A 72089-nucleotide genomic window follows, 5' to 3' on the forward strand; every position below is an offset into this window, starting at 1 on the left:
GGGTATACCAGAATCGAGAGACACAGGGTAAAAAAAGACAAACAACTATGAAAGCATTATGCAAAGCTGTTTGGTGTAAGTGAACTGGGGGGAAAGGGAAAGGGGGAGGAGGGAGGGGGAATCAGGGACAAGGTAGCAAACAGTACAAGAAATGTATCCAATGTCTAACATACGAAACTGTAACCTCTCTGTACATCAGTTTGATAATAAAAATTTGAAAAAAAAACGAAAACAAAAACAAAAACAACTTATGTTTAGATCAAACTGCTCCTTAAGTTAACTGAAATATCATTATTGGATTAGAATAAGAAATACCTCAGTCACTTATCAGTTATCTCTTACCTTTGTAATCAAAGAGCACAAACAATGAATGGAAAATAATAATAGTAAAGCTTTAAACCATTTTATACATGTGGCTGAAATTGCGATAAGTAGAACTTCCTGTTTTAGAGTGTTTAGTTTATTTAATCTGTGATTTTACTATATTTCTATAATTGTGCTTAATTCACATGTTTTCAGTGCTTACTGAGTGACAAAACTTGGCCGAAATGGAAGAGAAATCTAACGAAAGGTAACAATATTTTTTAAATTTAATTTTATTGTCAAGGTTATGTATAGAGGGGTTACATTTACATACGTAAGGTAGTGAGTACATTTCTTGTCAAACTTGTTACTCAGGATAATCTTTTGTTTGTCAAAGCTTACACTTCCAAATGGAAAGTTATTTCAAGTTACAGAGTTTCATGGGGAAAAAAGTTCCTTGAGCACAACAAAATATAGAAAAATTGAGTTACAGTCAAAGTGTTTTATTCTGTCTATACCAAATGATAATTCACCATCTAACACACACACAAGCAAAAATCTTACATTTAAAACTTGGTTCTAGGCATTTACAACAGAAGATGCTAGAATACGAGTTCTTGTTGTAAACCACAAAATAATAGGTAAAAGGAAATAAATCTTGGAAATTTTGTTGAAGTAGTGTTGACCAAAAATTATGTGGAAAATCTCTTTTCCTACTTATGGAAACACAATCTAAAGTAAGGTCTCGATCATGAAATGATTTAGCAGTTAAATGGCTAAAGCATGAGGAAGAGTCTGCTGAGTACATTACAAAGAATTCATTCTTTCATTCAATAGTAATTACTTTTCAAGCCTCACTGTAAATCCTTATTTTAAATATGTCCACCATCTCAATTCCCACCCATCTACCTACTGACCTAGAACTACAACTCACAAAAATATCTAGACACTTAGAAGAGGAAAATAGTCAGCGGGACCGGCATCCACTTTTTCCTACTTTTCTTTCCATTAGCTAGTTATAATGGTTAAAAACATTAATTGTGGTATCAGACTGTCTAATGTTGGAGTCTATTTCAAATCTTTTTTGTCAGTGTGACTTTATCAAGTGAGTCTATGCCTCTGTGCTTCAGTTTCCTTATCTGCAAAATGAAACAGAACCTATGCTTGGCTAAGGTGGCTCACACCTGTAATCTAGATACTCAGGAGATTGAAATCTAAGGACTGCCATTTAAAGTCATAAAACTCTTATCTCCAAATAACCAGCAAAAAGTCAAAAGTGGATCTGTGGTTCAAGTGGAAAGCACAAGGCCTAGAGTTCAAACCCCAGTATCACCACAAAGCAAACAAAACAGAACATAATAATAGAACCTAGCTCATAAGGTAATTGCAATGATCATGAGTTGAAATAAGTGATCATTATTTTTTAAGACCCAGAATTCCTTACTGTGCATTCTTTGTGACATTTCTAAGCCTAGATTTGTATTGTTGGTGATGTTGGACATCAAATGTTAGTCATTTTTTTAATATTTTCTGTGTTCAATGAGATGTGCACAAATAGGCCTATTTTCTATTCAGGATGTACTGTACTCACAGGGTTCATGTGGAAATGTGTTTACTCGTACGCGTATGATTTCACAAAAGTGAATTTTTAGATAACTGTTACCAGTTTTTATTCTCTATGGAAACATCCTTTGCCTCTATCATTTCATAGGCTTTCAGCAGAAAAATGAGTTTAGATCTAATTTAATTCAATTCTTTTGATTGTTGTTACTTAAGTTCAAAGTTAAAAACAGTCTAGTCTCCGTGAACTTCCTGAAGTTATGTTTTTATGTCTCTTTTAGCGCCTCTACAGACTCCCACACACCACCACCTTTTCCTGCAGGTCCCCCAAGGACCTATAGCTCTTTTTTCATACAGAGAAGAAATCTTGTGATTTCATTTTGTACTTATGAAACAGCTCAGCATCAGCCATTGTTTGCTCTACCTCATCCCCATCCCTGACAGCTGAAGATAGAATCAAGTTGTTTCTTCTTTATTTCTTTTCTACTTTTGCTTTGTTTTATATGGCTCACATTGTGTCGCTTTAGCTTTGAAACTCCAAAGGGTCTTTTAGGTAATGTCCCATGGTGGGCTTTGTTTTACACCTCCCCAACGTGTTGCACACATAGAGGAAAGCAGATAAGCCATGCCTCTTAGACACATGGTAAAACAGTTCATATCTGCTACAAGCAAGACCTGCCTTCTTGTTCAAATGTGGTTAAGCTGGGAAACTGATGTGTGGGTGTCTATGGAAACAGCTGCTCAAGTGATAATGAGATGAGAAATAGAGAAACCAACTTGTAAAGAAGGTGTTCTAACTCCAACCTCCTCTAACAGTGACAAATCTTTGAGTTTCTCAAATTGCAATTTGAACGAAGAAGGTCATCTTCAAATTTTCCTTCAATGAACTCAGCTGCTGAGCCCATACTGCCTTTGCCTTGACTCTTCTCAAGGATACATGCCAATTTCACTGATTCAGAGTCTAGCAATCTACCTCACAAAGACAATCTCTGTGGACTGCAAAAGTCCTTGAAGGTGTAGGAAGACTTCTCTAGTGCTCATGTTCATGAAATAGAGTACAAGTCTTCAGTTAAGTATTTGTTCTCAGGCTGAGAATGTAGCTTAGTGGTATAGTGCTTGCCTAGCATGCGTGAAGCCCAGGGTTTGATTCCTTAGCACACATAAACAGAAAAGGCCAGAAGTGGGGCTGTGGCTCAAGAGGTAGCTTGCTAGCCTTGAGCAGAAAGAAGCCAGGGACAATGCTCTGGCCCTGAGTTCAAGCCCATGGACTGGAAAATAAAAGAATTTGTTCTCAAGTTGTGGTAGAATGCGATCAGCAGTAACTAGTTAGGTACCTGGGACTGAGAGGCAGGCTGTCTGGGACCTTAATCTCAACTTCGAAATCTCGTAGTTCTATAGACAAATATTTTATACAAATTGAGTAACTTTTTATCTCAATATTTTCACCTATAAAATGGTTATAATAAGAGGTCCTCTAATCTTACTTTTTATTTTTATTTTTATTTTTTATTGTCAAACTGATATACAGAGAGGTCACAGTTTCATACTTTAGGCATTGGATACATTTCATGTACTGTTTGTTACCTCCTCCCTCATTCCCTCTTCCCCTTCCCCTTTCCCTTTCCCCCCCCATGAGTTGTTCAGTAGATTTACACTAAACAGTTTTGCAAGTATTGCTTTTGTAATTGTTTGTCTTTTTTACCCTGTGTCTCTCGATTTTGGTATTCACTTACAGTTTCCTAGTTCTTGCTTTTAAAATGGCAAAATCTGCACTCATGTCTAAGAGAATGAACTCACTATTAATGTCATGTCTTTTGCTATGAATTGATGTGTTTTTTCAAAATTTTTAAATTCAAACTATAGTCTCCAATGTTATGGGATTTGGTGGTGGAATGTTTGAGAAGTAATTCAGTTAAAATGAAATAAAAGAAGTTAGTGTCCCAGTGATGGTATTACTGTCCTTATAAGAACAGAAAGAGATCAAGACTTTCTCTCTGCTGTGTTAATTTAGGCTAAAAGACAAGAAGGGCCTTTTCTTCCTATACTCTGTGAGAATACTACAAAAAGACAATTATTTGAAAACCAAGAAGATTCTCACTAGACATTAAATCTTCCACATTTATCTATAGCCTCTAGAATGGTTGGAAATTAATGATAGCTATTTAGGCTACCTTGCCAAATGGGCTGATACATCTTTGGATGCTGATTTTGATGCCTTTCACACACCTATGCACATATGAACTCGTAAACACACACACACACACACACACACCTCAACACAAAGAAAAGTTTTCAATAGGTGATTTTATATATGCAGAAGGAACTATAATTCAGAATAGTCTGGATATTATTTAAGTCCATAGACTCAACAGCTAATGAAATAGAACTAAGTTAGGATAGGAATAATCTCTATTTCAAATTACAGAGCTTTCTTTAGCTGTGAAAGTTATATATGGAAATGGAAATCCTTAATAACTTAAGACATAGAGTGAATAAAGACAGCACCATATGAAGAGCGAGGTAAATGCAGAAAAGTTCTCTATCCAGAAAAGAGTTAGAAAGTTAGTGTTTAAGGCTTCAGAGATGTCTATCTGGCATTTAATTATGTATATCTTCTTGGTCATGAGATACCTTACTGAAGATGAGTCCTCACAACTTTAATAGCCCTTATACATAGAGTTGTTCTGAAAAAATATTTAAATAATTCTTTAAATTTAGTTAAGTAAATATTTTTCACAGTACTTGTAAACTGATTTGCTACTATTTGAAAAATACTGCTAAACAAGCATTAGAATAATTAACAATAATAATTAGCAATAATTACAAGCATTCAATAAAATAGGGAAAGTACTGAGAAATTACATTTGCCCCTCCCCTCAGAAATAGTTAGGAATATTCTAAAGAAACAAACATAAAAAGTAAATAAGCTATGTTGATACAGAAGCACTCAACGTAGGATGAATAAGTGTACATGACTTCTGGAGTTTGAATATACAATAATGGACAAGAACAATTATGATGAAATTCTCTTATGTCAACTATCTTGTACTTAATTAGACAGGAATGTAAAAAATGTCAATAGAAAAAATCCAGTATGTGTCTTTGGTATTTATAGAAGCTTGAATTGTTTTTCTCCAAAAGTTATGTCTGTATATTAATTTACAGAACCTGTAACTGAAACCTTATTTAGTAAAAGGATCAATACACATGGTAGAAAATCATCCTAGATTATCTGAGTATACTTCAAACCTAATGGTAAGTATATTTCTGAGATGGAAAAGAAAATGGTGTACACACAGAGAGGACAATGAGAAGATTGAGGCAGAAACTGTTGTAGTAAGGCAATAAACCAAAGAATGTCAAGGATTGATGACAGCCACTGGAAAATAGGAATTAGCATAAGGTGGACATTCCCCTCATCTTCAGAACACCCCTTCTTAAAATGATTTTGGGGTTGCAGCTTCCAGAAGTGAAGTGTGAGAATAAATTTGTGTTATTTCAGCCCATCCAGTTTGTGGTAATTTGTAACTCATGGCCTAGAAAACGAATGTAGCAATTAAAGTGCCATGTATCATTACTACAAATTTTTAATTACATGGAAATTCTTTCAAAAAGTAGACAGAGTGGCTATTTGTTGGTAAAACGTGCCAATATAGAAATAAGACAAACTAACAACTTGAATGACATGGAATCCATTTAATAAACATATACAAAGAAATATTCATCCACCCTTTCATCCATGCATTTAAATCTATCACACCAGCTAGCCAATGTCTAACAAATATGGAACTTAATTTAAAATTAAGATAATATATATGCATTCAAACACATTGCTTACTACAGTAACATTTTAATATTTAGCATATATTAATTTTGTGAAGAGGTTGCATTGTGATAATTACATATGTGTATATAAAGTACTTTAAATTATTCTGACTAAATTACTCTTTTTTAACCCCCACCATCCTTTCTATTTATTATTTTTTTATGCCTGTCCTGGGGCTTAAACTCAAGGTCTAAGTCCTGATTCTGAGCTTTTTGCTCAAGGCCATTGCTCTACACTTGGCCAACCACTCTACTTTGGCTTTTTGTGTGGTTAGTTAGAGATGAGTCTTATGGACTTCCCTGACCAGTCTCTCTTTTAAAAAATAATTTTATTGTCAATTTTATTGTACGAAGAGGTCATAGTGACAGACATAAGGTAGTGAGTACATTTCTTGTCAAATTTGTTACCCCCTCCCTCATTTTTCTCCCACTTTTATTCCTCCAATCACCTCCGAAGTTGTACAGTTAATTTCTGACATATTGTCTTGTGAGTATCACTGTTGCAAAGGACAAAGGGCAAACCAATGCAAATGCCCAGTCTCTCTTTCATCAGCAATCCTCATATCTCAGCCTCCTGAGTAGCCACCAGTGTCTAGCTCCTTCTACCTTTTCATGATTGTTATTTTAATTGGTTTTGTTATTCTATTTTCAAATATGCATATAAAGTACTTCAATCATCATCATATCCCAAAATTCCTTTTTCTTTTTACCTCCTTTTCCCTCTTTTCATTTCTCTTTCCTATCCTCCTATTTGCCTACTTGTTTAACAGCTTTCAGTGTGGTTCTTTATGCTATCTTCATATACTGACAGCATGTATTTTTATATCACTTGTCTTCCATCATTCTCTGCTTTCCAGAATACTTCCAGGCATATCAAATAATGACAGTCTCTGTGAATAGAATGTTGAAAGTTATCCAACTCCATCCTAATCTGTCTGGTGGTGACCAGGCTATCGACTTTCTGTATCATTGTAGGCTGTGGATTTTCATAAGAAACACATGATGAAACAGACAAGCTTGACATAGGACCATAAAGTATATTGCCTTCAATGTGACTGCTTTTCTTTAATAAATGCCAGTGGGATTATTGCACATTTTTATGAATTTTCAGAGACTTGAAATGCTAGTTTAAACAAGTTTTGCCAGGTGCTTTTATGGAGAACAGGATTCTCAGGCATCCTATTCTAATAATCTCCCTGATGGGAAATCATTAGGATAAATTTGGTAAGAATAGAGAGAATAGGGAGGATTAAGATCACAAGTCAAGGTAGAAGAGATGGTAGGAATGAAATAGGGATGGTAATTTAGAGATAATGTAGTGAGAGTATAATAGCTTATTTAAAAGTAAGTAAAAAGTATGATAAAGAATTTTGGTGGGTTCAGTAGTTGAAGTAGGTTGTATGAGATTTCAGGGGAAGACATTAATATTATAAGAGGCCACATAGTTCTTAGATTGAATGTAGCATATGCTGACTCAGATCCTTTGGCTTTGGAATTATATTTTTCAGGCACATTAATGGAAAAGTAGGCCAAATTACTTAATTATATTTCTCGATAAATTAGTAAACACAATTACAAAGTCACAGTTTTGATTGGGTTACCATACATATGCCCAGATTCAGGGACCTAATGATCATTTATTCCTCCTTACTAATTTTTACTGATGGCAAAAGTGAAGACCACAGAGGAGAAAAACTTGCAAGAGATCACATAGTAAGACACTCTCAACAACCTGAGTAGCCTTTGTGCCTGTAAGGCAGAAAAAAAAATACTATGATTCCCAGAATTTCATTTTCAAATTCAAAATACACTTTGTCTTTATTTTTTGCCAAATAGAAAGCTAGCCATCACAGGCGTCTTGTATATGCTGGGTGTAAAATGAGACATTTAATGACCCACATTATCTGGAACTCTACTGGGATTATATCTCTTATGCCTCTTTGCTTGCATTCCCAGATGGCAATGTAACACAGCTCACAGAACATGTCTGTGCCCTGGCGGGTGGCCTCAAGCACCAGGTGGACATACACAGAGCTTACATGCTTCTCCAGCTGTACTTCTTGTGAAGCAATTGATTATGAAAGCATGAAAAACAGAGCTGAATAGCCATATTTAGGATTGCAAAGTTTACTAAACATATGACAGATAAACATATACTGCTGACTTGAAGAGACAGATGGACAATAGGAAAGAATGACTTTAGACCTCTGACTCTCAGGGGTTCCTAGCCCATGGGAAAGTCTGAAAGAAGTTAGACATGAAGTCATATTTCTCTTGTCTACATCCTCTATGCCCACTCTTCTTGTAAGAAAAAATGTCCTGGGGTTGGAATATGGCCTAGTGGCAAGAGTGCTTGACTCGTATACATGAAGCCCTGGGTTCGATTCCCCAGCACCACATATATAGAAAACAGTCAGAAATGGTGCTATGGCTCAAGTGGCAGAGTGCTAGCCTTGAGCAAAAAGAAGCCAGGGACAATGCTCAGGCCCTGAGACCAAGGCTCAGGACTGGCAAAAAAAAAAAAAAAAAAGAAAAGAAAAGAAAAGAAAAAATGTCCCAATAAACTCAATTATTTATTCTGAAGGGCTGGAAAAAATGTTTCTTTTCCAGTTGACAAAAATTGGCAGAAAGACTACTGGACATGAATAAACTGCCACTCAATAAAAAAAATGACCCTTTTGATGGGAACCAGTGACTCATAACTGCAATCCCAGCTATTCAGAAGGCTGAGATGTGGAGGATCCCACTTTGAAGCCAGCCCAGGCAGAAGGGTCCTGGAGACACTATCTCTAGTTCACCAGCAAAAAGCTAGGTTGGAGATGTGTTTCAAGTGATAGTGAGTTAGATATGAGCAAGCAAGTTGAGTAAATGAGGTGAAAAAGCAGAAGAAGATGAGGAGAAAAAAGAAAGGAAGAAAGAGAACAGAAGAAAGAAAGGAAAGAAGGGAGGGAGGGAGGGAGGGAGGGAGGGAGGGAGGGAGGGAGGGAGGGAGGGAGGAAAGAAAAATGGCAAGGAGATTTCATTGGATCTGAACTGATTTTGAAGCGAACCAAAGGCCACCTTTTATGCTACATACAATCTCCTTTGTCAGTATATTCCAAGGAAGAGAGAATCATGTTCCCAATCACACATCCTTCTTTGTTTGCTACTACTAGTATACAGCTGAACTGTCTCTGCCACTTCTGCCCAAGTGCCCAAAAAAGCACAAGATGAAAAAGGCCATGCACTCAGAAATGCATGAAATGAAGTGTTTAGTTACTTCTATTATGAATGATTTAATGGCATACATAGAGAAGCTTTGAGAAATATTATGATGATTTAGAGACTATCAATGTCCTAGACTGACACATGGAAGTAATACATTGTAACGTAATACTTTGTTCACTTTTGCAAATGCCTTTAAGTGTACTGTCCCTTTGTATCCTCAGAGAACTCTCATATATGGAGGTAAGGGTTGTAGTAAAGTGAGAAACATATTTTAGGAAGTCTTCATCTAATTTCAAATCAAATGTTTTTGGTCACATATCCCTACTAGTTAAAATATTTTGAACACTTACTCCACAATGGATTGAAATTATTTTAACATATTTCTGGTTTCTGTGTAAAATACAAGTAAAAGTTATTTTCTTGCTTATTTATAGATAAAAAATAAATACACAGGTAAATTCTAATATTTTATTTCCATGTCAGGAAGAATCATCACATGCATTTCCCAGGGTACACATGTCTAACATTGAAGATTTCTGATTTAAAGAATATGCTCAGTATCCACCTCTCAACATACCTTAAATTTTACCTCTAGATTAAATAAGAATTCTGAAAGCCTCTGGCTATAATTTTGCCATTGCACAACTGCATATTCCCATTGTTGCATCCATAAATTCCATACTCTTATTTGTACTACTGTAAATTCAAGAAGAAGTTTCCATAGCAGTCTCAATATTGAATCTGGTTTGATTTGTTCCTGTGATTATCCTTTAAACGGAGCACTATATATTAAGGTTGGAAAAATGGATTAATCACAAGTGGATTTAGGCCTACTTCTAAAGACAAAGGAAAGGCTGACAGTCTCAGCTTAAAACATAAGAAGTAAGAACGGGAGGAATATGTCCCAAACTACCAAAAAAAAAAAAAAGTAGAATACTCCTACATGAAGAAAGCATGGATGGTGCAGATTTAAGAAATTTTCATGGTAGATAATCTGGTTTGTTTCCTTTTATCAGAATTACAGCATCCACTATGTTTTGCCTTGGCTTTCCGGAAGCTAAGAACCAAGTTTTGTCTTATAAGTCAATCATTAGTCAGAAAGCAAAATGTCCTTTCTCATATCAGAAGCTAGCTTTAAAATTGAAGGACAGCTAAATATAATAGCTCTCTTTTCTTCATAAAATCATTTGTAAAATGTGATATCCAAGGTTGAAGTACTTCTGCTCTTATAATCTACTCTAATTCCCCTGAATTGATTCTGAGGACACAAGAGAAAGTTGAGAAAGAAGTCAGAGAGAACAACTATAACTGTATTTTCTCTCCTAAAACTGTTAAGAATATTACATATTACATAACAAGAAGCCAAATATAACATGATAAACTAATCTCGATTTCTCTATGCTTTTTCGCTATAATGTTCAGGTATTTCCATGTAAAATAATTCTGTGATTTAAGCAACTAGTGAAATCTTAGAGGACAGGAATATCTTACCTTCAAGCTTCTAAATATAGGCATAGTTTTCAGTAACATGCTTTTTATAAAGGCAATACAGATAATTTTATAAAACAGCAAGCTTTAAGACATGAATAGAGATTAGAAATCATAATATTTTAACCTGAACTGAAAGAATCAAAATCAAATATTTGGGTTTTCTAAGGAGAAATGATAAAAATTGTGTTTTTTTATAATAACAATGTAGGATAACTTATTTATTCCAAAACAAAAGGATTATATCAAATATATACAAAGTGTAGATGATAGTTTGAAGGCTTGATTAAAGTTTAGTTTGCTTTCTCAGGAAATGCAACCTAAAAGGGTATTTTTAAAAGAGGTGATTTATAATGCAATGATCCATAAAACTGATGCACATCTCTGCATTAACCTAGAAATTGGCCTAGGAAGCCAAAATGGGGCTTAACTCCTAAGGAAATTTAACCTCTAGAATCATCCACTCATACTTTAGTGATGACATCTAAATGCCATTTTAGCCCATGTCCCCTTTAATAAGCAGAAAATCATCCTTCACATCTTTCATTTTAAAATTGAACTTTAAAAATCAATTAAATATCATGACTAGAAATAAATGAAAGAATAGAAATTTTAGAAAAAATAGCACTTTACTTGAAAACGTGAGTATTTAATACATATATAATTAATTTTAACAGTGTTAAAAGGTGAGCTCCTTGTACCTAACTAGTACCTTGCACTCGTTTGTACTAAAGTATTTTTATTAATGAATGAATAATAAAAGAACTACAACAGGAATACTAGCACTATTACTCTCTGTTGTAATTATTCGAGATATTAACCAACAACATTTTGTATAGTACTTATTCGATGTTGAATTGATTCTTTAATAAAACTATTAAGATTAATCAACCTTCAAAGAGGATGAAATTTATCAGGATGCAGAAATGTCACAATGAAACCTCTTGTACAGGGATGAATGCTAACAAAAAGTAACTATTAAAAAAGGCTAATGCATTTCCACAAATTTTTGTGGCCAAGTAAATATTAAAGAAAGAGCAGAATGTAGATGACTTCAAATATCAAGCTTATTATTCTACTTTCACAACCGGACAGAAAACCAGATTTGAGTAAATATACTACTTTAAGAAATGGTGCTTCTCTAGTCTTTTCTAAATACTTTGCTAATTGGATTTGCTTTAAAAAATTTAAAAATATTTGTTCTTCTCCAGATTTTCTAGTGAGTATCATCTCCCCTCAACCTAGTAAGATACAGCTCTTTCTCTCTCACATCTCTAAGTGACAGCCATTTTTTATTCCTTCAGCTGAAATTTAAGATAGCTGTACAACTTGGGGGGATGGGGAAAAGGAAAGTGGGAGAAAATAAGGGAGGGGTAACAAGTTTGAAAAGAAATGTACTCACTACCTTATGTATGTAACTGTAACACTTCTGTACATCACCTTGACAATAAAATTAAATTTATAAATGAGCAGAAAAAAAAAAGATGGCCAATGATTTGGGTAGTCATGAGGTTAACCAGCATACATGAACATCATAAGGTGCAGAAGCCTCAGGTTCTTCCTACTCATTTTACAATTGTTTTCAAAGTCTCTCTATAGGTATCAACTATTTCTCATACTACTGAATCAAATCCACATTATATTTTCAAAGTTACTACATACATGCTACTGATTTGAGCTAAACACTAATATTAGATTATTTGTCTGTAAATGCCTTATTCAACTAAGAACATGAACAGAGGTAATGATAAGAATTTCCATGCCACCATCATTCCAGAGTCAGTTTCTAAATTCTGAAAGAAACATGTTTGTCACAGTAGAGAGAACATAAAATACTAGAAGTAATTTCTACCTGTTCATAAATGAGGGGATATTATTTACATTTTTTTCTTTATTGTCAAAGTGATGTAGAGTGGTTACAATTTCATATGTAAGGCAGTGAGTACATTTCTTGTTAACTTGTTACCTCCTCCCTCATTTCCCCCCTCCCCCTCCCCCCTTCCCTCTCCCCCCATGGAGTTGTACAGTTGTTTACACCAAATGGTTTTGTAAGTATTGCTTTCGGAATGGTTTGTCTTTTTACCCTTTGTCTCCCGATTTTGGCATTCCCTTTCCCTTCCCTAGTTCTAATACACGAATATACAGTATCCAGGATACTAAGAGCAGATACAGTGATAACAGGGGCAAAACGACAGGAAGGAATTATGAGAGGAAACAAAATACTGTTTCACATGGCATGTTGAAAATAATTACAACAATGATATACCACTTGTTTCCGTAATGTGAAGTTCATTTCACTTAGCATCATCTTATGTGTTCATAAGGGCATAGCTATTGGTCTACTGTGCTCTTGTTTACATTTTAAATAAAGAACTAAAATATTCCCTAATCCCTGAACTAAGTCCAGTATTAGCTGATTTTTAGTGTATTTTAGGGTCCTCTGGTTATATCCCATGAGAACAACCACTAGAATCAAAGAGTTGACATAGAAATGGAGGATTTTACTTCCGGGCAGAATCTTCCAGAAAGCCCACACTTTCTTTCACTTTGGGTTTCTTTTAAACATTGACAGATATAATGTTCTTCCTGGCCTGATTACCCACAGCACATTATGGCTTAAGTATGGGCTTTAATGAAACCATGCTTAGATAGGTTATAAGATAGCTTCAAAATAAGAAAGGTACTCATTTTAACTAAGGGAATATTAAATAGTTAAAGTATACAAAAGTTAAGTGTAACCTTCTTCAGATAGAACTGTGCCTATTGCAAAAACCAGAATTGAATTCTTAGATACCACTGGCTTAACTTGGTTAGTTTCAGTTAAATTATTGGTTACTCATAAACGTTCTGATTTTATATTTCTTTCTTTCGTTCTTTAAATATTTATGTAGTCAGTTATGGGGGCTTGAACACCAAACCTGGGTGCTGTCCCTGAACTCTTTTCTTCAAGGCTAGTGCTCTACCACTTTGAGCCACAGCACCACTTGGAAGTGATGGTTAATGGAGATAAGAGTCTCAGGGATTTTTCTTGTTAGGGATGGGTTTGATCTGCAATTCTCAGATCTCAGTCTCCTGAATAGCTAGAATTGCAGGCATGAGCCACCAATACCTGGCTATTTATTATTTTATACTAAAAAAGATTAAAAATCAATTAACTTAATATTTGCTCCCTGTGTTATACACACACACACACACACACACACACACACACACACAAGATGTATGCAGGACATTTATTTCCTCTTAGATAATGTTTATGGCACCTGATAATCTAATAAATACTGCACAAAATTATGCCATTATTGTTCTGTGTAAGTCATAAGCTGCTAATTGATACAATATTTCAAACAGAAAATTCTGGATAATGTAAGTCAACTTATTTACATCCATTGTCTATTCATCCACTCAACAAACATTGGGTATTTACTGTGCTTTAAATTGTGAATAAGCATCATAAAGCTAAAGTGTAAAAACATTAAATTCCATTGGGAGAAGATATATAATAATCAAATAATAATTACAAATTATAAGGAATCATGAGGGGAAAATTTAAGATGATACATTAGAAATAAGTATGTGTCTGTAGAGTCATGGAGGACTTTACTTAGAATGGTAAACTTTGAGAACTGAAGGGAGAAAGAAGAAAGCTTACTGAAGAATATTCTAGGCAGAAGGAATAGGAACTGCAAAGAATTATGAAATGATTTTAATTGTTTGGACTAACTTATGTCGAAGGTGATGCTATGTTATGTAAATCAACTAAATTATTTATGTAAATTCAGAAAAGAAAATTACTTTTTTTAAAAACTGAGTTGAGAAAGTATATGTGGGACATTGATCAATGCATAACTCAATGCATTGATCAATGCATAGCAATCTTTTAGTGTTCCATCTTGACGATTTAAGTGCTTGTTAATACACTGTCAGGAGATCAGCACCATCACTATTTTTTTCTTGAAGAAGCTGCTCATTTTGCTGTTGCAGATACTGGTACCATTGGATAGTTTGGATAAGGATTTTTTATGTCATTCCTGGGGCTCAGGGGTTGGGTAGATGCTGTCTTTGAGTTGGCGTTTTGTTTTGGTCAGGGATAATGCTCTGCTGCTTGAGACACAGCTCCACATCCTGTCTGGGCTGGTTTTAAACGGTGACCATCAGACCTCAGCCCCCTGAGTAGTTATGATCAAAGGCATGAACCATCAGTGCCCAGCACATATGGTAGTTTTAAAAAAGAATGAGTATGCAAGGGACAGCTGGGATTTGTGCTTTAGATCAGGTATACTCAGAGCAAATAGCATATTTAGTACTTTCTGATATCGTATAATGATAGAAAATACAAACTGTGCCCCCACATGTGTTTCCATTTCTTTCATCACGAAGTAATTTGCAGTTCCATGTGGCCACCAAGAAAAATGAGCATAAGTTATTGCTTCCTTGATGTGTAGCAAGGCCAAGTCACTAGTTTCTAGCCAGTGAGTTTGCAAACAAGACACTCATAATTTCCACTCATCCACTTTGAGGGAAGAGCCATACACCTCCTTCCCCTTTTCCTGATCCATACCATTCAAAGAAAATCTTCAGACAAACTAACTGCAACAGAGTTTATTTCAGTAGAGAATGACTTGTGAAGTGGCAACATTCAGAAGAGGTTCACAGAATGCTGCCAAGCAGTATGAACAGCAGAGTTTTATGGGCTAAATCCTGAAATGAAGCAAAGTAATTACTTGATTGGCTCTGGTTAAGGCATTTCCCAATTTGGGTGGAAAGTTTCTAGTTAGAGGTTAATTGTCACTTTATAATTGGTGAGTTTAAGTTTCAATATTCTATCTACATTGGCCTTCAGCTAGCTTGTATAAGAAGCCAAAGTGCTTAATCTCAGCTTAATTCCCTCCCAACGAAACTTTTTAAAACAATGTCTAACACTATGCAGGTTAGAAATATTGGTGCTCAAACACAAGACTCTGGACCCTCAAACTTCTTGCAAAGAAACACCACTACAATGGCTATAACTTTTACATGAAGGAAAATATGTAAATGAAGCCACGGATCTATCAACAATAGATGAGTCATAGACTAATATATATCATTATCAGAATAGAGACAAAAGAAAAAAATGTGAACATATGAGCAAAACTTCAGTGAAATCTGGTCACCTAACTATGATCGATATTCACATATTTCATGTAACTACAGCATAGGGTTTCAGAAAATGACCTGAAAGTATTGTTTAATAAAAACTGTTGCCCAGACTATAGAAATGAAATCTGTTAGCACTGCTATTCTTACATGCAGTAAAGTTGAAGGTATTGAACTCATTTTTTTTTTTGGGGGGGGGCAAGTCCTGGAGCTCGGACTCAGGGCCTGAGCACTGTCCCTGGCTTCTTTTTGCTCAAGGCTAGCACTCTCCACTTGAGCCACAGCGCCACTTCTGGCCATTTTCTGTATATGTGGTGCTGAGGAATCGAACCCAGGGCTTCATGTATACAAGGCGAGCATTCTTGCCACTAGGCCATATCCCCAGTAAAGTTGAAGGTATTGAACTCATTTGTTTAAATACAATAAATTTAAATCAAGAGATCCTTGAACTGACTAAAATATTAGTATCCATTTCCTCAATAGAAGACTCACTGCAATGAAACAGAATCAGGCTAGTAAATACTTCTGTCCAACTTGGAACTTATTCAGATTGATTCAGATTTATCCACTGGTTGTGATTTAGTATTTGACATCATTGCTGAAAACATCTAAAACTAGACTTTTTCCTCATTACCTCTGACCATACTTTGAACAGTTAACTTAAAAATACTATTATAATTAAGTATAAGTAGATGTAATGTAATAATATATGGAATATATTTTAATAAAATCTGGAGTAAGGGTGTCAACGCAGGCAGGTGTTGATATTGTCTGAAGCTAAATAGTAATGATTCTCTATATGAATTACTTTCTATTGAATATGTTTAAACTTTCTGCACTAGACTGAATTGTATGTGTGTGTGTGTGTGTGTGTGTGTGTGATTTATGCATCTTAGTAAAAGTTACACTTGGTAAAATATACAGGACCATAATATAATTTAAGACCATTTTGAATCCAATAGTGTATGCTTTACTTAATGCAAAGATTGTATAAGAAGTTTACAATAAGACAACTTCCTTTCTGCTTATGATCCCTGAGCCCATAAAACTTAACCATTGATTTCTTCAGTTTTTATTTTTGTCCTCCTATTCGGTTGGCATTTAAAAGGAATAAATGCTCCCTATGTTCTTACAAGTTTTGGATGATCAATATTGCTTAGAAAAGTCTGAAACTCCTCCATAATATTGTAGGTTAGAATTAAATTTGAAGAGCATCAGCAAGAAAAAAGAAGACACTGGGGTGGAGGAGTCAAGACTAATGACAATCTTTCCCATGGAGCAATTGTTCTATTATCCCTTGAAGAAGTACAAGAAAGCAAATAGAAGGACGTAATTAAGAACTATGTCTTCAGATGAATCTGAAGTTGGGCAATAAGGTGTAAGATGAAGAGAATTTAGTCAAATAATAAAAGAAGAAAAGCAGTCTTGACAAAATCATGTAGTGGTTAAGAGTGAAGATGTTGTGCTGAGAAAATGCTCTATAAGTACAAGCAAGTTACAAGTTGTTGTTCTCTCCCTTCCTACCCCCACCACACACAGACCACATCCTTTAAAAACTGAGAAGTAAGTTAAAAGAATTACATTTAGTTGAGAGTTTATCTGCCCCTCCCTCCCCTCCTTCACCACTGCAGCAAAATATAGTAGTGAAGTTAATGAAGTTATTTCTGGATAGATTTTAGGGGTGAACATAGGAGAGGTCTGTATCAACTTGAGGTAATATGAAGCATGGGGCAATTCCTATATTATATTCTCACTCATTTCTCTGGGTCTAATAAATCATCAGAAATTCCTCTTTTGGAAACCTTTTATCACTTCCTAGGAAAGTCTTTCTAGAGCAGACAAAGTATGTAATTCCTAACACCTTGGTTATTGGAAGGTACTGGGCTTCTTGAAAGCACATAGATAAAGAGAGAGGCCATAGAGTACAAAAATGGAAGCTAGGCTAAGAGGAAGATCAAAGAATATTCTCCTGACTTCAGATTCTTTCCTTTCTTCAGCAATTCTGTTTGGAGAAGGGCATAGGAGGAGAGTGGAAGGTGGGTTTACTCCTGTCATTTCACAAGAAAAATCAGTCCTCCATCTCTTAATCTTTAAAACAAGAAAATACTCTTTCTCAGCTGGGTGCTAGTGGCTCACGCCTGTAATACTACCTACTCAGAAGGCTAAGATCTGAGAATCTAAGTTCAAAGCTATCCTTGGCAAGAAAGTCCCTGAGACTCTTACCTCCATTAACCACCAGAAAATTGGAAGTGTTGATGTGTCTCAAAGTGGCACTAGCCTTGAGCAAAAGAGCTCAGGGACAGTACCAAGGACCAGAGTTCAAACCCCATCAGAACACCACTAACCCCCCAAAAGAAAACATTATCTCCACCCCTATATACATGGTTTCAAGAAATTCTAATAAACTGTCTATAGTTGGGGTGAGGAATAATTTTAGTAGAGTGGGATGGAGAGATGGGGAGTTTCCAGACAATCGGCCTTTAAAATAATTTGGTACATAAATGGACAGACAAATGTTCTTCTCTATCCTTTGTCATTAGCTAACCAAGGCAATCAGTATTCATTGATCATTTTATACTGCCCATGAATCATGTTATAAATATCCAAATGACTTTTTGCAGCAAAAGAATATCCTGATGAAAAGAAGGGATCAGGAATAGGTTAGGGTGTAGGGGATGTCTCATCCTTCTCTTGTAAGAGTTGAATTCACCCCTCCATTGTCTAAAAAATTCCTTTAGGAGACTTTTGTGTTTTTTTTAATTTAATTTATTTATTAATTGAACACAAATTTTTTGACAATGTGTTGTGCAAAAAGAGTACAGTTACATAGTAGGGCAGTGTGTACATTTCTTGTGATATCTTACGCCCTGTTTTTCTATCCCTTCTCTAGGTCAGGTAGACATATATACAATATACAATGTATCAAGAACATATACAGTAGCCACGTGGCCATGCACAAGAAAGTTCGCCTAGGGCTTTAAATGTAATGTCTATATTAGACCATATGTCGACAGTACTCTTATATGAACATACATACATAGCTTTTGAGCTATTGTATTCCCCTGAGAGGTCAATTTTTGACCTTTATATGTTGAGTAATTGTTTGGTTTTAGTTACATACTGTTGGGTCGCTGCCCCAATCCTGTGGGGAATACTATTTGACAAGCAGTTTTTGGTTTCACAGACCTGGTCTCTACTGTCTCTCCATCCCCCTTTGTTAACAGTCATATATCAGGGAGATCATGCCCCTTTGTTTTCTGTGTTCTAGGCTTGTCTCGCTCAACATTATTTGTTCAAGTTCTGACCATTTCCCTGTGAATAACAATATTTCACCATTCCTAATCGCTATGTAGTATTCCATTGTGTATAAGTACCATATTTTTGGGTTCCATTGGTCTGTGGAGGGGCATCTGGGTTGTTTCCATATTTTGGCTATTGTGAATTGTGCCGCAATAAACATGGAAGTACAAATGTCTTTTTGATATCTTGGGGTTTGCTGTTTAGGATAGATGCCTAGGAGTGGTATGGCTGGGCCATAGGGTAGGTCTACACTGAGCTTTTTGAGAAACCTCCATACTGTTCTCCAAAGTGGTTGTACTAATTTGCACTCCCACCAACAATGGAGAAGGGTTCCTCTTGCCGAGCACCCCCTCCAGCACTTGTTGTTGCCTGAGTTCAGAGTATAGGCCATTCTAACTGGGGTGAGGTGGTATCTCAGGGTTGTTTTTATTTGCGTTTCCTTTACTACCAGGGAGGTTGAGCATTTCCTCATGTGTTTCTTTGCCATTTTTATATCTTCTCTTGTGAAGTCTCTCTTTAGCTCCTTTGCCCATTTCCTAATAGGTTTATTGGGCTTGGAGGGGCTTAGTTTTTTGAGTTCTGTGTAGATGACAGATAGCAGGCCTTTGTCTGTTGCTGTGCTGGTAAATATCCTTTCCCATATGGTTGGCTGTCTTTCTATTTTGGTGGCTATGTCCTTAGCTGTGCAGAAACTTTTTAATTTGTAGTAGTCCCATTTGTCGAGTCTCTCCACTATTTGTTGTGCCCTTGGGACTCTATTCAGGAAGTTCCTTCCTGTGCCTACAAGTTCTAGTGTCTTTCCTACTCTGTCCTTCAGTAGTTTCAAGGATTCAGGTCTGATATTGAGGTCCTTGATCCATTTTGAGTTGATCTTGGTGCATGGTGATAGGCTTGGGTCTACTTTGAGTTTTCTGCCCAGTTCTCCCAGCACCAGTAGTTGAAGAGGCTATGTTTATTCCATTGTATGACTTTAGCTCCTTTGTCGAAAATTAGCTGGCTGTAAGAGTGTGGTTTTATTTCTGGATCTTCAATTCTAATCCATTGGTCTTCCGATCTGTTTTTATACCAATATCATGTTGTTTTTGTTATGATGGCCTTGTGGTAGAGCTTGAAGTCTAGTATTGTGATACCTCCTGCACTGCTTTTTTTGCCTGGAATTGCTTTGGCTATTCTAGGTTTTTTGCTGTTCCATATGAATTTATGGATTGGTTTCTCTATTTCAGTGAAGATTGTGGCTGGGATTTTGATAGGGATTGCATTGAATTTGTATACCAATTTGGGCAATATGGCCATTTTCACTATATTGATTCTGCCTACCCATGAGCATGGTAGGTCTTTCCATCTCCTTGTGTCTTCTTTGATTTCCCTTATTAGATTTTTATAGTTTTCATTAAATAGGTCCGTCACGTCCTTGGTTAAGTTGATCCCTAGGTACTTTATTCTTTTTGGCTACTGTAAATGGAATTGTTTCCATAATTTCCTTTTCTGTTTGTCTATTGCTGGTGTACAGAAAAGCTGCTGACTTTTGTGGATTGATTTTGTATCCTGCTACTTTGACAAATTGGTTTATTAGGTGAAGGAGTTTGGGTACTGAGTTTTTTGGGTCCTTCAGATATAAGATCATGTCGTCTGCGAATAGGGATAACTTGATTTCTTCCTTGCCGATGTAGATCCCTTTGATGTCCTCCTCTTGCCTTATTGCTATGGCTAGGAATTCCGGCACTATGTTGAAAAGAAGTGGGGAGAGTGGTCATCTTTGTCTTGTTCCTGAGTTTAGGGGGAATGACTTAAGTTTCTCTCCATTTATTATGATATTAGCAATTGGTCTGTTGTATATGGATTTTATTGTTTTGAGGAATGTTCCATCTATTCCTGTTCCCTCCAAAGCTTTTAATAGGTATGGATGTTGTGTTTTGTCAAAGGCTTTTTGGGCATTGACTGATATAACAATGTAATTCTTAATTTTAGATCTGTTTATGTGGTGAATTACATTGATTGATTTACGGATGTTGAACCATCCTTGTGACTGTGGGATGAAACCTACTTGGTCATGATGTACGATTTTCTTGATCAGTTTCTGGATCCTGTTAGCTAATATTTTATTAAGGAGCTTTGCGTCTGTGTTCATTAGTGATATTGGTGTGTAGTTCTCTTTTTTTTGTTGGGTCTTTGCCTGGTTTGGGAATGAGTATGATATTAGTTTCGTAGAATGAGTTTGGGATTTCTCCCTCTGTTTCTATTTCGCGGACGAGTTTGAGGAGTATTGGTATTAGCTCTTCACTAAAGGTTTTGTAGAATTTGTTGGTGAATCCATCTGGGCCTGGGTTTTTCTTTGTTGGGAGGTACTTGATTACCTCCTGTGTCTCACCGTAAGTTATTGGTTTATTTAGTTGATTTATTTCTTCTTGGTTCAGTTTGGGCAGTTTGTACTTCTCTAAGAATTGATCCATTTCTGTAAAATTATTGTTTTTTGCTGAGTAGAGGTTTTGGAAATAGCTCCTTATGATTGTTTGAATATCCTGTGTATTTGTTGTAATTTTTCCAGTGGAGTCCTTGATTTTACGTATATGAGTCTCTTCTCTTCTTTTTTTTGTAAGTCTTGCGAGGGGTCTGTCAATTTTATTTATTTTCTCAAAGAACCAGCTTTTAGTCTTATTTATTTGTTGAGTGGTCTTTCTATTTTCAATCAGATTTATCTCTTCTTTAATCTTTGTGATCTCTCCCCTCCTAGTCGTTTTAGATTCTGTCATTTCTTGTTTCTCCAGTTGTTTTAGTTTCATTGTGAGGTGATTCACCTGCTCTGCTTCCATTCTTTTAATATGAGTGCTGAGGGCAATGATCTTGCCCCTCAGTACTGCCGTAGCTGTGTCCCACAGGTTTCTTTGTGATGTTTTTTATTGTCATTGTGGCTTATTAATTCGTTGATTTCATCTTTAATTTGGTCTGTGGCCCAAGTGTTGGATAGCAGTGTGGGGTTTAGCCTCCAAGAGTGTGTATAGCCTCTGTGGTATCCTTTGTTGTTGAGGGTTACCTTTAATCCACTGTGATCAGATATAATACATGGGATGATGTCAATACTTTTGTATTTGCTGAGGTTCTTTGTGTGGGCTATGACGTGGTCTATTTTGCAATATGATCCATGGGCTGCTGAAAAGAAGGTGTATTGGGTCTCTGTAGGGTGGAAGATTCTGTATAGGTCTGTCAGATCCATTTGGGATATGGTGTTACTTAGGTCCTCAGCTCCCTTGCTAATCCTCTGGGTGTTGGATCTGTGTCTTGGAGAGAGTGGAGTATTAAGGTCACCCACTATGATTGTGTTTGCGTCTATCTTGTTCTGTAATTCTGTGAGAATTTGCTTGACATATGTAGGGCCTCTTTTGTTCAATGAGTATACATTTATCACCGTGATGTCTTGATTCTGGATTTTTCCTTGTATTAATATGTAGTGTCCTTCTTTGTCTTTTTGAGTTGATTTTAATGAGAAGTCCAGCTTGTCTGAGATCAGAATGGCTACACCTGCCGTTTTGGTAGGTGCGTTTGCTTGGTAGATATTGCTCCATCCTTTCATTCGGAGCCTGTTTTTGTTTCTTGCTGTGAGGTGGGTCTCCTGTAGGCAGCAGATGTCAACTTTTAGTTTGCGGATCCATCCTGCCAGTCTGTTCCTCTTTTTCGGAGAGTTTAAACCATTTATATTTAAAGAGATCAAGGATAAGGGAGTTTTTTCTCCTTCCATTTTCTTGTTGGGCTGTTTTTTCCTCTTTTTTTTTCTTGTCTTTAGTGAGCTGTTCTTTCTGTTGGACTTTGGCTATTGTAGTTTCTTTCTGTTTCTGTCTGTGTGTCTTTTACGATCTCTGTTGGGTGGGGCTCCCCTCTTAGAATTCGCTGTAGGGCTGGTTTTTTATTCAAATACTCCTTTAGCTCCTCTTTGGTGTGGAAAGGTCTGGTTTTCCCTTCGAATGTGAACTCCAAGTTCGCTGGATATTTGATCTGAGGTTGCATTTTGTTAGCCTGAAGTACTTGGATGGTGTTCTTCCACTCACTTCGTGCTTGGTAAGTTTGTGTGGATAGGTCAGCTGTTATTCGAATCCTCTTCCCATTGTAGGAAATTTCTTTCTTTGCTTTGGCTGAATTCAGAATTGGCTCTTTAATCTTGAGATCTGAAGTCTTGAATATTATGTGCCTCGGGGTGGCTTTTCTGGGGTCTGGCCTGCCAGGTTTCCTATAGGCTTTGGTTACCTGGATGGGGTCCCTTGTGAGATTGGGGAAGTTTTCTGCAATAACTTTATTGAGAACATGTTTAAGCCCTCTGCTCTGGTATTCGGCTCCTTCTTCTATTCCAATTATGCGCAGATTATATCTCTTGACTTTGTCCATTAGTTCCTGGATTAATCTGCCCTGAAGCTTCACCGTTTCTTAGAGTGTGGTCATTTTCTGGTTGTTGTCGGCTACTTCATCGTCCAGGCAAGAGATTCTGGAAAACATATGGTCAACTCTTTGTAATGTGGATTCAATTGCAGAGTTTATGGATGTTAGAGAGCTATTTATGGTTGTCAGATCAGCTCTGATCGTGGAAATCTCTTCCTTTAAAGAGTTGTATTTTAAATCTATTTTTTCATGCATTTCACTTCTCAGGATGTTAAGGTCTTCTTTAAAGGAGGCTTGCATTGTATCCATTTTTGCTTCCATTTCTTTAAAGGAGGCTTGCATTGTATCCTTTTTTGCTTCCATTTCTTTCTTGGCTTCCTGGGTGTCCTTCAAAATTTCCATTCTAAACTCCTGGAATTGTTTTCTGATTTAATTTCTGACGCTTTCCATCATTTCTGTTAACATGGCCTCATTTGCTTTTTTATTCTCCATCTCCTCTTCAGTCGTGCTGCTTTTTGGAGCTGGTGAGTTGGCTTGCTCTTGATGAACTTTGTTATGTTTCTTTGTGATTTGCGCATCTGGAGATCTGTGGATGGCTTCTCAGGTTTGGTTTATAGCTCTGCCCTCCCTCCTGTGTAGGCGTGTCTACCAGAGCAGGTGCTGCCACTGTGGCCTCACCCACCTGTGCGGGGTACGCTTACCAGAGCGGGCGCTGTTGCCGGGTGCCCCGCCCACCTGTGCGCTGTGTGTCCACTACAACAGGCGCTGGCACTGTGGCCCCGTCCACTTGAGCAGGGTAGGCCTCCCAGAGCAAGCCCGGGTTGTTGGGTTGTGTTTGCGCCCTCCCGTGAGTCCGTTGTGGGGGGCGGTATGTGTGGGGCCCATTGGGATCGACTGTCTAGGCACAGGTTAGCGCCCTCAGACCTTGCCTCTGCTGCAAGGGGGGGCCGTGATCAGGCCCAGGTGTCCCTGCTGTGCTGGTATTGCCCACCAGTGCCTGTGATTTTAGTTGTAAGAATCTGCGATGTCCAGGCGCCTCGGGTGGGGCTTGCACTGCCAGCCATCCTCCGGCCCCTTTTGGGAAGGGGGCAGGGCCGATTCGGCCAGTTCAGGATCCTGTGTGGCCTTGGGGCTGCTCTGCCCTTCCCCTGCTAAACTGACTTCCCAGAGCCTGATGGAGCTTCCCGCCTGATTTGGGGGTTCTTTGTTCCCTCGGGGTGGGGAGGGGGAGGGAGGGAGATCTAGCTTCGTTGTAGGGTTTGGGTCTCTGAAAGCTGGTCTCCCGTTGGGGGAGGGGGTAATGGGGGACTCACTGGTCCTGGATTGTGTGTGTGTCCCGCGCTGCCATTGGTCCTTCAGGGGGTGGCGAAGTGTCGTGGTGGCGTCCCCGGCTCCCCCCTTCTGCCACGCTGGGTTCCCCAGCTGCCGTCCGTCTGAACCCGGTGTGGACCCAAACTTCTGGTCACCGCTGTCGTATGACTTGGTCCTCACCCTCCCTAGTGATCGTGGGGTCCCGCTGTCTTGATTCTGCGCTCCTGGCAGCCTGTTTGCCGATTGCTGCTGTTTTTGCTGGGTTCTCTTTTCTTTGTTCTTGGCCAGTCCTGGGCCTTGGACTCTGGGCCTGAGCACTGTCCCTGGCTTCTTTTTGCTCAAGGCTAGCACTCTGCCACTTGAGCCACAGCACCACTTCTGGCCATTTTCTGTATATGTGGTGCTGGGGAATCGAACCCAGGGCCTCATGTATATGAGGCAGGCACTCTTGCCACTAGGCCATATCCCCAGCCCTTGCTGGGTTCTTGATGGGGTGTTGGGTGTCGGAGTTCCCAGCTCGCTATTCAGTTGGAGCGAGTCGGGGTGCCGCCTTACTGTGTCGGTGCCATCTTTTCCTCTCGACTTTTGTGTTTATGTGTGAGAACATTAAATACAATTCTCAAGTCTATCATTTTGCTAATAAAAATGATTAAATACTCACTGACTTTGGAAAACAGAGTTTCTACATAATTACAGAGACAGTCTTTATTATTAAAATGCATATTATAAAATATAGCTTTAAATAAATTCCAAGTGAAATATTTCATAGTATTTTGGAAGTTACAACAAAAATAATTAAATAGCCTAGGAATTCTCTGATGAATTGTTGTAGACCAAGGTTCTTTGGTTTGTTGTTCCAGGGGCAAATGTTCTTCTTTTTATTTTATTCCCACTTTTTTCATTTTCATTTTATTGTAAAGGTGTTGTACAGAGATGTTACAGTTACATAAGTAAGGCAACAAGTGCATTACTTATTTAATATTGCTATTTCCCTCTCATTTTTCTCCCACTATTCCTCCTCCCCATTCTCCCCCACCAAGTTGTAAAGTTCATTTCCACCATATTGCTATTGCATTGGTTCACCCTCTGTCCTTTGTCTCACCATTTTATTATTCCCCTTCCCTTCCCCAGATCAGATAAATATATATAGATGACACAGGGAACCAAAATGAAAAACACTGACAATCAGGGATAAACCAAAGGGGAAAAAAGAGGATAAAAGAAATAATAACTTTACACAGTACATTAAAAACAACAACAAAGCCTCTTGTTTCCATATCTTGGAGTTCATTTCAATTAGCATAATTTTATATAGTCATATGTACATACCTATTGAGCTATTGTGACCTGTGCTAAGACTATCCAAGATTTATACTAATTATTACCAATGAAGGAAACCATGGAACCTATGTTTCTTTGGGTATGGCTTACTTTACTTATATAATTTTTCCATTTCCTTACGAATGGGACAATGTCATTCTTTTTGATGGAAATATAGAATTCTGTTGTTGTTGTGTGTGTATATATATATCACATTTTCTTGATCCATTCATCTACTTTGGGGCATCTGGGTTGGTTCCATATCTTAGTTATGGTAAATAATGCTGCAATATAGTTGTGCTGGTAGCTTTAATATGCCCTTGCTTTTGTTCTTTGGGGTAAATTCTGGGTCATAAGATAGTTCTATGCTTAGTCTTTTTTTTTTTTTTTTTTGTCCAGTCCTGGGCCTTGGACTCAGGGCCTGAGCACTGTCCCTGGCTTCCTTTTGCTCAAGGCTAGCCCTCTGCCACTTGAGCCACAGCGACACTTCTGGCCGTTTTCTGTATATGTGGTGCTGGGGAATCGAACCCAGGGCCTCATGTATACGAGGCAAGCTCTCTTGCCACTAGGCCATATCCCCAGCCCCTGCTTAGTCTTTTTTTTTTTTTTTGCCAGTCCTGGGGCTTGGACTCAGGGCCTGAACACTGTCCCCGGCTTCCTTTTACCTCAAGGTTAGCACTCTACCACTTGAGCCACAGTTCCACTTCTGGCCTTTTCTGTTTATGTGGTGCTGAGTAATAGAACCCAGGACTTCATGCATGCAAGGTGAGTACTTTACTGCAAAGCGCTCTATGTTTACGCTTTTGAGGATTCTCTATATTGCTTTCTAGCATGGCTGAATTATTTTACATTCCCACCAACAGTGTAGTAGCGTTTGCTTTTGGCCACATCTCCATCTACTATTATTTGTTTTCTTGATAATGGCCATTCTAACTGGGTAAGATGGAATGTGAATTGCTCCTCATTATAAAGTTACCAGTTAAAGCTAAGATCTGGCAGCTCCCACCTGTAGTCCTAGCTCAGGTGGCTGAGATACAAGGCTCACAGTTCGAAGCCAGCCCTGGCAGAAAAGTCTCTGAGATTCTTATCTCTAATAAATGCTCAGAAAAAGGTACAAGTGGTGCTATGGCCCAAATAGAACAGTAGCCTTGAGCACAAAGAGACTCAAGGAAAGCACCCGAGCCATAAATTCAAGCTCCAGTCCTGGAAAAAAAATTACCAGTTATTAGAAATTACTGGTTAAGTGTCAGAACATATAAACAATTTCAACATAGTAATAGCAAGCAAGATGATAATAACATGTTACTCCATATTCAATTTTTGTTGAAATAATTACACATTTTAAAATAAAAATGGAATCAATTTTATAAAGGAAATATAGGATTTTTATCTTTAATGATATAGAACTATAATTTGAGGCATTTTTCTTTCTTCTCCAATTTTACATAGAAGTCAGAAAGTGATAAATGAATAGTCTAAAGCGATATTTCCAGGGAAAAGGAAACTTCAAAGAGGAGGCAATTATCTAAATAGTAACTGCAAATCTAATTCTCTCCTAGTTTATATTTTCCTTCGGGAAATCAAATGATAAGCATACTTCCTTTTCTTTTTTTTCCAGTCTTATTGCTTGAACTCAGGGCCTGAGCACTGTCCCTGGCTTCTTTTTGCTCAAGGCTAGCACTCTACCACTTGAGCCAGAGCACCACTTCTGGCCTTTTCTATAAGGAATCAAACCCAGAGCCTGATGTATATGAGGCAAGCACTCTACTACTAGGCCATATTCCCAGCCCCAATAAGCATATTTTCTAAATATATATCTTAGAATTTGACATCCTCAAAGGGTCCTATAAATTGTATGAAATTGGTCACTTAAATATCTAATCTTAAACACACTATTATACAACCTTTGTTCAAAATAGCTCCCCTTCTAACCATTTGCTTCAGTATCTGAAAGTCACTACTTTGTGTTAATGCCTAGTTCTAAAGTCTTCAATTCCTCTCTCTCTCTATATATATACAGATTATTATTAAGCTAATATTAGTCAATAGCACCTTAGTGTTAATGAGTTGATCCATTTCCTGCATAGGACAAGGTAATAGAATAGAAGACAAAACATAGTGATGAGGTGAGAGTAAATAATACAAATCAGATCACAGACAAAAAACCTAGATGGGAGCCTTAGCTGAGCAGTATAGAGTCACTGAACATGTGTATCTTCTCTCTAAATAATGTTTGTGGCCTGTGTAATAAATGGACTCTACTCTCAATTACTCCCCTAAAGAGGGTCAATGACATCTTAAAACATTTTCTCTCCCCTTCATAATTATATGTTTACAGAGAAATTAATTTTTAATAAAATTAAATTAATGATCTCCCAAAATGTCCCCGAAGTGTACCTCATAGTAATGTAGGAAACAGTACAGAGTACAGACATGATTGTCCCAATACAAGTACTAACAGTAGTTTCATAACTACAAAACGACCACTTGCGCTCCGATTACAACACTAAATTAGCACCAAACACAAATCGCTTTAAATCAGAGAAAACACAGTTCTAGTTATTCCTTTTAAGAATAAAATGTAACACTCCTTTAGGATTCATTTAATACGTCAAAACCTGTATTTTGCAGTGAATAATTGTGATATACATAGATACACTGTTGCTAGCAGCACAGTCATTTTTCTTCTTTTTTTCAAATTTTTATTATCAAACTGATGTACACAGAGGTTACAATTTTATACGTTAGGCATTGGATACATTTCTTGTACTGTTTGTTACCTCGTCCCTCATTCCCCCCTCTCTCCTCTCCCTTTCCCGTTCCCCCCATGAGGTGCTCAGTTCACTTACACCAAACAGTTTTGCATAATGCTTTTGTAATTGTTTGTCTCTTTTTACCCTGTGTCTCTTGATTTTGGTATTCCTTTTCAATTTCCTAGTTCTAATACCAGTATAGACGGTTTCCAATATACTCAGATAAGATTACAGAGATAGTGTAGATACAACCACAGGAAGGTGATACAAGAACATCATCAATAGTAGAAGCGACAGATACACATGGGACGTTGAAAGTAGTTACAACTGTGATATAACAATCATTTCATAACATGGAGTTCATTTCACTTAGCATTATCTTATGTGTTCATAAGGGTATAGCTATTGGGCTCTTGTGATCCTCTGCTGTGACTTGCCTAAACCTGTACTAATTATTCCCAATAAGGGAGACCATAGAGTCCATGTTTCTTTGGGTCTGGCTCACTTCACTTAGTATAATTTTTTCCAAGTCCTTCCATTTCCTTACAAATGGGGCAATGTCATTCTTTCTGATAGAGGCATAAAATTCCATTGTGTATATGTACCACATTTTCCTGATCCATTCGTCTACTGAGGGGCATCTGGGTTGGTTCCAGATTATAGTTATGAGCACAGTCATTTTTCTAACAGTGTTATTTCAAGCAAATCAATATTCTTAAGTATTAGAATTTACTTTGATTTCACACATTTTCTCCCCTCAAATATATTAATATCCTGTGTTCTTAAACTACCTCTTCCTCTAAATAAATAAAAAACCTTGTTTGGTTCTTACATTCCTTCTGGATGAAAACTGGACCATGTCTTCATTATATAGCCCACAGATTCTAAATACAGCCTTTTTGAGAAGTTGGAGCTTTTTGCTGAAACATGTTTTGGAGTATCCTACTATTTTAAAACCTCAGATTTAATTATTATTCATCCCTCAAATTTGTCTTGCAGAAGAATATCAAATGTGTAGCAGGTAAGGTATTATAAAGGATGTACACAGCTCCCAAAATGTTCTTTTGCACTTTCCTTCAAAGGAGAAGGAATTATTCTTTCCACTTGTTGGGAGGTAAGGTGTGTAGAGCTCACAATGGTAGGACTACAGAAAAGCTGAACTAGAAAAAAATCAAATTAAGTTTGAAGATTCACAGAACTGAGTTCTTCCAAATCTGTCCTGCCTTGTGAAAATGGCATGACAGAAGCCACCTAATTGAAGTAATAAATACAATGTTGGGATCATTTATAACAGGTAGACTTGACTTTGCTTTATCTTTTCACTCTGGCTTAAACTTCATGATTACTTAATGCACTATTTCTTCCATAGGCTCAGAAAGTGCAGTAACTTGTCAGAGTTACCTAAGTGTCATTATAGAGATATAATGAAAAACCTTGTACCTTGGAAGGCTTATGTATCTCCAGAAGTGTTCTTCAGAAATACTTGAAGAAAGGTAGAAGTATGATTTTGATAAATCTGCTTTTTCCTCAGCCTAAAGGCCTTTGGGGTCATTGTGGGTAGACTCGGGATAGCTACTTGCCCTGGGTAGATTCAGTCTAGCATTTTATATAGTCATAGAGGGTTCTTGATGTGAATCTGTATATTATTGTTAGTTTAAGCTAACCAGAGTTTCAATCAACAAATATGTAGGACAAATGATGTTTCACATTGACACTGAATGATGAAAATGGTTATTTGTATCTTCAAACCATGGACTGTAATCACATATGGGAGATAAAAGTGATCCTATGTTTATAACATTTTGTTTACACAGAATATTATGTTGTCTATCCTACTTGAAATCCAACCAAAATATGTTGGAATGTAAACTGTGATCATTACTGTAAATAGACTATACTTCCTCTGAAAAGCGATGTTCACTGTCCATATTAGCTAAGTGCTTATGGTGACTCCAAGCTAGTCATCTCTTTGTAACCTGAGTTCACAGATTAAGACTCTTGTTGAGAGAATGTGTGTATAGAAATTAATTGAAATATTATAGTTTTTAAATCTTTTTAAGATTGATGACAAATTACTATTTGGACATATTAACATCAATGATGGTTGACCATAATGCTCCAAATAGGTTGTGTTATAAAGATGTGCATGCCCAAACAAGTAAGACAGAACATAACTGAAAAGTTATGAATGCTTCCAGGGAACATTTCTACATTGCTTTGGGTGTTGCAGATGTATTTTGATGTACTTGCATTCCAAGCCACATTCAGTTTTTTTTTTAATCTAGCATAATTCAGTTGCCATGTTAGAAGTGGTGTGGTTACTCACAAATGATTTTGTATGGAGTTGGATGCTATCATTCAAATCTTGTCTCGAAAGACGTCTTCGGAATTCATTAGTGGTGAAATAGTATATGACTGGGTCAAGGCATGAATTCAGACTAGCAAGACACAGAGCCACAGAATGAAATATTAGAATCACTCTCCTAGCTAGGCAGCTTTTAATTTCATTGGACTTGACCAGGAAATCTAAAGGAAAACTGAAGTGATATGGAGCAAAACAAATTAGGAATACCCCTGCACACGTTAGAATCATCTTCAAGGCTTTCTTTTTCTCTCCAAGGTCTTGAGTAATGGGATGTTTATCTTGAAGTGATAAAACTGTCTTCCAGGTACAGTACAGGACAATCAGAAGAGGAGTAACAAACCCAATTAATTCACCAACAGTCATCATGGCAACAGACTGGGTTAGATTGACATTCCTAGTAGGAAGATCCACAAAGCATTTGGTTCTGCTGCCTGGTGTATCCTCATTGGTTCTGAGAAGAGGAAAGAGTAGACAGGCAAGACAGATAATCAACCAGCCAGCAATGCTGATGTACAAGTCATATTTTTGTTTGCAGTCAATGAAGCGAAAGGGGTGCATGAGAAACCAAAATCGTCGCACACTGATGCAGACCAAGAAGTAGATGCTGGCATACATATTAACATACTTCAGATAGAAACAGAACATGCAAAGGCCAGGCCCAAATGGCCAGTCATGGTTCAAATAGTAAAAGATCCTCAGCGGCAAAGAAAGAACTTGTAATAGATCAGCAATTGCTAAATTAATCATAAATATGACAGCCCGTTTGGTTTCTTTCATGTAACTATAAAATACCCACAAGGCTAATATGTTCCCTATGAGACCTGGCACAAGAATGACAGTGTATGTCACTGCATAAATAAAGTACCGGAAATCTGTATTGTCACCATCTGTCCTGTTACAGGTATCATTAGCAAGCATGATTCTTTCTAGAGAAACTGACCTTGCCTAATAATGATTCAAAATGTAAATTCACAATTAACAACTGCTCTTTCAACAAGCAGGATGGCCAATAGTTTGAAGAGATTAAGTGAAAAGTAATCTTTTTGCCACATCTATAGCCTCTATGGATGACTTTGGAATGTTTCAAACAATTAGCTGCATATTTGACTTGGATTTGTCTACAGCAAATACATGGAAGTCCAATATGCAAACACAAATGAAAAGTTGATATAAACTTTCTCCTTTTGTTTACACTATTGTAAGGCCTTCTGGAACATCACAACATTTGCTCCTTTGGCACTTGGAGCATGAATGTGCTATATAGCAGTTCTTCAGATTTCCATATAATAGCCATCTCCTTACAGGTGTTGAGCAGGCTTTCTTTTTTCTTTTATTGGCTCACATAGAAGAAACATTTCCTTTGGCATACAGTTCCGAAATGTCACTCTTCTGGGATGACTAACTTGCACAGAACAGATTCCTGAGACTTTTTCAGGTATGTGTTGAAAACTTAAAATTGAGAAACAACAGCAAAGCTGCAAGTAAAAAAGAAACAAGCTAATTAATATCTGGTTGTTGAAAAATCTTTAAAAATCCCTATATATAGAAAAATACATTAATTTGAATGGAAAGCTTTGATGTGAGTGAGGATAATATGCTATCGTTTCTACAAGCACTTTATACTAACCACAGAAAAGTACAAGTAGAATGAATCTGAGAAATAATCTACCCATTTTGTTCCTCAAAATCTATGAAGCAACTCAATAGTTCAGCTCCTCTGACCCCACCAGACTTGCAGGATCAAAATCTATATATTAACAATGACTCCCTGGTTAATCTTGTGCATATTAAGATTTGAGAAACTCTCATCTAGACTATTGTTTCACAAACTTCATAGGTCTTTACACTCATCTGGACAGGTTTAGAAAAAATACAGTTTTCTGGGTGTTTCCTCTAGAGATTCTGATTCAGTATGTTTGGGGTAGGGCCCAATGTTTGTATTTTTTAAAGCTTCCCATATGATTTGGATATAGCCAGCTCAGAATTTATCCTTGAACCATCATTTGGGGGGGGGGCCATTTATTTGATCCAAATCCTTCCCAGATGTCTGAAAATAAGTGGGCAACCAGCCTCTCTTTAAATACTTCCATTTATTTGGGTCATTTAGTCACCTCTTAATTATCCAAGATGACCAACGATAGCACCAGAACAGAGAATCAAAATCCCCAGAAAGTTGACTCAGCTGGGTCCATGACCCTTGTTCTGAGGTAAACAAATTTTCGCTTAGGGACTTGGATAGTTTCCTCAAGGCTGCTGAAATCTAGGAGGACTTAAATGACTTTAAAGATATGTGGGAAGAAGAAAAATGAAATGGGAATTATGAAACATCCTGCTTTGGATTATCAAATCCATGTGGTGTAAAGTGTACATGATGCACTCCTCAAGGAATCATTATTGTTCATGTGCCTAGTAAGTAAATTGCAACTAAAATAGCACATTTTTTTACGAAGATATAGTGCTCATTTTATGTAAAGAGCTTGATGTGTAACATGAACTATGCATTCAGGTTGATGAACTATGAAATACTTGAGATGTCTTGGATAAGAAGAATAGTGCTAAAATAAATCAATCTAAGTACTGATGGCTCACCCCTGTAATCCTAGCTCAGGATGCTGAAACCTGAAGATGTTTGTTTGAAGCTAGCCATGTCAGCAAAGTCTTGAGATCCTTATTTCCAATTACTCACCAAAAAGCCAGAAGTGGAGGTGTGACTCAAGTGCTAGAGTGCTAGCCTTGAGCCAAAAAGCTCAGGAACAGTTCCCAGGCCTGTGTGTTCAATCCCAGGACAGGGCTACACACACACACACACACACACACACACACACACACACACACACACGGATAGCATTGTTTCTGAAAAGGTTGTTCCACTCAAGGTTCTTCACCTTAAGTATATCTAAATCTCATTTTCACAGAAAAATAAATTGCTAACAATAGATACATGAAAAGGGAAATGTAAATCAAAACCACTATGGGGCATCTCACTCTGAAGAATGACTATTATTACAAAGGACAAAATTTGGACACAGTGAGGTCAAGAGAAGAGAAGTAGACACATAAAGAGAAGGAGGGTGCAGTCTTAATGTCCACTGTCTATATGCGAAAATGGAACTAGGAATATTGAGGAAATGGCTACGTTTGGGAGGGTGGGGAGAATGATGAAGGGGGTGATTAAAATGCATCGTACTCACAAACTGACATGTTGAACTAAGCCTCCTTTGTACAACTACTTAGTTATTTAAAAAAAGGTTACAAGTGCTGTTGAAGATGAGGAGATTAGGAAGTCCTATACTTTGGTGGGCTCTAAATTCTTAGAGCCATTATGCCAAATAAATAGCACAGTAGTTCCACAAAAAGATTAAAAATAGAGCTAACATATGTAAGTTCCATCCTTGTCTGTGTTATGCAAAGGAAATGGAAATGAGTGTCTCCAAGAGACATGTGCACTCCATGTTCATTTCAGCACTATTCCCAACAGCCAGGACACTTAATCAAGGTAAGTAAGAAGCAACAGATGAATAGATGAACGCATAAAAAAGAGCTGGCATGCATGTTCATGCAAGTGTATGTGCACATACACACACGCACACACTACTATTTAGCTTTAAAAAGAAGCAAATTGTCATTTGCAACATGAAGGACATCATGTTAGGTGAAATAAATCGGAGACAAAAACAAATATTACATCATCTCCCATATATTTGGGATCTATAAAAGTGAAAGCCATAGAAATAGTGGGTAGAATGGTGGTTTCCAGAAATGGAGTGTAAAATGGGGAAAAGATGGTTAAAGGGTATAAATTTGAATTTATAAATTGAATAAATTCTTTGTATCTAGTATTATCAGCATAGAAGACTATAGTGTATAGTATTATGTTGTTTACTTGTATTTGATAAGAGATCAGAGTTTAAATGACCTTACATTGCACCTAACCTCATACTACTACTATCTCTCTCTCCCCCCGCCTCTCTCTCTCTCATGGTATCTTTTAATATGACTTTCCTTGATATTCCTATTTAAAACTGCAACTCCCTCCCAGTTATCCCAACTCAGTTGTATATTTATTTTACTCATTTATAAATATATTATATATTTCCACAGGTATGTGTGTATAAATACATACATATATATATATATATATATATATATATATATATATATATATCCCTACTACTCTCCCATTTAAAATTTTTAAATTTCTACTCTAGTTCCGGCCGGCTTTTTTGGCTTAATATCCCAATTGCTTACTTTAGTATACCATTCTTCATAAGGCCATCATATTTTTTCTGGGGTAATATATTTTAAAATTATTCTTGGCCCCACATTTCCCACAAATTGCCAGGTATGTAGTTTAGTAGCACATGGCTTCTAATACTGAGCTATGTACCTTTAGAACTTTTTGTCATACTACTTTGGTGACAGCCAGCACTCCAGCCCATCTTCTTCACACTGTTCTTTTCACAAACAGTGACTGATCATTCTGCTACCTTAATCTGAACATCTTTTGTTTCCTATCAATTCCATCTATTGATAAAAAACCTTTCTCAAGTTTCCTGTTCTTCTTGAAACATGTTGTGGTCAACTCACCACAATTATGCTTGCCCCTTTATTTGAATCCCATTAGTGACTCTTGTTATAATATCTAACTTTCTCTTCCTTTTGCTATGGTGATTTGTGTCTGTCTTATTTATTCCACAGGCCTCCTCCTTCTCACTACAACCCAGGAAGTCCAGAAATTCCTTGAGATTACGCAGCAGACTTTATACACCTCTGTATCCCCTGAGGTAGCTAGAATATGTCTTGGAACATGGTAGATACATCAAATATTTACTCAGCAAATATTTATTCAGAATTTATAATTTGCCAGGCACCATACTTGGTACTGGGACTATAGACAACATAAAGAAACCTCCTTCTTCCTGGAACTTATAGTCTAATGAAACAGAATGATAATTTTCATATGGTTTGATAAAATATGATCTTAGTCAACATACAATGAGAAATCCCATAAGGCACATTTAAATTATTAAGAACATACTCGGTTCAGTGAACTAAAAGTCAAGAGTTCTCTACATAAAGGATGCAAAGCCTAAACTCATTCTATTGGTCATTCATTCCCTCACTGGCCACATTAAAATATTTTTATTAATATGTATTTACACAAAGTAGTGGATTTTAAGATGATATTTTATAAACATATATATATAAAGTACTTTAATGTCATGAATTTTCATTATTATATTTTAGCCTATAAACATGGAGTAGAGCAACTCCCTTATAATTTTTCTGGATTCCTTAAGAGACAGCTAATGATGCTTTACCTCCATTTAGGGACCATTGTTTTCTAGTAGGAAAAGTTGACGGAGGATGCTTCCAACCAGGGGAAAACTCTATGTCAGACTTAGTATAAAAACACATTTATCTAAGCATACTTAGATAATCATACTACTACTTAAATTATATCATTATTCTTTGAGATTATTCTTTTGTAAGAATCTACCTTGTATCATACACTGTATTATACTCCTATATTAAATGATTTACTTTAAGTGCAAAGTCGGTCTATCCTTCCTCAATTGTAATTTTTATTTGGGAAGAAGAAAACATCAGAAATTTATCATACTTTATTTCCAATGATCTATGTGTCAGAAACTATTTCATATGGAGTTCTTGCAGGAAGTTGTAATAATACTTGTGCCTACATATCTGTTTTGTCAAAACTTGAGCTTTACTATATTTCATTTATGTTTAAAAATATGCGCCAAATATTTTGGTTGCTTATCCAGGAAAACCTGGTTCAAATGAATATCAGGGAGAGCTTGTATCATTTACTGAGACTCACTCAGAGCAGAAGTTGTTTTTTAACCTATGAAGTTTTAGCTGATAATACCTAAACACTTCCTCCACTCATAAAATATGTATTTAAGTTTAATACAGAGAATGATCAAAGCACTAGATCATCAAATTACCTAATTCCTAATCATAGTTTTATCAGATGTATTAGTTTCCACTAGAGACACTATTTTGGCATGTGGAATCCTGCCCAGAAACCTTATAAGTTCAAGTTATAGACAACAACATATTCAAAAGCCAACTTTATTTTAGAGTTTAGAAAATCAAGGAAAAGTAAACCTCAATCCAAAGCTACTCTAAATGATGTGGTGCTAATTAGGTGTATGCATGTGTGTAGGAGGCATTTTAACATTATGATGCATAAGTAAACACAAATGTTGAACAGAAAAAAGTTGAACAATTACTTTATGATTCTGGTCCGGACACATTGAAATTCTTAAGGCTTGCTTTTCATTCCTATAACTCTCCATGTCAACAAGTTTACAGTCTTCCTGAAAAACTTGTCCCACAACTGCATGTATAACTGTACTAAAGGGTAGATTACTGTACATGACAGTAAGTAAACACATTATGAAGTGCCTGCCTAGTTGATTTTTGTATGGCATTTCCATATCTGTCCTATTTAATCTGTCATAAAATTATTGTTTTAGTTTGGAGAGATGTCACACCTGGATGCCATCTCCAATCAAACTTTCAACTCATTTTAGCTTCAATACCTTCAATCCTCTATAGTTCAACCTCGTAAAAGGAGGAAACACAAATGTATGGGCAGACAATGTCGTTATTGTGAGTGCTGCCATTTTGCCAGGAAATTCTTTCACTTACTTGAGTTTATATGTCTCTGCTGAGATCTAAAATCCATTTCCTTTTCAGCAGACAGTGTGTCCTGTTCCTCTGCTCTAGAAGTACTCTTTTAATTACTCAGAGACAGCCAAAAAGCAGTCACTCAGTCTCAAATCACCAGTGAATAAAGCCCAGTAACCTTACGGATGGATGGCCTCAAAAGCTATTCAAGCTTGTACTGAACACTAACAGTACTTCAGACACTACCTGATTGCATGCCCCTCCTTAACATCCATAAAAATTTTAGGCTGGTTGTTTTCCTTCAGCTTCCACTTCCCAGGGTCTTGTTCTTAACCACGTAATTTATAGTTGTCTATTTTTTATTTCCTTTTTTTCTTAGGTTGAGTTTCTCTAAATCTGCTCCCTTAGCTAACTGCAGTGCTTGTTAAAATTACATATTCTTGGATAGATATAATCTCAATACCAAGAAGTAGAGCCAAGGGATCTGCATTTTAACAAACTTCAAATAGAATTAAATCTGTGAGTCTTCAATTTGAGAAATTTCTAGAACAAAATATCATAGGCTGTAAAGAAAAACAAGAGACTTTTCTGGCAGTAACTTTTTCTCTTATCTCCATTGCCTATGTTCTCGATTATTCTTTAGTATAAATTGTTCTATGTCATCTATATCTTGCTCCTCATTGAAGGCCAAATCAAATAATGCCATCTTCTCTACAAAGGCTTTCATTATTTTCTGCCTGGTATTGATGAGACTCACTTTTGAATTCCCATAGCATGTTATTTATATCAGATAAAACTGTGAACTGAAGACAGTGACTTTTACATTTCTTTACATTTCATCTACTTTTTTCATGTAGCAGAAGGTCAAATTCATTTAAGTGTATTTAATATCTAGATTAGAACTTAATATAATGAGAAGATTATTTTCTATTTCTCTCTTTTTAATTAAATTACATTAGCTGTAAGGGGAGATTTTATTAGCATATTTTCATATATGTTTACAATATACTCCAATCAATCCCTTTATGTCTCTATATGCTAAGTTCTTTTGTAAGCAATTTGAATAAACCCTCATTTTGCTTACAATTTTTTAACCTGTGAGTCATTCAAGCCTTTATTGTCTATACAAAGTGAAAAACAGTGAAAGTATTAAATTACTTTTAATAGGTACTATAAAACGCTGAGCAGACAGCTTAAAATTGCATGTAGTCCCCCAAAAATCTGGCTATTAGTGCTTTCTGATTTTACCACTCTGTGTGTGATGCCAACTATTTTTTTTCCTGGAGGACAAGCCACTATTTTACAAAGATCTATTCTACACATTAAATTTCAAATATTTTTAATTTGTAAAAGTGATGAGAAGATCACAAGTTATGTTACAGAGGGAAAACTATGTATTTCCTGTTCTCAGTGCTGACAGGGCTGTGGGTATTTTCCTCAGCTTTTCTGAATGTTCACCTTGTGTCTCAAACCAGACAGGAACATTTGGACAAGAAGGAGAATTTTTTAAAGGAAAGTTATGAGCTTCCAAGCTTACATAAAATAAACTAAGGTCCAAGATAATCAGATCCTTCTGGCTCTTTTCACTTTTTTTCAGTTCTTCTTGCAATTTCTCTTTGAGAGTGTGCCCTATCCACTGCTTCACAGGATTAATAGCCTGTGAAAGTGGAGGAATAAACCAAACTTATGAGACCTGGTAGAAAGAGCAAGGGTAGAGTGGAAAATAAAATGTGTCCTTGGAGCTTCACCCTAGAGCTGGCCATGGTTTTCGTGTAGATGGCTACCTAATGTGGTATTATTTTTCAGGGACCAAAAGCTTTCCTTTACAGAAAAAAAACTTCTTTCCTACTTGTTTTCTGGGTCCAATCTCCTCTTCCTTAAGGATAAGAATTTCACCATGTGGAGAGTGCTGTGGCTGGTGGAGAGTGCTCTGGCTGGGAATGCCAGACTCTCACTTTTAAAGATCAGGCCTTCCCAGGAACTATCAGAACCACACACAAACTCAGAGTTTCTGGAACTTGTATAATAGATCCCAGAGCTTTTGTATGCTTTTTCTTTTGCTGTTAGTTGTGCATTGTACCTTTCTTTCATTTCCACAGTTGCTTGTGTCTTATTTATATTTGGGAATATTTTCTCCACATTATATTTTCCAAAATCTACAGCATTGAATTCCAAAGAGGAATATAGTAATATACAAATCGTGAAACAGTGAGATCTTCAATTTCACAAAAAGAATTTTCATGGGAAATAATCTAAGATTTAAAATATGAAAACACAGGTGATACACTTCTAAAGGTACATGGTACCCTCAGTTATTACTCGTAAAAATTCCCACAAATAGGATTCTAGTCAGTTACTTCTCAATTTTCCATGATGTTTTATGTGATTTGAGAGTAGATTTCATCAATTAAACAAGATTCTAAATAGTTGGCTATGAACTTCACTCCAGGAAACAAGCCTCTAAAATCTAGAAGCAGTAATAACTTGCCAGGAACCAGGACCAGTGATTTAACAGCTTTTGGTACTCAGACGGTCTTTCTGGTCTCTGTCACTAGAGCATTACTAAAAGTGACAATAGCTAGACTCCTTGACTGATCATTCACCATTAATAGCAACTCTGTCTTTCATACATGGTCTCTAGGTTTACATCGAAGCAGAAAGGGTGACACAACAGCTGTCAGTGCATCTCCTGCCCAGTCTCTTCTTACTTTGAAAGCAACCATATTTAAGAAAAGAGTGATGACTATAAAATATTAAAAGGTTAAATATCTATTTTCCTGAAACTACCCCTTACAGAGGTAAGGTGGGAAAATTAACTTCAAAGCAAAGCTACTTGTGGCAACTCAATTGTGTATATGATCCAAGAACTCCAGTAATGACATAGTTATTCAGATACCATCCTAGTGCTCCAGAAAAAAAAATCAAACATCAACTAATATTGTAGATCCTCATTTGAACTGTTAGTATATTTATCTGAGATGTCATTAAATTATTGATCGAAAAGAAATGTGAAAAGTGAATCAGATGGGTCTCTTTTATATGACTCACACACTTGTATTCACAAAAACGGCTAGGTACTAGATTCACAACAATTTTCCCTCTCCTTTAGAACAGTTATGAAGTGTTAACAAAGATCAGAGGCCTTATTCCACATTCACTCTGGGATCAAGCCAGGCCTTGAAGCTTCATGCATAGGTCACAGGTGACTAGAATTTTGCATGCTTGTGTTGTTTATTGTATAGTGCTCTGTTACTATTTCTTCACTGAGTGGCATTATTTGCAACATTTTGTGTATTTTGCATGAATCTACTTATTTCAGTGTAGTGAAAAGTAATGTAACTTAAGATTGGAATTCTAGTGAAGAACTGATAATTGGGCCAACATTTTTGTGACTGTTCTTTGGCTTTAAAAGCAAGTACACCATCCATTCTTTACTTGGAGACTGTAGTTTAAGTTAAAAAGCATCTAAGAAGCTTTCTTCTCAATATTTTGTAGATTCTTTCCAGAGAAAAAGATTATAAGCTTTTATTCTGGTTAATATAAATAACTAAATAACATCAATCTAAAAGCTATGAGCAAGAAAATAATGAACTCACTAAACTTTATACGTCAGCAACATCCACAATTATTTCAGAATAATAAATAAGCATTCATGCCTTACCTCTGTTTACATTTTTGTCATGATCAATAGCCATACCTCTTAATACATTCAGTAGTATGACTTTATTTGAGACTGATAGTTCTACAGTTGACTTCATCAGGTGGAAGCAACTCAAAGTATCCCATGAAGTTGTACCAAATTCATCAACTGTTCACACTATAGAGACCTAAACAGCAAAGATTCAAAGCCCAATTCTCCCTTTCTAGCTTTCCAAATGCTCTAGGTTTACACTATGCCATTCTACCTTGACATGCAGTATACACTTTGCTGTCAAAGTCTTTTACTTGAGCTTAAATGTCCTTATGCTCCAGTTTCCCATCATTACTTTCTTTTTCACACTGAGGGGTGAAACAAAATTTGATCTTTACTGGCCATACAATGGGCAAAGGCCTCATATCTAAAATATATGCAGAACTAAAAAAATTACACTTTTCCAAAACAAAATTGCAAAGAACCAAGAGCCCCCATCAACAAGTGGGCTAAAGACTTAAAAAGAGACTTCTCTGATGAGTAAATGAGAATGACCAAGAGACATATGAAAAAGTGCTCTACATCACTGGCCATAAAAGAAATGCAAATCAAAACAACATTGAGATTCCATCTCACCCCAGTAAGAATGTCATATAACAAGAAAACTAACAATGACAAATGTTGGAGGGGATGTGGCCAAAAGGGAACCCTACTTCATTGTTGGTGGGAATGTAAACTGGTTCAGCCACTCTGGAAAATGGTATGGAGATTCCTCAGAAGGCTAAGCATAGAGTTCCCCTATGACCCAGCAGCCCCACTTTTGGGCATCTACCCAAAAGACCACAAACAAGAACACACTAAAGCCACCAGTACAACAATGTTCATCGCAGCACAATTTGTCATAGCTAGAATTTGGAGCCAACCCAGATGCCCCTCAGTACATGAATGGATCAGGAAAATGTGGTACATATACACAATGGAATTTTATGCCTCTATCAGAAAGAATGATATTGCCAAATTTGTAAGGAAATGGAAGAACTTGGAAAAAATTATACTAAGTAAAGTGAGCCAGACCCAAAGAGACATGGACTCTATGGTCTCCCTCATAGGGAATAATTAGCACAGGTTTAGGCAAGTCATAGCAGAGCATCACAAGGCCCAATAGCTATATCCTTATGAACACATAAGATGATGCTAAGTGAAATGAACTCCATGTTATGGAAACGACTGTTATATCACTGTTGTAATTACTTTCAACATGCGATGTGAAACTGTAGCTTCTATGGTTGATGATACTCTTGTATCCCCTTTCTATGCTTCTACCTGTACTATCTCTGTATCTTGTCTGAGTATATTGGAAACCGTGTATACAGGTATTAGAACTAGGAAACTGAAAGGGAATACCAAAATCGAGAGACACAGGGTAAAAACGACAAATGATTACAAAAGCAATACTTGCAAAACTGTTTAGTGTAAATCAACTGAGCAACTCATGGGGGAAAGGGAAAGGAGGAGGGGGGAGGAGGGAATGAGGAAGGAGGTAACAAACAGTACAAGAAATGTATCCAATGCCTAACATATGAAACTGAAACCGCTATGTATATCAGTTTGACAATAAAAATTTAACAAAAAAAGAAAAGATAAAAAAGAAAAAGAAACTCTAAAAAAATTGAAATATAATTTTAATACTACTAATTTTAAGGAAATACTCTTCAGGTAAAGTAAACATAAAATTCACATCGTGATAATTTTAAGTGTATATTTCAATGACACTAGATATATTTGTACTGCATAAATATCATCACTCTCTTTGCCCCCACATTTTTATTAGCATCAATTAGTTCATTCAGTGGGTTTCATTCATATTTGTACAATATACTACAATAAAAGTCCTTTTTTGTGTGTGCCGGCACTGGGTTTTGAAGTCAATGTCTCATGCTCTCATTAGAATGGCTTGCACACAGTAGCTGCTCTACCAATGGAGCCATGACTCCAGTCTCACTTTTTGTTGCTTAATTGGAGATGAAGTCTCACTGACTTTTCTTTCTGGGGTGTCTTGAATTCCTATCCTTCAGGTCTCAGCCTCATGAGTAGGTAGGATTACAGATTTGAACTATGAGTGCTTGGCTTGATGAAAATTCTTGAAACGCCACTTCTTTCCTCCCAGATTTCCTTGTCATCCAATGTGGATTAGCCCTGCTTCCTTTTGTTCAGTTTTATTTTGTATTAGAATGTATTCATGGTATGTAGGGGGTTCAAGAGAGGAGTAAAAATATGGTAAAGGAGAAGAATTTGTTGAAAGTGTACTGTGTGCATGTATGAAAATATTACAAGAACCCTGCTTTCTGGAATAGCCATAATATGTTCCTGGTTTTCTTAACAGAGTCTGACATGTTGCAACTTATTTTATTATATAGTTAGTTGTATATACAACATCTAGATTATAAGCTCTTTGAGAATGAAGACTTTTTCTTATTCATCTGTGTCTTTCCTACAACACTTTGAACAGACTTTACTTAAGCCCATTAGGAGACTTTTAGGAAATGCCTGTTAATGAAAAGTATAGATGTTATAATGTTTTTAGAAGCATTTTTCTCAATTATTCATATCTAAGTAGTCTTTATAGTACATTCTTTAAAGGCTAGCATTTTAATTACTGGTATTGACTTCTGGAATTTTTTTTTTCCAATCACACTTACCTTTTTGATATATTGAGAGGTACATTCAGATCTTTTATTTACAGGCTCAACCCTCCCACCTACCTCCAACAAGAAAATATGTTCTTTGTTGTTCCTCTACCAGTGGATGAAAATAAGTCCTGGAAACTATGGTTTCCCCTAAATAATCACAATGTGAGAAGCAATTTCAATAACAAGCAAAATAACAAAGTAGAAGCATCTCCTTCACACCAACAGTGGACTATCAAGGTCATAGAACTTTTTCAAAACATCCATCTGGAGATATACCATTTCATGTGCATGCCATGAGCTTATGCAAAGTGTTCAACTCAAAAACACACTCACTATGTTTTTACAAGTTATCAACTCTTGAGATATACTTTGAACAACCACATTGTACGAAAGTAAAATCAGGAGAAATCAGGTTAAAAAGGCAAATAAGATTTTTAAAAAAGAAAGTGTTTCACCTACTCACATACATCAAAATGAAATAAAGAGTACTTCTTTGTAGCAATGTGGAGCTATTTTTACTTTTTCTGCCATAGACTGCTGCGTTCATAAGACAGGAAGTTACAAGTCTCTCCCCCACCACAGCCTGAGGACTCACCAAATATCTGAAAATATGTTGGACTGGCACTAGTTCCCCAAACTTGCAGGTGAGAAAAGATAATGTTCTTTATTATTAAACTATTTGCTGTTTTGTTTGATTATATTTTGTCCACTGGCTAGCTACTTACCTGTATGTTATTATCCATTACAATGAAATTCTGCAGTTCTGGACACCTATAAACCTATGGAATTATTTTGGATTATAGTTAGTTTAAAATAATTTACATATTGGCTTGCTATTTATTTATTCCAAACTCATTTCCCTTAAACATACATTGGGAAAAGCTAAAGAATGGTGTATTAAATCATAACTGGTGATAAGTTTTTTTAAAAGAAAATTTCATCAAATGGCATTATTTGCAGTATTTTATTAGTTTTTCTGACTAGTTCAAGATGTGATTAGCCACATCGTTTTTTTTTTAAGTTTTTATTATAAAACTGATGTACAGAGAGGTTACAGTTTCATACGTTAGGCATTGGATACATTTCTTGTACTGTTTGTTACCTTGTCCCTCATACCCCCCTCCCCCCTCCCCCTTTCCCCCCTTGTGGTGTTCAGTTCACTTACACCAAACAGTTTTGCAAGTATTGCTTTTGTTGTTGTTTCTCTATTTTACCCTTTGTCTCTCAATTTTGGTATTCCCTTTGAATTTCCTAATTCTAATACCAGTACACACTGTTTCCCATACACTCAGATAAGATTACAGAGATAGTGTAGATACAATCACAAGAAGGTGATACACGAACATCATCAATAGTAGAAACTACAGATACACATGGGATGTTGAAAGTAGTTACAACTGTGATATAACAATCATTTCCATAAAATGGAATTCATTTCACTTAACATCATCTTATGTGATCATAAGGGTATAGCTATTGGGCTCTTGTGATACTCTGCTGTGACTTGCCTACACCTGTGTTAATTATTCCCAATAAGGGAGACCATAGAGTCCATGTTTCTTTGGGTCTGGCTCACGTCACTTAGTATAATTTTTTCCAAGTCCTTCCATTTCCTTACAAATGGGGCAATGTCATTCTTTCTGATAGAGGCATAAAATTCCATTGTGTATATGTACCACATTTTCCTGATCCATTCGTCTACTGAGGGGCATCTGGGCTGGTTCCAGATTCTCGCTATGACAAATTGCGCTGCAATGGACATTGTTGTGCTGGTGGATTAGCCACATCTTGAGATTCATTTAGATGGAGTTCACTGAATTTTTTTTCACCTCTTCTTCTGTTAAGTTCCTCAAACATTTCTATCTCAATTGTCTTATCTTGTGAGATAATTGAATAACTACTTCTGTATTTGTTAGTATTTAAATTTTTCTATAGTGTTATGTAAATATATTAAATAAAATGAACAAATTATTGTACTTTAAACAGTGTAAAATAATTGATTGCATGAATAAACACTGGCAGTAAAGACAGATTAATATATATATATATATGAATAATTTTTTTCTTTAAAGAAGTTACCATTCAGCAAAGCAGTTTGTGAATACAGTGCATATTGATCAATGTCTCCCTTTCTTCATTTTTCCTCATCCCTGCCCCACCCATCCCTTCCCTCAATTTTCTTTATTTTGTAGGCTATATATTGAATTTTATGACTGTATACTCCCCCTTTCCTCTTTTTAAAAGCTTTGCTGTTCTCATTTCTTATGGTTTTTGTCTGTGTGCTACAAATATTGGGGTAATCTGTCTCTCTGTCTCTTAAATCAGAAGCTGTACTTTGATCAGAGTTTTTCATAGCTATTAAATAAATGAAAATGCATCTGAATTTCCCCTAGTTAATTTGAATATCCTATTACAACAAGAATGCAAATATAACCCAAAAGCTTTATTATTACTTACCACAGACATATATACTTCATTTTAGCCAACAGATGATTGCTTTTGCTAATAGAAATATGCCACTGGCTGTGTAGGCTACTACTAATTACAGATTGCTAGTATATACAAGTGTTGCTATTTTAATATGCTGTGGACAGGAGCTTGATTTGTTTTCTTTTTCTTTGAGCTCACAAATCTTTTCATCCTGATTACATTAGGGAAAAGTATCAATTGGTTTAACAGAGGGTATGTCCTCTTTTATGAGAAAATACAACTAGAAATAAAGGGTTGAGTGGCTTCAATATGGCTCCCTGATATCTATAAGCCCTTGTACTAAATATTTAAATCAAGCATACAAGATTCACACAGAGAAGGTACTTGCACCTCAGGAGTTGTAATGGATATTAAAATTCCAACTTCCTGGTTATGTATAAAGTCTAACCTTTGGATAAGCTTATCCTTGCAGGTTTAAGTGGTTAAATGGTGATTTTGGTCATGACTTTAAAAATTGGATTAAAGTACTAAATGTGTCTCTAACAATCATAGATAGACTGGTGTTTCAGTAACATCCTTCTAAGATCAGGCATCCAGTGTAAGAGGATAAAAGCAAATATTACAAACAATCCCAGGCTGAAATTTCCATCTTTCAAACCTGCCTCCATCCTGAACCTTAGCAATCAGTAAACACTCGCCTGTCATGTGATTCACTTACATTTTTAGCAAATGAAATACCCTTCATCAACACCCCGTATTTCAACTCTACAGTCTGTATGGAGAGTGGTCAACATGTCCTGGATGAGATACACATGCTCTATTTAACACTGAAAATATGTAGTTAATTTAGACATAGATGTACTTTCAAAATATAAGTAAAGTCTAAGTATCTGGATATATTGTTCATTTTTGAAGCCTAGGAAATAAACAGCTCATAAAATTAGGGCCAAGTTAAATTGAAATGACTAAAGAACTATTCTTAGCAACCAAATTTAATAATCAATAACACAGATAACTTATATTAAAATATAGCCTTTCCAAAAAGTCATAAAAGTGTAAATATCCATGACAAACACCATTAAATAGCAAAATAAAGCATCAGTATGACCATTTTTTCTTTTGTAACCAGGCTCCAATGTAATTCAGTAGAACACTACTAAAACTGCCGCATTGTACACATTTTATGCAATACTTCAGGAACTACAGCTTTTTGTGTTGTATAAGATCACATATCTTGACTGCTAGAACCTGGCCATTACCTGGTAATCTACCAGGCAGATCAGTAAAATATGTTAATAGACTGCTAAGTGAGACTCTTGTTATCTATCCAGGAACCACAAGGTAAGAGTTTTGTATCAGAATAATGCTGCAACATAAGTCAAAGCCATAATTTGGTACCTACGGTTTTACTGCAGTGCTGATGGAACTCCTTAGTCAGGTCAATAGAGTGTCCTGAGGAAGCGATGGCAATCTGGCTGGGTTGATTTATTCATGCCTGAAAGAACACAGAAACAGAAAGATCACATGTAGCATGGGAAAGGTGCTCCCATGGGACTTGGAAATGATAATGAGACCCTAGAAATCGATTACCATGGGCAATGGAGAGTTACTTTTAACACTAACAAAGTGGAGTGTGTGACAATCTTTTTACCATCTGACATCGGTTTTTTGGTCTTTGGGAAGGGTGAAAGAAGGAAGGAATGTCAGTTGCAGGGTTCACAAGTCACTCCCTGGTCACAAGGAGCTCTTAACTATGATGAGCTATCCTAGAAAAATCCCACAACCCCCAGTCAAACTCTCAACACAGTTGAGGATAGAAACCTTCTTTATCCAGGTCAGCATATTTTCCCGAGGAGTTCTCATGGTAACTGTCTCATTGGTTATTAAGTACACAGGGAGGGAGACCCAAATGGCCCTTGTTTAGCAGCATAGCTGATTCTAGAAGACTAATTTATACACACAAAGATACCTTGCATACCTTCACGATACTTTGAAATAGTTTCCCATGTGATTTACAGGAACCAAAACTACACCCCACCCAATTCTCTCACTGTTAAAATTTAACCAATGATATGCTGCTGAGGTTGGCTACCATGCCTGAAATATCCCTGTCCCCTTATAGAGTCTTTGCTTGAAGCCATTGTCTCTAGTGACCTCCTAAAATAGTGAAAACCCTAAAGTAGTACCTATATATTATCCTATTAACTATAATCAATTAGATGAGGTAGATTACACTTTAGAATGTCCAGGAGAATTAAACATAAAATGAAATGTGTTTTTCTTGATAGCAAGATGGGAATGATGAAGACAAGAGGGAGAAAATAATAGGCAAGGGGTATAGTGAGGATCTACTATGATAAGTTTTGAGAAAGGATCCTTTACAAAGGGGAAGGGAGAAAGTGAAAGTTAGAAGGAAGAAAAGTAGTATCACAGATTTCACTCTTGCAAATGTTCAAATTAGTCCAATTCATAAAATGTATCTAATCTAGACTCTGATCTCTTTCTTTCAAATCAAAAAGACATGAGTCTAAAAGTCAGTTAACCTAGGGACTCTTGAACCAATTTCTTCTTCTTCTTCTTTTTCTTCTTCTGTCTTTGTCTTCTTCCTCTTCTTCCTCTTCCTCTTCCTCCTCCTCTTCCCCTCCTCCTCCTCTTCCCCTCCTCCTCCTCTTCCCCTCCTCCTCCTCCTCCTCCTCCTCCTCCTCCTCCTCCTCCTCCTCCTCCTCCTCCTCCTCCTTCTCTTCTTTTCCCCCCTCTCACCAGTATCTCTCTCTCTCTCTCTCTCTCTCTCTCTCCACTCCCTCCTCCCTCCCAGCCATATACCCTAAAACTTTGCTGCTTTATTTGCTCTTTCCAACTCTGGAGACAGGTTAGTTAGCTTGAAAGAAGACAAAGTATAGGGGAAAAAGCACTGGCCAGAGTTATATGATACCTAGTTTCTACTCTTGGTCTTATTAACAGTGATGTGACCTTGGGAATATTCCTTCTCTCCAATCTCTTATGTGCTAGATCAGGGAGTTGGACTAGATTATCCCTGTTACTTTGAACTCTAGTAGTCTAAATCTAGTTGAAAGTTCAAGTTGACACATGGGCTCAATTTTAGAAAAGGATGGGAAGGATACTACCTGGATCGCCATATCCAATCCAAAACTCAATCTTAAGCAGACTTTCCTAGTTGGCACAAACTTGTTCCTATCACAGGCTGCTCCCCATCAGAATATACCTTAGGACTAGTGTCCCTACTCTTAATTTCTAAACTATTGTAATGTGATCAGTGGATTTAAAGTGATTTATTAATGTCAGAGTGAGAAGATAGTGGCAAAATCTTCCCAAGGACATTCTGGTATTTTTCCAGCAGCCTTCTTTAAATATTCACAGGGACAATTTCAAATCAAGACACAAAAGAGAAGAGAATCATGGGAGATGAATAAATGAGAAATTACAGATGGCTTGAACCCCTCAAATTTGAACCACTAAGGCCTGCTCAGCCACCTCTACATAGACTAATTCAACAAATTCAGTTTGCTTCTAGGTATGTGACTCTTGAGGTAGCATGCTGTTTTTATTAATAAGCTTCACAGTGTTTGGCTAATGATTCAATGAGTGATATAATACATTCTCATCTGCTAACAGAAGTCATTGAGATTTTAAATAAAATTAAACTTTGCTAATCTTATTAAATGATTGATGTACTTCATATGAATGTATGAAAATAGAACAAAGAAAACAGCTGAAATCATTCTGGGAAGTGAGGAAGGGAAATGAGTGAGAGTAGTGAGGAAAATTTAAAAAGATCAGTGCTCGTTGTATGCTTGTGTGGAAGTGCCACGCTGAAACCCTTTTGCAACTGAAGTATGCTAATAAAAAAACTTATCAACAATTCATGTGGGGAGAGGGAAAGGGGGAAGGGGGCAATGAGGGAGGAGGTAACAAACAGTACAAGAAATGTACCCAAGGCCTAATGTATGAAACTGTAACCGCTCTGTATATCACTTTGACAATAAATAAGAAAAAAAACTGATCAAATAAATTTTAATATTCTGTTCATCTTTATCATATTTTTGCTTTTACAAACAAGAGACCTGAAGCACAGAGAAAGTAAAACATTCATCCTAAATTATGTAACAAATTAACAGCAGAGCCAGGACTAGAACCTCATTTTTAATGCCAAACCCTTGTTTCCCTTATCCACACCACTTTATCTGACTGCACATTTTCTAGTGTGGCTGTGGCTATTTCTCTTTCCCTCACTTAGTCAAACCACTTGAATGTGAGCTTTACATTGCTAAAAGCTGTCAGTTTTCTAAATCAGACAATACACTATCCCTCCTGTTTGCTTTAGGCACTATAAAGAAAGCAGTAGTCTTTACTATATGCCCAAGAAATCACCACCTATTCCTCTCTCCCATCTCTCCCTAACCACACTTTTCCCTATGCAAAAATAAAAACATTGAGTTTACATTGACTTCATCCATTTCCAATGGCATTCAAGACTGGAAGGAAGAATGTAACTACAACAAGACACAGATACTTTTTCCTCTCTGACTCCTTTCCTGCTGATACAGTTTACTAAACTCTCAAGATAGAATGAAAGAATGGAGTACTGACATTAGCAATACCTTTCTGTAAATGAGATCACCATGGTAGAGATCACAGGTGATAAAAAGTAGGAAGATATGAGGCCTCAGCCCTCTGAAACTTCTTGACTGGCAGTAACGGCCCAACAGATAAAACTAAAAACAATAATAAAACATATAACAACTCCTCCTCTGAGCAGGTCAGATGCTAAATTTTATAGAGACTTGCATTTAAGATACAAGTGCATATTCAACCTCAATGTAGTTGGAATATTTCATAAGGCATCTGCAAAAGCAGTTATTTCACCATATTACTAATGTACCTTTTCGTGTTTTTTCAGCTTCAAATTTTATAACTACCTTGCTTCTCCAACTGCAAACATGATCAAAAAATATTTTCAGGTGCTGAAGGAAACTTGCTCAAGTGAAAAGCATATGCACCTCAGTCATCCAAATGTGATTTCCTTCCAATAATGCATGACACTATTCAAATTATAAAGAGGAGCTCTGACTACCAAAGTAATGAAAAATACTTGTTCAATATCAGCATCATAATCTATACCCTTGAAAGAGAATTCCCTTCAAACACTCACAGATACAGAAACAAAACTGAAGAACTACAGTTCTTTTGTTCAGATTTACATTCCAAGTCAGCAACAAAAGCACATGACTTAGAACTCAAACTCATAATTGGTGTTCAGATATCTCTTGGGGCAGGAAAGACAAACATGGAGTTAAATATGTGGAGAAAGACTGGCCTAAATATTTTGCTTGTGTTTTGATTGATGTTGCTTTATTTAACTTAGAGTTCTGAGCTAAATAGATATGGTGATTACTATACTGAGCGTCTAAACTTAAAATATATGAGTTATATCCCTTCTGTAATGTAGCTTCAATTGTGCTATGAACCTAGGAGATGTATCCTAAATATTTAAGCTCTTAACACTACTGAAAATATTTACTGAGAATTCTAAAAACTGCTTTATCCTCTCTTCTGATGGTTGGTCTAGTGCTAATCTTGTATATGAAAGATCTGCTTGTTTTCTATCATTCTTATGCCCTAAAACCCTTATGGCAGGCAGTAGAGGCCAACAAGCAAGTACACACATAAACAGCACTGTGCCCTCAGACTTACTTAGGAAATTCAATATGTACAATTTTTCTGAGACCTTTCCTTCTGTTTATTTTAACTTTCATCTAAACTACATATTTGTCCTAATCTCTGGCAGAGCCTTGTATGTACAATTCGGGGCCCTTTGCTCTTTAAACTACAGAGTGTCAATGATTAAGTTATAGAAAAGAAAGTGAACATTTTTTGAAAAGCTCTAACATGATGAATTTTTCATATTACATCAGGTTACTATAGGTGATGTTTCTCTGATAAAGGAAAAAATACAATGAAGGTGCATATTATCTTTCTAAATCTCATTTTTAACATGAGGCTAGCTCTCCCCAAATATATATAATCTCCATAACAGTAAAGATGGTGTTGTATATATCTCTTGTTTTTACCAATATTACAACAGAAAAAGAAGAAATATCTGGGCACTGGTGGATCACCCCTACAATCCTAGCCATTCAGAAGGCTACTATCTCAGGATCATGGTTTGATATCAGCCTAGGTAGGAGAAAGTCCATTGACACGCTTATCTCCAATTAACCACCAAAAAGCCAGAAGTGGAGCTTTGGTGGTACAGTGTTAACCTGGAGCAAAAAATCTAATGGCAGAGTACAAACTTTGAGCTCAGAAAGAGGAGAAGAAGGAAGGAAAGAAAGAGATGGAGGGAAGGAAGGAGGAAGGGAGAAAGAAAGTAACGAAGCAAGGAAGGAAAAAAGAAGGAAGAAAGATTGAAAAAGAAATTAAGTATTTTAGCTATGTTATTTTTAAAAATCTTCATTGTATTCTTTAGTTTAAATATTTTGTCCACCCTCCTTCTAAGTTTTCCAGGCCTAGATCTGATCAAAAGAATAGCCATTTTTGAAGTTACTACATTTTGGTTACATCTATTACAAATTTCCTTGATTGTGAAGTAGAAAGGAATAAACATGATGGTAGGTTTTAGCTTTTTCATATTGAAACAGAATATCACAATAGAAGGAGCATTGATAACCAAGCTCAATTTAGTATATACATATATCTTTTGAATATCAACAATTCTTCAATAAAGTGGTTTAAAGAAAGGAGTAAGAACCAAGGCAATAAGGAAGTAATGTCTTTAACATCAGTTTCCCATCTGCAAAATGAGGAAAACAATCAAGTTTCATAATGTAAAACATCTTTTCCAATGCTTCACATATCATAAATTTACAACAAATAAAAGTTAGTATTATTGTTGATGATTGAGCACTGAAAATCAAAGTTAGGGCCAATCCTAGATAGCTTCCAAAAATCTGCTAAATCCTGGATTCCACATAGCTGCTTATTTAAAAATTCAACCAGATTCCTTGATAGAATGGTACTTGATTTAGCACAGGGCATAAATTCTATAGGGAGAAAATCACCAGCTCAAAGATGACCAGAATCTGATGTTGACCTGGAACTGATAGCAAGACTTTGGCCTTGCTTTCAAAGCTCACATTTAGACACATGATGATCTCTGAGAACTCCTAATTATACTTTCAAAAGCCTAAATAACCCTAGAAAACTCTGATTATTTTCCCCTTGCTAAAGCTGCTAGACTAAAACTCTTAGATATGTGAGACTAGAGCAAGTCAAAAGTCTTAGAATTATTTCTAAAACAAAATGAAGTGGGTATGCTTAGAAGGGAGATGAACAAATCAAATCTAATTTACATTCCCAAAATGTTAAAGCTTAAATATAATTTCATACCCACAATAGAGGTAGGTCAAATAACAACTTTCCTTTGAAAATGATGTTTTAGATATGAAAATGTATTAACTATTTTTAATTAATGTGTTGAAGTTTTCCAGAAAAAATCATAAATTCTTACCACTTCTTTGTACTGTTTCATATTTTACTGGTTCAAAATAACCATTGAGTTGATGCATGTAAAGGTTACTAGATTAGATATAAAATTTTCAAAGAAGTATTGTACAGTTTTTAGAAAAAAAGACTGTATCAGGATGATTTACCATCAACTTTTATTGTATATATGTTCAAAATATGCTCAAGTCTTCAGACATGGATATGATTAACTAAAAAGAGTGGCAGACATAAACTGAATCTGAATTCAATTCTGAGTAGTTGGCCTAAAGGAGGAGAATTGGTGGAGGAGTAGCGTGACTATCCCACATTTCCATATTATCCAGGCATTGGTTTAGCCTGGCCTTTCACTCTAGCCATAGATATTTTCCCTAAGGTCCAGAGACAGGGTAACTTATAATGAAGGGTAATCAACCTTAAAATTTCTTCCCTATTGGACAGTGATTTTCAAATTTAGCAATGCCCAGAGGTTAATTTTAAATCTCCACAGTGATTCTCCTCCTAACAAAAACATAAACAGACACACAGATGGTATTTCTCAATGCATAGTTCTTACAACTGTAACTTTGAACCAAGATGGTTATTACAAAGGAATTTTATGTCAAATATTATCCAGGTCATACTGTGTATTCTGAGAAACAGTCTTGTTCTCTCTGCAGATTCAAACTGTACTCATTGTGTTTCAGTTAATCAAATTTCATGGTCCAAAACAGAGGGAAGTTTAGTGTATCCTCCACGACCAATGGGACTTTTCAGTAAGGTGGCCATAGCACAGGAGAGTAACTCAGAATCCAATGCACAGTCATTCACTGAGGCTAATGTGGGTTCCAAACATGCTTTCCATAATAAACTCAGATTACCTATGTAGACTAGCTGCTTTACAAACAAGTCTGTCATATTGAGGTCAAAAGAGTTTCACAGGCAAATCAGATGCCTTGATATGGATTGCTACTGCTTTTGATAATGACCTGATTATCTCTACTGTTGGTGGTTTTCCTGAGAGATACAAAAGCTAAGTCAAGTGGCCAAGCTTTCCTTTATTAGGTTGAATTTGTTGAAGTATTAGAAAATCAGAAACATCTAGGTTTAGTACTAACTGAATTAGACAAAAGAAACATCTGTTGTAGCTTTAAAGAATTGTACATTAGGATTAAGAAGAAGAAAGTTAAAAATAGATTCTGATCAAAACAAATACCAAGAATATAGAATCAGAATGGCATTGTCATGAGACTGCTGGGAGAAAAGTCAAATGATTATATTTGGGATAAGTAAATGAGTAAAATCTTTGATATAAAGATAAATAGGAACCAGAAAAATATAGGCTAAACTGAAGGATTTAGAATTTTTTTCTCTCTAGTCTTTTCCTTTGCACAATCTAATTTGGTGACAATATTTAATTTAACTTTATTTTATTTAAAATCACACCTGATAGTTTGTCATTCATATATTCATTTTTCAGCACATTACTTAGCCAGTACAGGATAACACACTTTCAGTTTTAAAGAACCAATTTCTAAGTCATGTAGTGTCTCCTAAAATGATAAACTATCACACACAGCAAAGCATTATCATTACTACTATCTTAAGGTAAATTGTAAGAATTACTTTATTGCAAAAATCTTTTGTTTATAGAAACACATGGTAACACATGGTCACTTTACAAGAAATGTTTGAATATGATCTGTCAAAGGTTAAAACATTTTGAGTACATAATAATAACAATATTAGTCTTTGATATGTTGCTGATAAATATGGGGAGAATGTCTCCATTATCTACCTTATCATGTAAAATTGAGCAAAAGATTTTAGAAGAAACAAATACATTTTCAGAAAGTGAAAATGAAGTTGAGGGGTTTTTGTTGTGTGTGTGTTTTTTTACATGATGGCAGACATTCACATCTTATGTTTCCAGCAGGAAGGTAATAAGGATCTCCAAGAGGCAATTGAGCCTGAATTAGTAGCCTAGATTTTTGTTCTGAGCACGCCGTGCTTCTACCTTATTTATATCATGGCATTAAATTAAACTTGTTTCCTCATTGGATAATTAAAGATAATTGAAGTTCCTCACCCATACTCAAGTTTCCAGAGGCAGTATAAGCTTGATTTTACTTAATATTTGGCACTTCTATTTTTCAGGAACTCGGCAGCTTGATTTCTGGCAGATGTGAAAGCAGCTGTTGCTGAAAATAAAAACAGTGACCCTGAAGTACATTTTCCTCTTTTGGTTGTCTTCCAAAGACTATACCAAGAAAATCCATTTTGCTCTCAGAATGCACCTAGGTATATAACACATATTAGCACACTGGTAATAATCAAACCACTAGGTATATAACACACAAATAGCATCAATTACTCTAGGTACTCACACTATTTTTTTTAAATAGTCAAGGTGATGTACAAAGGGGTTACTGTTACATATGTAAAGTAGTGAGTACATTTCTTGTCAAACTTGTTACCTCCTTGCTCATTGTTCACCCACCTTGCCTCCTCTTCAATCCCCCCCCCAGTTGTACAGTTAGTTTACAACCTATTGTATTGTAAGTGTCATTGTCACATTTGTTCGTCTTTTGTCCTTTGTCTCACCATTTTGATGTTCCACTTCCCTTCTTCATTAACTGATCAGATGCATATGCCAGGATGATACCCTAAAACTTTCAGTTTTTTCTCAAACTTGGAATTTCCTGTACCTCAGGATTTCAGAAAGACTCTTCTTTGTCCTCTGTATTGGCCCAATTGTTTCTCTGGCACCAAATACAGTACACACCAGGATTGTGTTATTGTTGTATTAGAGCACTTAATATCAATTTACATTTGAGGATTCTTTTACATGGGTCACGGTAAGAAGAAAATTCTCCTCTACTTCAGTGAAACAGTTGTAAAGCCCAGCAAACTGAGGTTTGCTATAATCTTGGAACCCTTTGGAGAAGCCCTGGTATTGAGAGGTTCTCTAGTGATTTTTAAATGACATCTTTTAACATTTTGCAATGAATAATCCACAAGCTTTGATAAGGAGCACTAAATGAGCACTGGACAAGGCATGAAGAAAACTACATTCTAGACTTGTCTTTGCCAAAGACTCACAGAAGTACTTGGTCCAATCACTATCACCCACTGAGCTGCATTTTTGTCCATGGTAAAAAGAAAAATGTCAATCTATTTCACTTCTCAAACATAAAATTGTCTCAGTTATTTGCCTGTGCACCCTTGAATGACAAGACTATAACCTGTTCCCCTTCTATTATTATTCTTTTTAGCAGGGATGTGTGCAAGAAAAATGGGACAATTAATTGCTCAGTCTCCTAGAACTGGGTAAGGATCAGAAAAAGGAGTTAAATTCCCAAGTAATTCTATTTGATCAATGCTAAAAAGTGTCTATAAGATGAAAGCAGACTTACTTCCACTTTAGTTTCCTACTACAAAAGGAGATAATAAATGTATTCATTCCTAATGACTCTCGGATGAAATTCAGAGAGGTATTCAGAGCAGTCCAATGTCCAACTTTGTTTTTATTTGCCTTTATAATATTCAATATGATTTTTATAACAGCCCCTAGAAATATAGAACACTAGCTGCATTTTTTCCAGAAAATAATATTACTACAAACATAGGCCAGTTCAATGCATGTGTTCACAAATGCATAGAAAAAATTCTGAAATTAAAATATACTCCCTCTTGGACAAATTCTCAGCGAGAATAGCTTTTATATGATTCAAATATCTGCCAATGTGGCTGGTAGAAACTCTCTCAGCTAAAGAACTTGACTCCCACCTGTAAGACTGATACCATTGCCTCCATACCTGAGATAAGCTAGATGAAAGAAATACTTGCTTGTTGAACGATCCAAACTCTCTTAGACAGTATAATAAAATAGTATAGTAAAAGCTTATACAATAAAATTATGAAAAATTTAAATCTAGAATGATTAAATCAATATAAAAGAAAATCCATGAATTCACTGTTCATTGCAATGGAACAGAAAATTTGAGATTTAATCCTCAGTCAAATTATATCGCCTCCTTTATCTTGCCCTTTTCTCAAGTAGAAATCTATCTTTTCCTTTCCTGTAATCCCTAAATGTAGCTGTTGTCAGTTGCATGCCAGTGATTGTCCCATATTTGTATTAAAGTTAAGAACAGAGATTTCTAAATATTTCCTCTTTGAATCCAAACAAGCAACACCACAACAAACCACAAAACCATTTCACTTACATTTTTTTCAAAAACAAACTAAACCAATTATGAGTATCTAAAAATGTAAATTTAATCCAAAGTCATTTTATCCATTGCTGGCTTTTAAATATGCTGATTACTTACTTTGATAAACTCAGCTTATCTTTGAAAAGCAGAGCAACTGTGACTGTTGTCTTATTTATTTCCTCTATGTCATTATAAGCATGTTTTTCTCCCAGTCTTGTCTTTCAAAGCAGAATCTCTACAGCTACCATTAATTGAAACAGATCAATTTTTACACTGAAAACATGTAACTTATACAGGCTGATAAGAGACTGAATTTATGTTGGTAAATGTCCTGAGACACTACAGCTCTCATTTAAAAAATCATTGTTTGCTTTGAAAAGCACACACAGTTAAACATTTTCATCATTCAGCAGATAAAAGAAACTATCATTCATAAAGTGTTATGACAAAGAGTAGAGGCAACCTTGAACAATCATACAAAAGAATAGGTTAAATAACCTATGCTTTGAGAGCTATTTTCTCCAACACCAAAGGAGCTATGCACACTATGAAAAAAACTCTCCAATATAAAGCTTATATTTTCCTAAGTTTAAACTTATTTCCCTTTTCCACCTGAGAGTGTCAACCATAGAAATATTTTTGCTTGTGCAAATGCCAAATAAATGTGGTGTGAGGATTGTAAAAAATCATTATGTCCATAAGTACCCTTAGGTCTCACAGATCATCCGGATTTTTCATTAGTGTTGTTATTTTTCAGGTACTATGTGAAAGTATTTCCTTTTTCTTTTGCTGTTCTTTCCCATGGTTTATCCACTGTCGTCACTGTATTTGATTTTGGTACCCTGTGTATTGTATATGTGTTTATCTAAATTAGAGAAGGGAAGGGGAACATTAAAATGGAGAGATAAAAGACAAAGGGTGAACCAATGTAACTACGATGTTCACAAGACAATATGTTAGAAATTAACTGTACAACTTGGAGTGGGGAAGGAAAGGAGGAGAAAAATGAGGGAGGGAGTAACAAGTTTGACAAAAAATGTACTCACTACCTTATGTATGTAACTGTAACCCCTCTGTACATTACCTTTATAATAACAATAAAACATTTACAAAAAAGAAAAAAAAGACTGTAATTCTAAATATCAAAGGTCAAAGCCACAGATGAAAGCTAATTGTGCATTAAAAATTAGAGCCTACCGTTTCAGTTTCTTCCTGTTTTCTTCAGAGGACTCAAAAAATTCATGCGACAGCCACTCCAACCAGAACGTTACTGATTTGTGCATCAATTCTGATTCTCTGTTCTGAGAATAACCAATCCTCCTTTACTATCAAGAAAAAGAAAAAAAGAAAGAATACCATAGAGGAAAAAAGAATGAAAGGAGAGAGAGAGAGAGAGAGAGAGAGAGAGAGAGAGAGAGAGAGAGAAGAAAGAAAAAAGGAAGAAAGAAAGAAAGAAAGAAAGAAAGAAGAAAGAAAGAAAGAAAGAAAGAAAGAAAAAGAAAGAAAGAAAGAGAGAGAGGGAGAGAGGGAGGAAGGGAGGGAGGGAGGGAGGGAGGGAGGGAGGGAGGGAGGGAGGGAGGGAGGGAGGGAGGGAGGGAGGGAGGGAAGACAAAAAGAGTAAATAGAAAACAAAATAAAGCCAAAAGGATAATAAGAAATGCAAATAAAAAATAAATTTTTAGCATTACCTAACCACTACCATGTTGGAAAACATGGTACTGAGGTGTCAGAGTGAAATATGCAAGCTACCCTGTGCACACTGAACATTTCCATTTTCCAGGGGGCAGCATGCTCTCTCTCTTTCTCTCTCACGCTCTCTCTCTGTGTCTCTCTGTCTGTCTCTCTGTCTCTCTCTGTCTTTGTCTCTCTCTGTCCCTGTCTCTCTCTCTCTCCCTCCCCCACCCTCGCTCTCTCTCTCTCTTTGATTAATGACACCAAGCTATGCTATGGGCTGAACCCAGAGCCTGCAAAGTTTCACAAGTAGCAGAAGAAACCCTCCTTTCTATTTATAGTGCCATAGTGCATTGTCTTACACTTCTGTGGTTGCACTCAGTTTTGAGTTTGTGATAACACAGAGAATATTTGTTTATGGGATCCTCTGCAGAAACTAGGCCCCTCTGGCCCTTTAAGAGATAGCAGACCACTGTAATCTTCAATATGATCTTTTCTCATGGTTCCTCAGTTGCATTCCAGTATCAAAGTGGACATTTCTCTAAAGATGTTCCATAAGTAGTTCCAGATAAAGAGGCTTTGCTGGGCTTTCTTGAATACACAAATCTCTGATATTCCAATGTTGAAATTTTCATGATTTTTGAAGTTTAGGAGAAAAATCTTAAGAACTATTGGACTAAGATGCATCACTGTCTTCTATTGTCTGCTATCATGAAGTACGATCTGTCAGGAAGTTCCCAGCACTGAAGATTTTCAGATAGTAGTCCACTAAAGGGTTGAAAATGGCTGATCTGGTTTTCTCATTTTATAGGTGATGAAATTTAACTTCAAAGGGCTACAACTATGTCAGTGTTGTATAGTTTATCATGGGGATCTCAGTAGAAGTTATTTTAAGATATAGTCTCTCTTATTCTCTTCAGTTTCCTTTCCTATTTCTTTCACTGTCAATGTGAATCACATGCTAAGAAGGCTGCATTGTGTTTATATTGTTGTATTCAGATCTAGATAAAAGCAGGAGACGAGGAATGGTAAACATGGAAAGGAAATGTTGACATGAGGATTATAACCATATCTGATGTAATATTATTTTTTATTTTTTGTTTGTTTTTGTTGCCATTCCTGGGGCTTGAACTCAGGGCCAGAGCACTGTCTCTGGCTTCTTTTTGCTCAAGGCTAGCACTGGACGACTTGAGCCATAGCGCCACTTCTGGTTTTTTCTATATATGTGGTGCTAAGGAATCGAACCCAGGGTTTCATGTCTAGGAGACGAGCACTTTACCACTAGGCCATATTCCCAGCCTCTGATGTAATTTTAAAACAAATTTTCTTTAGTCTAAAAAGTACTGAAATTGAACACATCATGTGTGTATTTTTTGTGTATTTATACTTTTGTGTATTTTGTTAGAAAAAGTTCTGTATCTCGCATAAACTTCTGTATCAATGCCCTTCCAGAAGCTAGAAATTGCTGACTTCTTTTCCAATTGAAAAACCTAAGAAAGAATTCACTGGTGACTTATAGCTAATAAGAGTAAAAGTCAAGATCAGAACTCAAAAAAAAAAAGTCAAGATTAGAGCTGCTCATTTTACTTCAGTGTTATTTGCATTCTTCCTGCCATCTCTGTTTTCAGCCACCTTATTGCTAAACAAGTGTATTTTGTTTTTTCCATACTTAATATTTGATCAGATGTAATCAGAACCAGGGACACTGTAGACTTAAGTGCTTAAAAAGGGTTGTAAATACATGTGAATTTTCTGAACTATAAATCATTCAGCTCATATATTTTCAAATGGCGGGGCTGGGGATATAGCCTAGTGGCAAGAGTGCCTGCCTCGGATACACGAGGCCCTAGGTTCGATTCCCCAGCACCACATATACAGAAAACGGCCAGAAGCGGCGCTGTGGCTCAAGTGGCAGAGTAGCTGCTAGCCTTGAGCGGGAAGAAGCCAGGGACAGTGCTCAGGCCCTGAGTCCAAGGCCCAGGACTGGCCAAAAAAAAAAAAAAAAAATCAAATGGCTATAGCCACTGTGATGGAGGCAAATAAAGAGTTTAAGCTACAAATTCAGCTTTTAGAGATACTCTGAAAGACTACACTTATTTCAGACAGCGAGAGGTTCAAGATGGTTAGGAAAGATTAGCAAATCTTCAGGAGGAGGTATAAAGAACCAAGCCTGCTCAGTACAAGAAATGTATACAATGTCTAATGTATGAAACTGTGACCTCTGTGTATATCATTTTGACAATAAATAGAAAAATAATAAAAAAAATTTAAAGATAAAAAAGAACCAGTATACACGGTTTCCAATATACTCAGATTAGATTACAGAGATAGTGTAGATACAATCACAGGAAGGTGATACAAGAACATCATCAATAGTAGAAGCTAGAGATACACATGGGACATTGAAAGTAGTTACAACTGTGATATAACAATTATTTCCATAACATGGAGTTCATTTCACTTAGCATCATCTTCTGTACATCAGTTTGATAATATAAACTTTAAAAAAAAAAAAGAACCAAGCCGGATGCCACATAAGCAGAGACAATTCAGCCAAGAGCAAAACTAGTACTTTAGCAGAAACACTTGTATGATTATTAACCAAAACTCAGCACTTATGACATTGGATACTGGATGTGACACTTTGTCCTGATTCTCTAACAGAATCAGATTCTTTGGGAATAACCATTTGCAGAGGATCACGTTTTTTGTTTTTTTTTTCAAATTCCAAGTTTCATGAAGATTGATCTTGAACAAACCTGGATCACTTAACCTGTATAAAAAGCAGAAAATACTAATAAATGAATAAAATAATATCTATATCTCTCTATGTGTATGAGTATAATGTTGATTTTAGTTTTTTTATTTTAAATTTTTTATTGTCAAGGTGATGTACAGAGGGGTTACAGTTACATACATAAGACAGTAAGTACATTTCTTATCAGAGTTGTTACCTCCTCCCTCATTTTTCTCCCACCTTCCCTCCCCCCACCTTCCCTCCTCCCCAATTTCCTCCCCCTCATCGTACAGTTGGTTTACACATATTGTCTTTTTTTTCAATTTAAGTTTCTATTTTATGTTATAACCGGATTTCTTTTTTTAAATTTTTATTGTCAAACTGATGTACAGAGAGGTTTCAGTTTCATACGTTAGGCATTGGATACATTTCTTGTACTGTTTGTTATCTCCTCCCTCCTTCCCCCCTCCCTTTCCCCCTTTCCCTCTCTCCCCATGAGTTGTTCAGTTGGTTTACACCAAACAATTTTGCTAGTATTGCTTTTGTAGTCGTTTGTCTTTTTATTCTGTGTCTCTCAATTTGGGTCTTTCTTTTCACTTCCCCTAGTTCTAATACCAGTATACACGGTTTCCAATGTACTCAGATAAGATACTGTGATAGTGCAGGTACAACCACAGGAAGGGGATACAAGAGGATCATCAAAAATAGAAGCTACGGTTTCACATGGCATGTTGAAAGTAATTACAACAGTGATGTAACAGTCGTTTCCATAACATGGAGTTCATGTCACTTAGTATCATCTTATGTGTTCACAAGGGTATAGCTATGTTGGTGGGAATGTAAACTGGTTCAGCCACTCTGGAAAGCAGTGTGGAGATTCCTCAGAAGGCTAAACATAGAGCTCCCCCATGACCCAGCAGCCCCACTTTTGGGCATCTACCCAAAAGACCACAAACAAGAACACACTAAAGCCACCAGCACAACAATGTTCATCACAGCACGATTTGTCATAGCTAGAATATGGAACCAACTCAGATGCCCCTCAGTAGACGAATGGATCAGGAAAATGTGGTACATATACACAATGGAATTTTATTCCATTATCAGAAAAAATGACATTTCCCCATTCGTAAGGAAATGGAAGGACTTGGAAAAAATTGTGCTAAGTGAAGTGATCCAGACCCAAAGAAACATGGACTCTATGGTCTCACTCATAGGGAATAATTATCACAGGTTTAGGCTAGTCATGCAGAGTATCACAAGAGCCCAATAGCTGATTCTAGTTTTTCAGACTTAATAGTCCGACAAACCAAATTATAAAGGTCTTCTAGTAGGTGCTGTGGGACCCACTCTAGAATATTTACCGTGGTAGCTAAGGCTGTTCAATGCCTTTGCAAATTTGCAAATTGCATGTTTATTAAATGTTTTATAATACATAATATGTAGAAAATACCTGTTTCAAAAGAAAAAGAAATAAATGAAATGGATGATGGCTATTAATAAACACTTATCAGAAGGTAGCCAATAATCCCAGAAATATAAACTCAAAATTATTAGCTAATGAAGAAATATAAATCCAGACCACAATGAGATGCCACTTGTTTTTCCTTACCATGATTGTAATAAAACAACTCAACAATGACAAGTGTGCAGATCATATCTGAGCTTTCGCATCTATTCTATGGAACCATATCCATATCTTTATAACAATATCACATAATCATTTTGTTAGTTGTAGCTTTTTATCATGTTTTGAAGTTTAGAATTCTAAGTCCTCATTTTTGTTTAAATTCATCCAGGTCTTTCCATTATTTAGATAACTTTTAATTTCTTTCCATTATATTTTGCAATCTTCAGGTACAAGTTTCACCTTTGTATGTTACATTCATTTCTGACCTGTGAATATAGTTTTATATCTCACTTTCAAATGTAGATGGCTTTTCTTTCTTGTCTGCTGGCTTTTACTAGAGCTGCTAGGACATTATCAGATAGAATTGATGATTGTGGACATCATAAATTATCTTGTTTCCAAGCCTAGGAGAGGACAAAATGTCTTCATGAATATGTTGTCACTGTGAATTCTATTACAGAGGTTCTTCAAGATGTTACTTATCTTTGGAAAGGCTTTTTAGTATGCTAAGGTATTGGATTTTGTCAAATGATCTTTTGTCTTTTGAAACAATCATGTGGATTTTGATTTCAAGTAATATAACATGAAACATCCATTGATCTTTTAGTGTTAAGACAGACTTGGATCAATAGGATAAAACCTATTTGTTAATGACATTTAATCAGTTTTTTATGGTTTGGGTTGAGTTTGCTTCTATATTTATTGTTGGGATCTGGACGATCCCTTTCTCCCCAAATTCTCGGGGAGAATGGTCCGAACCTCAAAAAACTACGAGAGAGCACTCGACCTTATCTTCTGCCCGCAGAAGATGAGGGCGTGCTCTCGCTGGGCTGCGTTTAGCCCAGGAGAGTGAACTACTGAAGTCCCCCGTCCCTGCCCCTTCTCACTTGTCGGCGATCGGCGCAGAGAAAGAAAGACTCCAGGGAGACGGTCTGAGGTTATGAACCGAACTCACCGCCCACGGGGCGGGGGAAGGCTTTTATTATGGTGGGGAAGGCAGGAAGGTAGGCTTCACTAATTGGCTGAGCTGGGCTGTCTCGGCCAGAGTGGCATCTTGGGACTCCCCCCATGGGCTGACGTCACGCCCCAATAGGACCGCCCCTGGGCACCGGCGGCGCCATCTTGGAGGCATCCACATGGACCTGAGATCAAGACGGGAGGCAGGCCAAGCCAGAACTACTCCTTCCGGTTCCGGACCCGGGAGGCGTAGAAGTGGCTTCTGGCCATTCGGTCCCAGGGCGGGAGGAAGGGTGGTCGATCGGGGACCGCCCCTCTACGTATCCGGCCAGCATTCCCACAATTTATAAGGGATATTTGCCAAATTATTTCTTCATGACGTCTTTGGCTTTACAGTTTTACAGGCAGAATAGTACTGGCCTAGAGGGAGTTGTGGAGTTCCCCCCTTTTTAATTTTTAGAAGAATTCAGAGCAAATAGGTACTGCTTTTTCTAAAGGGTATGTTATAGCTTACAGATAAAGTCATTTCATCTTGTATTTTTCTTTGTGAGAAGTTTTGATGAGGACTGTTGTTCGTTGTACATATCTATTCAGTTTTTCTATTTCTTTTTTTTCTTTTTCTTTTTAAAAAATTTTTATGTTCAAACTGATGTACAGAGAGGTTACAGTTTCATACGTTAGGCATTGGATACATTTCTTGTACTGTTTGTTACCTCCTCCTTCATTCCCCCTTTCCCCGTCCCCCTTTTCCTTTCCCCCCATGAGTTGTTCAGTTGATTTATACTAAACAGTTTCGCAAGTATTGCTTTTGTAGTAGTTTGTCTTTTTACCGTGTCTCTCGATATTGGTATTCCCTTTCAGGTAAGTCAGTAGTTTATGTCTTTCCCATTTTATCTAAACTATCAAATTGGTTAGTATGAAGTTTTTCATATTATTCCTTTAAGATTCTTTTTATTTATAATTGACTAGAGATAATTTCTATTTCATTTATATTAGTGATATAAAACATTTTCAAAGAACCAAATTTTGGCTTTATTAATTTTAGTTTTCTATTACTTTTTAAAATTAATTTCTACTTTAATCCTTATATTTTGTGCCCTCCCATTTGCTAAGGCACGGTTTTTGTTTCATTTCCATTATTTCCACTATTAAACTATTTTCTAAATTAAGCTATAATTTGAGAAATTAAAAAAATAAATCTGCTTATGATTATAAATGTTCTTTCATAACTGATTCTGCTCAATTCCATAAGCTGTGGAGCCAGGGATGATTGTCATGCCTGTAATTCTAGCTCTTGGGAGGCTGAGGCAGGAGCTTTGCAGATTTGAGGTCATTTGGACTACAGAATGTCCATTTGCCTTGAAAATTGTCAATAACTCCAGGATGTTGTATATGTGTTTTATTCCATTTCACCTAACTTTAATTTCCTTTACTTTTTTCCTAGATCCACCACTTATAAGAAAATTGCATAATTTATACATATTTATAAATTTGCAATATTTTATGCTTTCTATTTCAAATTTAATTTCATTATACTCCAATCACATGCTTTTTAGTTTCAATACATTCAAATTTATTTGAGGCCTACTTATGGCCAAGTAGAAAGTAATTCTGTAGAATATCATACATTTGCTTGAATATTTGTTCTGCTACATTTATAGGAATTTCCTGTGCGTATTTGTTATAGCATTGTTAACATGTTTCCTTATTGAACTCCTGCTTAATCCTTCCATCCATTATTGAAAATGAAATATTAAAATGTCCAATTTGTATAGTCTATTTCTTGATTTCGGTCACTACATGTTGCACATATTTAGTAGCTCTCTTATTTGGTGCAATATGTTTATAATCATTATAGTTTACTGATTATACATTCATCATAAATGTTCCTATTTATTAGTAATAATATTAGTCCTGGTGTCCATTTTTCCTGATCTTTATTATACTTATCCCAACTTGTCTTGGGTTATTATTTTATGATGTGTCTTTATTTATCCTTTTATGGATTTAATATGTGTCTCCTGCAGACAACATATAGTTTGATATTCTTTCCATTCAACTTTGGTTATGTTTTTTTTTTTCTTTTGAATATTTAGCTTGCTCCTATGCATTTAAGGTTACTGTTAATCTAAATAGTTGTCTGCTTTATTTCTATTTTCTTTGTCTCTACTTCTGGTGTTCCTTTTGTACTCCATTTACCAGTGACTTGCACCAAATAGCTTTCCCATTACATTATTGTACTTCCTTTAAGATTTTAACTTGTTTCCTTTTAGCTATTTTCTTTTTGTGCCAGTACTGGAGCTTGAGCCTCATATTTTGCTTGGCTTTTCTTGCACTAGGCTGGCTCTCTTCCACTTGAGATATAGTCCCAGTTTTGGCTTTTTGCTGGTTAGTTGGAGAGAAGAGTATCAAGAACTTTTCGTCCTGGGCTAGTTTTGAATCACAATTACCAGATCTCGAATTCCTGAGGAACAAGCAGTACAAGTGTGGGCCACTAGCATCTAGATCTTTTTAATTATATTCTTAATGACATTTCCAAATTTACAACATTTAACTTACCTGGATCTGCATCAGGTTCACACCAGTTTAATTTCAGTAAGATATGTTAACTTCTTTCATATATATATATATATATATATATATATATATATATATGTTTACTCATTAGTTTTGCCTGTGTATATGATATGTTTATGTACTAAATTAAGAAATACTTTGTTAATTTTTTTGCTTTGTATAGTTCTTATTGTGTCTAAAGAGCTTAAGGTAATGGAAAACACAAATACATTTATAGAATTTAGGTGCGGTTGAAAAATTTATTGTTGAAGGTATTTTCAATCTGATTCATGAAAACATGGATACAGGGAGTAGCATATGGTGTTTTGGTACTTGTATTTATTGGGTAATGCTTAAACTGGGTTTACTATATCTATTTTGTCTAACATTCAATTTTTTTCCTTTTGAATATGTATAGTATGTAGGTTTTACCTATAATCGCTGTACAGTGCAATAGCACACCAGAATTTGCTTAATTGCAATTTAGCTCTCATTGATAATCCTTTCCCCATCTCACCCCCAATAACCATAACTTCTGTAGCCACCTTTCCACTATCAATTTCTGTGAGATAGCCTCTTTTCGATTAAACATGAGATAAATCATGCAGTACATTTCTTTTTGTTACTGGATTATTTGACATAAAATAATGATCTCCAGTTCCATCTATGCTGTTTAAAATGAGAGGAAGCCATCCATTTTACATGGCTGGCTAGTATTTCACTGTGTACATGCACATTTTCTTTGTCTTTTTATCAGTCGAAAGACATTTAGGTTGTTTCCATTTCTTGGCTGTATGTGGTTATGAACAGAAGAATACAAGTGAACATACTCATTTCATTTTCTCTTGTTATATATCTAGAAGTGAAATGATTGTATCATATAGTAGTTCTATTTTTTATTTTACATTTTAAGTAATAGCTTATTTGGGCCACACTCCCAGCCCAGACTCACTATCATCGGATGTGCATACAATTTGAAGAGTGTGAAGTTTGCTTTCCTTTCTTCTTGAGAAAAGTGGATCAAAGACCTCTCTAAATCACACTTAAAAGAAATTTCGTCTCTGGTCACCACGTTGAGCATGTGCATTCTTTTAGATTACCATGGTCTAATGTGAAATTATTTTTAATACCTAATTGTTAATAGTCATCATGAGGTTTTGGTCAGTGTTTGGTCATAGGCTGTGCTTAAGACCTATGAGCTTTTTTCTTTTTGTTGATCTGTACGTGACTTGGAGAATATTATCAAATTATCAAATGTATCACTCTGATTTCTCATGAGTAGTACATACACAAATCCTTCTCAACACCCAGAATTTTCTACAATTTAAGAAAACTAGTTTTGGCATTCTCTGTTGATATCCTACTAATCTTCTGAATTGTCTGCTGTTTACTTAGCAGTTTACTTAGCAGCAGTTTACTGCTGTTTACTGTTACCTTTAAGTTGGACTCCACCAAATTCTAAACTTTTTGATAAGGAGCTTAAAATTGGAATCCTCACATATAAAGGCAGAACTGTCTTTATGACGTGCCTCTTTTATTTATTATTATTATTCATCCATCGTGGTATTTGAACTCTGAGCCTGGGCCCTGTCCTTGAGCTCTTCAGTTCAAGGCTAGAGCTCTACCACTTAAGCCATAGAGCCACTTCTGGTTTTCTGGTGGTTAACTGGAGATCAGAGTCTCATGGACTTTCCTTCCTGTGCTGGCTTTGAACTATGATCCTCAGATCTCAGCCTCCTCAGTAGCTAGGATTACAGGCAAGAGCCACCAATGTCTGACACCTGCCTCTTTTAATAGGCATATCCTCCATGTGAATGCACAGGAGTGGAGATGACAGCATATGTCTCCTGGATTAAAAACCCTGATTTACCAGTGGATTCTGAGTGAAGAATGTAGCCCCTTTTTCTCACCATGCTTTTCCCAGCATGAAATCTCAGTCCTAGGGACAGTCCAGGATGAAGCTACTAGGCTCAAATATTCTGTCAATGTCTGTTCTAAGTCCTATCACAAAGAATGGGAGTTCAGTGGAAAAGGTCCTTTGTGTTTGTGCCAATCCTGAGGTTTGAACTCAGACCCTGGTGCTGTCCTTGAGACTTTGCATTCCAGTGCTTTACCAGTTTAAGACAGAGCTCCATTTCTTTTGTATTGCTTATACTCAGTACAATTTTTTTTCTAAAAAAAAACCAACACTCCTTTTTAAACAATATTATATTGTCAAGGTGATGTGCAGTTACATACATAAGGTAGTGAGTACATTTCTTGTCAAACTTGTTACCTCCTCCCTTATTTTTCTCCTACTTTCCCTCCTCACCCCTACCCCCCAAATAGATCAACTTTAAGAAGTTTTCAATGGTTATTTTCAACCTGAAAAATTCCTATTTCTTTAGAGAAAGAATCTGTTAAAATTCTTAAGCCAACTGTCTGTTTTTCAAATAGTGTTATATTGTAACAAAGCTACAATCATTTCCATATGCATTTCGATGAATTCTTTTGTTCTAAATGACAGAATTGAGTAGCTGTAACAGTGATCATAGAGCCTTCAAATACAAAAAAAATTGTTTATTATTCCCCTTATAGGAAAAAGTGCTAGTTCCCAATTTAAATATTTCAGTCACTCAGCTTACTTTATGACTTTTTTCATAATTATTGTAATCCATTTGAAGCAAAATAAATACAAATATTATCTCTGGTAGTGCTGAAGTATGAACTCATAGCCTTATGCCCACTTAAACAGGTGCTTTACCACTATCGTAAATAATGGGTTTAAAGAAGATGCAAGGTTAAACACTGTGGTGCATGCCTTTGTTCTGAGCTATGAGAGAAGCAGACACAGGCACATCACAGTTTAAATATACTCTGGGCAAAATTATCATGACTCTATCACAAATGCAAGTCAGCCACAGTGACCAGATCTGTGGTTCCCACTACTTGAGAGGCAGAGTTAGGAAGATTAGTCCAAGAATATCCCAGTCAATGTTAGTGCATGAAAAACAAATTTAAAAAGAAATGAGTAGGGAGTAGAATTCAAGTGATAGATTGTTCAGAATATGAAGCGTATATTTCAATCATCACTATCACCACAAAAAGAACAAGGAGGAAAATAAGGATAAAGAGGAGGAGGAAAAGGAGAAAGGAGGAGGAGGAAGAAAAGGAAGAGAAAAAGCGGGAGAAGGAGAAGGAAGAAGAGATGGAGGAAGAGGAAGAGAAACCAGGTGGAGGAAGAGGAGCAGGAGGAGGAGGAGGAGATGATAGAGGAAAAGGAAGAGAGAGAAGGAGGAGGAGGAAAAGGAAGAAAAAGAGGAAATGGAGAAGGAGGATGTAGAACTGTGAGAATGAAGTTGGGTTCACTAATGGTCTAAATAATGAGTTTGATCATCTGATCCAAAGGATTACAAATTCTGATTAAGAGACTAGTCTCTATTATCTGAGAAGCAACTAAGGATAAGTAAGGATTCTTATAAAAGACTAGTGAAAGTTGAAGACATAGGATGTCAAAGTTGTGAGGAAAGAGAGAATTCATTGAAGTACTAACACAATGTTAAGAGTACCTGCCCCCTGTTTCCTGGATGGAATTTGCTTTATACTTTATTGAATTTTATGTTTTCCACATTGTGTTCCTTACTTCAACATTATTTACATGAGAAATATATGTGCTTACTTTTCTGCTAAAATATTGGCCATTACCAAAGCAAAGATTTATTTGCTTTTGTAAATCATTTTCCTCCCAAATCCCTAGCTATCTCTCCACATTGGAGCTGTAGGCAGTAAGGATGTATGTTTTCCATACGTACATCACTATTCCCATGATCGGACACAGATTTTGCAAATCAGACTCACAAAGCTGTGAATTTCCAAGCATGTTTTATAACTCTTCTGTAATCCCACAGCTGTGTACTGCTGTTTCCCTTGTTACAGCATTCATGTCCTCCTCATAATTATTTGTGCTGAGCCCATGGTTAAATCCCCACTGCACACAGGCACACCAGTTATTTATTTTTCAGGCTTTGGAGCAACTGGACAATTAGGAAGCATATTTTTCAGATAGCATATTAAATGAAATCACAGAAATACGTTTGGCAACACAAGTTTTCATCAACTGAACAGTCCCTCTGTTCAGCCTGCTATTTTCTTGCTACAGGTTTACAGCAGTTTTTGAATCAGGAAGAAATGGAAGGAAGTACAGACAAGAACTTTGTCTGAGCTCTTCCACTAACTGTATGTGTAGCTTATTTACCCCTACCTCCACTCATCCAGGCCTGTTTCTTCCTCTATAAAAAAAGGTGTGAGATTAGATGATCTCTGAGGTCACTTCCAACTTGCACAAATTTCCAAAATCTACTATTTGTGGGTTTCTTTCCAGCTGTATCATCTGGGCCATTTTGGAGTGGAAAGAGCTCTGTACCTGGAGTAGACATTTCCCAGTATAACATACAGCCCAAGGCACATTCCTCATGCCCCACACCCATTGTCCCGCTCCCAT

General features: G+C 36.4%; 1 protein-coding gene across 1 annotated transcript; it reads right to left on the reverse strand.

Annotated features, from left to right (window-relative positions):
* Positions 1-29247: 29247 nt before the first annotated feature.
* Gpr174 (G protein-coupled receptor 174) lies at positions 29248-44550 on the reverse strand. Its single transcript, XM_048336569.1, has 2 exons — positions 44507-44550; positions 29248-32408 (listed from the first exon to the last, which is right to left on the reverse strand). Exon 2 carries the CDS (start codon positions 31849-31851, stop codon positions 30850-30852), a length of 1002 nt encoding a protein of 333 aa, XP_048192526.1. The 5' UTR covers positions 31852-32408; positions 44507-44550; the 3' UTR covers positions 29248-30849.
* Positions 44551-72089: the final 27539 nt, after the last annotated feature.

The sequence above is a fragment of the Perognathus longimembris genome, chromosome 28, assembly GCF_023159225.1.
Source record: "Perognathus longimembris pacificus isolate PPM17 chromosome 28, ASM2315922v1, whole genome shotgun sequence".
NCBI classification, from domain to species: Eukaryota; Metazoa; Chordata; class Mammalia; order Rodentia; family Heteromyidae; genus Perognathus; species Perognathus longimembris.

Excerpts from the sequence above, each read along its gene's own strand:
- Gpr174 (XM_048336569.1), bottom strand. The coding sequence starts at position 31,851 with ATGCTTGCTAATGATACCTGTAACAGGACAGATGGTGACAATACAGAT.